The 65,099-nt window shown below is 39.4% G+C and overlaps 3 protein-coding genes across 4 annotated transcripts; 2 read left to right on the forward strand and 1 right to left on the reverse strand.

The window, feature by feature from the left end:
• Window positions 1–1,822: 1,822 nt before the first annotated feature.
• On the forward strand, window positions 1,823–16,759 carry TRMT10B (tRNA methyltransferase 10B). Of its 2 annotated transcripts, XR_003568850.1 has the most exons (10): window positions 1,823–1,989; window positions 4,635–4,854; window positions 6,426–6,534; window positions 6,973–7,097; window positions 9,511–9,663; window positions 11,226–11,304; window positions 12,111–12,178; window positions 13,802–13,925; window positions 14,965–15,205; window positions 16,678–16,759. XR_003568850.1 is itself a non-coding variant. In XM_027859086.1 (9 exons), the coding sequence occupies exons 2-9, from the start codon at window positions 4,675–4,677 to the stop codon at window positions 15,069–15,071; spliced, it is 945 nt and encodes a 314-aa protein (XP_027714887.1). In that variant the 5' UTR covers window positions 1,823–1,989; window positions 4,635–4,674; the 3' UTR covers window positions 15,072–15,381. The 2 variants fall into 2 exon arrangements, 1 of the variants encoding a protein (XP_027714887.1); XM_027859086.1 differs by lacking the exon at window positions 16,678–16,759 and having other exon boundaries at window positions 14,965–15,381.
• Window positions 16,760–23,779: 7,020 nt separating this feature from the next.
• On the reverse strand, window positions 23,780–33,427 carry EXOSC3 (exosome component 3). Its single transcript, XM_027859111.1, has 4 exons — window positions 33,059–33,427; window positions 28,996–29,145; window positions 26,399–26,550; window positions 23,780–25,352 (listed from the first exon to the last, which is right to left on the reverse strand). Exons 1-4 carry the CDS (start codon window positions 33,359–33,361, stop codon window positions 25,151–25,153), a joined length of 807 nt encoding a protein of 268 aa, XP_027714912.1. The 5' UTR covers window positions 33,362–33,427; the 3' UTR covers window positions 23,780–25,150.
• A 2,446-nt stretch (window positions 33,428–35,873) lies between these two features.
• LOC114040813 lies at window positions 35,874–58,965 on the forward strand. Its single transcript, XM_027858996.1, has 5 exons — window positions 35,874–36,053; window positions 47,580–47,756; window positions 53,255–53,354; window positions 54,480–54,610; window positions 58,565–58,965. The coding sequence occupies exons 1-5, from the start codon at window positions 36,012–36,014 to the stop codon at window positions 58,826–58,828; spliced, it is 714 nt and encodes a 237-aa protein (XP_027714797.1). The 5' UTR covers window positions 35,874–36,011; the 3' UTR covers window positions 58,829–58,965.
• Window positions 58,966–65,099: the final 6,134 nt, after the last annotated feature.

Genomic DNA, 65,099 nt, shown 5'->3' on the forward strand with positions numbered 1-65,099 from the left:
CTTCTATCTAGGTTTTTATGACAGTACTTTCTCTGGTTCTCCTTCTACCTGGATGACCATTCCTTCTCTGTCTCCTTTGCTGGACTTTTCATGCACACCATGTCCACTAAATGTAGGAGCCCCTCAGGGATCCGTTTTGCTTTCTTTTCTCTTCTCCCTCTATATTATTTCACTTAGTGATCTTATCAGTTCCCAGAGATTCAATTATCAACTCTATGCTATGATTCTCAGATTTCTCTATCTAGCCCTAATGTCTCACTGATCTCCAGACTCCTAACTTCACTTGTTTATTAGACAACTCAAATCGGCTGTCCAATAGATATGTAAGACTCAAAATATCCAAAAGTGAATTAATTATCTTTCTCTCAAATCATTCTCACCTTCCAAAACTTTCCTATCCAAAACTTTCCTATGAATGTTAAGGGTACCACCACCCTCCCAGTTATTCAGGATTACAACCTAGCTGTCATTTTCAACTCTCTCACCCTCCATATGCAATCTGTTGCTAAGGCCTGTCATTTTTGTCTTCATAATCTCTCTCCTATTCTCCTCCTCCTCCTCTCCTCTGACACTACCACCACACTGATGTAGGCCCTCAACATCTCATACCTGAACATTGCAAAGGTCTCTGGTTGAGTTTCCTGCCTCAAGTCTTTCCCCACCCTAGTCCATCTTCTACTCAGCTATCAAAGGGATCTTCCTAAAACCTAGATCTGACCATGTCACCCTGCCTCCCTCCCCCTCACACACACACATACACAGTCAATAAATTCCAGCGCACTCACCTCAGGATCAAATACAAAATCCTCTGTTTAGTATTCAAAGTCCTACATAAGCTGGTTCCCACCAACCTTTCTAGTCTCCTTACACCATATACCCCACCTTCATGCTCTGTGATTTAGTGACACTGGCCTCCTTGCTGTTCCTCAAATAAGATTCTTCATTTCTGGACAAGGGGCATTGTCACTGGTTATTCCTCATGCCTGGTACTGTGTACAATGTTTTCCTGGTTCTGCTCATTTCACTTTGCATCAGTCCATACAAGTCTTTCCAGGTTTTTCTGAAGTCTGCCTGCTCATCATTTCTTATTCCACAATAGTATTCCATTACATTCATATGCCACAACTTGTTCAGCCACTCCCCAATTGATGAGCATCCCATCAATTTCCAATATTTTGCCACCAAGAAAAGGGTTTCATGTCTGGAATTCTCTTCCTCCTCATTTCTGCCTCATGGCTTCCCTGATCAAGTCCCAGCCAAAATTCTGCCTTCTCCGAGAAGCCTTTACACACACACACACACACACACACTCCGTTTACTGTAATGCATTCCCTCTCTTGGTTATTTGTAATTTATCCTGTATGTAGTTTGTTTGTACATATTTTTTGCATGTTGTCTCCCCTATTAGATTGTGAACTTCTTGAGGGCAGAAACTGTCTTTAACCATTCTTTGTATCTGCAGAGCTTAGCACACTGCCTGGCACGCAGTAGGTGCTTAATAAATGCTTGTTGACCGACTGCTACTTAGGATAAAGGGAGAAGCTCTCTCATACCCCAACACTCGGCAGGTTTTAAATGAAACAGGAATGCATGATTTGAATTTGCTCCCTTTCTCACTACGTACCTCTCTATTGCTGCCCTGTCTCTTAGGGTTAAATGCATTTTTATGTTTAACGATGTGTCACCATAACATTTATGGTTGTTATTTCTCCCAGGTTGGAGAAAATATAACAAAGAACACGCGTTGAACTACAACTCCCAGAAGGCACATAGCAGGAGGCGCTCAGGGAACGGAAGTGACGTAAGAGAGAGGCGGGGGGAAGGGTATGGCGGTGATTTGACTGCTGTTGGACGTTATGTGTATGGTGCTGCAGTAAGGGACGTACCCTCTAGAGGCTTTTGTGTCCCAGGCCTTACAGGGAGGTTCCGTATTCTTTGCGGAAGCTCGAGAAGACGGGATCTCAGGGATACCTTCCGGTGCTGTCTTCGGTGAGATATGAAAGTTGGGAGTTAGGGGAAGTGGGTAGGGCTAAAAAAAAATAAGGCGGATGAGGGCGGTGCTAAGGTGAATCTCCCGCGGAGTGCGGCGCCCCCTGCTGGGGTTTACATTTCGTGGCGGTTGGGGGCGTTTGGCCTTTTCGGTTTGCCTTGGTTGGTCACATGGCCCGGGTCTTTGCTCCCTGGGAGCACGTGCTGAAGGGTGCTGGGTTTTAGACAGTTCACTGCCGGAGACTTCTTTTTTCACATATTTGTGTGTATGTATGCGTATGTGTACATACACATACATGTGTATATCCATATAGTAACATTTCTATGCAATTTATTTTTTAAAACATATGTTGAGGATATATATGTATACATATATGTATGTATTTTAAAAATAAATGTTATTGAAATGTTTTTTTCATCACCAGATTTTCTCTAAGTATTCTTCCCCATTTTCTCCTAGAGAGACATCTCATGTAACAAATGATATTTATTCAGAAAGAAAAAGGGGAAGAGGAAAAAGCAAAAATGATCAACACATCCAAAAAATTCAGCAAAATACCACCACCGTGAACCTCTTACCTCTGCAAAGAGTGGGGTCTTATCTCTTCTTTGGCGACATATTTGTTCTGTATAATTTTGCCACATTTTATTGTTTTATGGTGGTTCTTGCCATTTACTTTAAATTTTTTGTAGTCTTAAAAGCTGCCTTAAGAAAGGAGAAGAGCAGTGAGGCTTGCTTTTCTAGTGTAATGAACTTCTGTTGTATATAGCTAGCCCCTGGGGGGAAAGAAAAATAGGAGAGAAAGAGGGGGTGAATCTCAGGTGGGCACCAGAGGTGAATGCCCAAAGTGGCATAGGTAGGTAGATAGATACAGATATATATGTGTATATACATACATATATATAGCCTGTACATGTATGTGTATACATATATAAATATACACACATGCACACACACACGTGTGTGTGTGTGTGTGTGTGTGTGTGTGTATGTGGCTAGATAGGAACATAGATGTATCATTAAGCTCCCTTCTTTCTTTTAGAGGTGGGGGACTGTAGATGTGGAACATTGCATAAACTGTCAGACATATTGGTTATTTCTGCTGAACTGCTTTTCCCCCACGTCTTTTAAAAAATTTTTGTTACAAAGGGTTGCTCATTGAATAGAGAAGGGATATATTAGGAAATGAAAGTGAGAACCTATCAAAAATAAAATGCATGTATCTATTAGTGTCAGTCAAGTTTTTGACAGTGTTGTTTACTGCTTGTTTTCATTGTATGCCTGCATCGTATGTATGTTCTTTATCTGACTGTGTTCACAAAAGAATCTGGACATATGAATGAATGAGGGAAAGAAGGGAAGAAGAAAGAAAGGAAGGAGGGAAGAAAAGTAGTAAGGAAGGAACGAGAAAGGAAGGAGGGAAGGAAAGGAATAGGGATGGATGGATTTATTAAGCAATTACTATGTGCAAAGCACTGTGCTAAGCATTGGGGGATATACAGAGAAAAAAGTTAGTCCCTGTTCTCAAGGAGCTCTCGTTTTAATAGGGGACACCACACTTATGAAGGGTTTCAGCTACAAGTCAGTTGAAAAGTTTCCATGGTACTTAAGGCACAGCAGCAAAGAGCCTCTCCTTTTGTGTTGCTTCCACTGATAAAAATCATATCATTTTTTCACGTTAAACCATTTCACAGTGCCAAGGACTTGAGTGGCAAGAACTTTCCTGGGTCTTCAGTAGCTGTGGCTGTAGTCCTTGCCAAGCTGCATCTCAGCAGGGGTTGTTTCCCAGGATGATGACTGAGGGTATTAGGTTGGAAACATTGCTATTTCCAAGGCTTTTGGGTTCAAAGTCCTGTGCTGTCTCCTTGAGAGTCTGAGGGGAGATAGGTCAAGGTGGCAGTGGTAAAGATTCCGCTGGTCCTGTCTCTCAGGGTGCCCCTCTGCTTCAGCTATGCTGGCTGGCTTGTCCTGAGTGTGGTAGGTGGTTGACATTTGACGGGTTTGACTGGCCACTTCTCCACAGGAGTTCCTTCCCTATCAAGGCTGACCTGGAAGCAGGACTAAAGGGTCTGGGGGTGGGGTGGGGTGGTGGTGCTCAGTGGTGTAGTAGACAGAGTACCAGGCTTGGAGCTAGGAAGACCTGAGTTCAGATCCTACCTCAGACAGTCACTAGCTGTGTGATCCTGGGCAAGTCACTTAACCTTGGTTTGCCTCAATTACCTCATCTGTAAAATAGGACTAATAACACCACCTACTTTCAAGGTCGTGGGGATCCAATGAGAAAATAATTGTAAAGTACTTAGCATAGTGTCTGGCACATAGTAAGTGCTGTGTAAATATCAGCCATAGAACTATAACTCCGAGGGCACATGTGCGTATCTCTGGTGGGTGACAGTTGTTTAGCAGCTGCTCCTGGTGGTAATGATGAACGTGAGGGTTGGGCTGGAAGCAGGTCTGGTGGTTTAGGCTACACTTGTCAGGCTATGGGGTAGTGGTAGGGATTCAACTTGCTTGGCGTGTGCTGCCTCCTGTTTCTTCCTCCCTTGGAGTGCTTTGTTGCTTCAGCTAGACTGGTGGGTACAGACAGAGAATACCAGTTTCAGTGATTTTATGTAATGACTTGAAAATTGTTCCCTTTCTGCAGACTGTCCTCTGTAGGAAAAGCAAGAAGCTTGATTAAAGACATGGAGCACAAGCCAGAAGGGTCTCCCCCCCAAGCTGAATCCTGCTTGCCAAACAGGCAAGAAGTCAGCCTGGAAGATGGAAATGAAGAAATGGCCCTTGAAAGTTTGCAGCTTTTGCAGATTGATACTGAGTTTGAGAGTGGAAGGGCCTTGCCCATGGATGGAGAGATGTGGTGCTCGGTATGTGCAGTGGCCATCATTGAGCTTTATAGAAATGAAAAGATCAAGCAAAAACAAGCCTTCTCCAGCTCTTGTGTTCATGGAAAGAGAGTGGGGTGAATGGAGTCAGGAGGACCTGAGTTCAAATCCAGCCTCAGACACGTAACATTTACTAGCTGTGTGACCCTGGGCAAGTCACTTAACCTCAATTGCCTCACCAAAAAGCAAAAAAAAAAAAAAGAGAGAGAGAGGGAATACTTCTAGATGGACAGATGAATATCCATTTGATTGATGTTACCAGATAGTCCCATTTGAGTGAAGGGAAAAAAAACCCAAACCTTTTGGATGAGGAAAATTGAATAGACACAATGAGATTTAGTAGAAAGAGCCTTGGACTAAAAAGAAACCTGGGCATCTCAGTTTTACCATTTAAGATTGGAGGTAAAATCAGCCTTGCCTTCCTCACAAGTTGTCTTGAAGCTGATAGTTGATTAGACACTTAAGCTCCTACTATGTGCCAAGCAGTGTGCTAAGTACTGGGGATACAAAGAAAGGCTAAAGACAGTCAGTGCCCTTGAGGAGCTCACAGTCTAATGGGGGAGATAATATGTAAATAACTGGGCACAAACAAGCTATAGACAGGATAAATCAGAGTGGGATCATCTGCATATCTGAGATTGTTGATATTTCTCTCTGTAACCTTAATTCTGGCTTTGGATTTATCCAGCCTGGTATTTTGCATGAGGTACTCTGCTTATAAGTTAAACAAATAAGGGGACAATGTATGGACTTGTACTTTTCTAACCTTTTTTTTTTAAGTCAATTGTGGTTAAGTGACTTGCTTAGGGTCACACAGCTAGTAAGTGTATGAGGCTAAATTTGAGTCCTTACTGACTCCAGGGCCACTATCCACCATACCATCTAGCTGCCCATCCTTTTGCAATCTTAAACTAATAAGTTAGGAGCAGCTAGGTGGTGCAGTGGATAGAGCACCCGCCCTGGAGTCAGGAACACCTGGGTTCAAATCTGGCCTCAGACACTTGACACTTACTAGCTGTGTGACCCTGGGCAAGTCACTTCACCCCATCACCACACAAAAAAAACCAAAACCCCAATCAGTTGTTCCATATTCAGTTCTAACTGTTGCTTCTTTTTTCTTTTTTGGTGAGGCAGTCAGGGTTAACTTGCCCAGGGTCACACAGCTAGTATGTGTCAAATGTCTGAGTTCATATTTGAACTCAGGAACTCCTGACTCTGGGGCTGGTACTCTATCATTCTATTCACTGAGCCACCTAGCCACCTTGCTTCTTGGCCTGCATACAGGTTTCTCATGGTTTGCTACTCCCATCTCTTTAAGGACTTGTCACATTTTGTTGTGTTATGGAAATGCTGAAGTTTTCAATATTTGAATACTTGAAATTTTGATTTTTAAATATCTAAATTTTAAATATTGAAATGAAATATTCTTAAATATTGAAGTTTAACATTGAAATGTTAAGGGGCTATTATTATCTCTAAACTTTAATACTTATAACATTGAATTTTTTATGCTTATGAGGTTCTCAAACATTTTGTTTTATGGATGACATAAGAAAAATGTCTTGCGGAAACAGAGGCACTGGGAAAAGATAGTTGCAGCAAAGAAGAGCAAAAGAAAACAGAAAAGAGAGAGAAGAAAAGCACAACATGCAGAAAATACAGGTACCGACCAACCTGGCTGTGCAGATGCTGAGGTTTTCTTTTAATTGGGTGTCTGTGACAGTGACCTTCACATACCTAGTTAGATGGTAAACATTGTAAAAGAGAAAAAACCACAAATTGTCCGCATGAATTTGTACCCACTGTCCCTGTTTTGTTCCTCTTTGTCAAGATGGGTAGTATAGAAATAGAAGCAAAGCATCAACTTTACAAGTTATGTCGTTAAACTCTCTCTTGTCCAGTTAGTGTCTTTGTTTTTATGCCCTGAAACTATTGAAGACCAATGTCCATTTTTTTATCGATTACCATTCTTGAAGCTAAAGTTTCCTTTCACACCTTTTGAAAATACTTAGCTAAAAGGGGAAACTCAACTGGATTTTCCTTGTTAACTTTTGTTCAATGATGTGGACTTTCTGTTCCCTCCCTATGGTTGTGCATCAGGTGTGAGCCCTCAGCAGAGCAAACGGGTTTTGAAAGCCATGACCAAAGAGAAGCTTTTGGCAGCCAAAAGTTCGGGACCCAAACTGTGCATAGATTTGAGTATGACCAATCGAATGACTAAGAAGGTAATGTAGGCCGCATGTTAAAAATTCATTTTGTTTCTTATTTTTACTTGTGGTATGGATGATACACCAGTGAAAGGATATTTTTCTTTAAGGTTTGACTGAATATATCCAGATTGACTGAAAATTTAGTGAAAATCTTTGAAAACAAATAGAAGCTGGTTTTGGGAGGGAAGATGATGCTTTTCACATAATCATCACTCAAATGTACTACTCCCACATGATTTAATGAATGAGTTCTAGGGTTGAACAATGGGTAAGAACCTTGATAAGGGGTTAATGGAAGTGCCTGATGAAATCACAGCTATAGAGAAAGAAATCAGAGCAATGGAGGACTGAGAATTAATATATAAAATACTACTTGATAATTGCAGCCATCCTTGTCATAACTTTTTAAAATTGACATTCACAACCAAAATTAATAAAAGAAGTATCTCAGTATTTCTGTAAGGTGAGTGTATTCCCATTTCACAGATGAGGAAACCGGGTCCCAGAAAGGCTAAGTAAATTGCTCGAGGTCACACAGGTAGTAGGTGGCAAAGCTAGTGTTAAACCCAGATAGGAAGATAGGAAGATTAAGACTATATTCCAAAAGGTTAAGGTGAGTGGATGTCTGATTGTTGGATATGTGGGGTGTTACTGCACTTTTCAAAGTAAGGAGAACAAAAAGGCCAGAAAATATGCCCTTTGCTCAGATACAAAGAGAAGGGGAAAATTTAACCACCAAAAACTATGAGAAAAGTAAGCATGATATTTTTGAAGAATAGGAATTAACCCAAAATTCAAAGATCTGAGATTAGATTATGTAAGCATTAAATCTCAACCAAAGCCTAGAACCAAAAACAAATTTAGTAATTAAGGAACTTCTATTCTTGTTGGATTTATACCATTTTAGTATAATACCTTCTACAGAAAGCCTTTCCCAATCCCTCTTAATTCTAGTTTCTTCCCTTTGGTCATTATTTCCTGTTTATCCTATATAGAGCGTATGTGGGGTTGGGGGGGGTGTCAATTCTCATTATTTGTGGACTCTGTATTTGCAAATTCCTATACTCCCTAAAATTTCTTTCAAACTCCTAAATCAGCACTAGTGGCACTTTGTGTCATTGGCAGACATGTGCAGAGCAGTAGAAAATTTGAGTCGCCCAATGAATATGTTCCAGGCTGAGGCTGAACAAGGAAGGCCTTCTTTCAGTTCTCATACTGTAAACTAGTGTCCTTTTTGAGGTCTGTATAATGCCACACTTTTCGAATTTTTGTGCATTTTATTGTTGTAAAATGGCCCCCAAGTGTAGTGCTGTAGTGCTGCATAGTGTTCCTGAGTGCATGAAGACTTCAAGGTGCCTTACAGAGAAAATACATAGGTTACATAAGCTTTGTTCAGGTATGAGCTAATGAATCAGCAATATGGTACAGCCTGAAAGTGGAAGGGAAAGTCACCGATCTGCATGTGAGGCCGCTTCAGAAAGTGCCAAAGTAAATATCGTGACCAGAGGCTCCAAGGCACCTCACCCTGTATTTCTCTGATCGGTGGATATGGGGGTGTTACTGCATTCTTCAAAGTAAAGAAAACGAAAAGGCTGGAGCAGTGGTCCAGTATTCTCTAATTTGGTGTTTGTGATGACTTTATAGAACACAACTACATGAAGGATAAGGATCGACTGTACTTGTTTCTCGTTGTCTCCCCCTTTAGACTGGGAGCTTCTTGGCGGTAGGGATTGTCTTTTGCCTCTTGTTGTATCCCCAGCACTTAGCACAGTGTCTAGTACATAGTAGGTGCTTAATAAATGCTTATTAATTGACTGACATTTTTCTGTAGAGTTGACCAGGGTAGAAATGAATTGAGGCGGCTTGGTGCAATGAAAAGAGTGATAGGCTTAGAACCGGAGGACCCAGGTTTGAAGTTCACCTTTGCTGCTCACTACCTATGTGACTTGAGGCAGGTCATAGAATCTCTGTGGGAATTATAAATAAAATGAGGGGGTGATGTTCCTATGAATGTCAGCTCCTTGAGAGCAAAGACTGTTTCATCTTTATAAAAGCTAGCATTGATCTCTGCACTTGGTAGGTGTTTGCTGAACTGAATTGTTGGAGTACCACGTGGAAGGGCTTTCCCTGTGGAGGGAATGAGGGAAAGTTCTCAGCCTTCCTCTTAAGGTGTTGTTTCTAACCAAGTGCTAACAATGCCTCTTTGGGCCTGGTGTCTTTGGAATGTGGCTTATGTTTCTTGGAAATGTGGCTCAACTACCTTGTAGAAATGTTAAAAAGATCAGTAACAAATCTAGCGTGAACTCAAACTGAATGCTTGGATGAAAAGAGCCCTAAAAATACACAGAGTTTTTACTAATTAGATGTATTTACGATGCTTAAGTGGTGTTACATTTATGCACTGAGAAATATTATCATCTCTTTGAAGGAATTAAGCCGATTGGCTGGACAGATCCGAAGGTTATATGGTTCAAATAAAAAAGCCAAGAAGCCATTCTGGATCTGCCTCACTGGATTCACGACTGATAGCCCTTTATATGAAGAGTGTTTAAGGATGAATGATGGATTCTCTAACTATCTTGTAAGTTTCTTCATGGAAATTTTCTTTTTAAAAAACAATTGTAGGGGCAGCTAGGTGGCACAGTGGATAGATAGAGCACTGGCCCTGGAGTCAAGAGGACCTTAGTTCCAATGCAGCCTCAGATACTTACCAGCTAGCTGTGTGACCCTGGGCAAGTCACTTAACCCCCATTGCCTCTAAAATTTAAAAAAAAAATGTATTCATGTTTTTACATCACATTAATTTCCATACATGTCCATTCCTTCTTCCTTACCCAGCAAACCATTTGTTAAGAAAAGATAGTGAAAGCAGTTCAGCTTTTCAGAGTGAAACCAAATAGTCTCTCATACCCATACCCATAGTCTCTTATCCCCACAAAGAAGGCAGGTGTATTTTCTCATCTTTTCAACAGATCCAAGCTCCTTGGTTTTTATAATTAATGTTCATAGCATTCAGATTTGGTTTTTATTCTTTCTGTTTACATTATTATATCAGGCCACTCTGCTATGGCCCATCCACCATCCCTGTATTGTAAACCAAAGTCCCAGGCTCTGACTACCACTCCTTTATGTGGTTTTCTACCCTTGTCAGTATGTAAGTTCCCTGAAGACAGAGCTGGTCTTTGCTTTTGTATTTGTATCCCTAGCACTTCACACAGTGTTTGGCACATAGTAAACACTTAATACTTTTTCATTCATTCAGTTTATTCAATACATACATGTATACATACACTATATATGTGTGTGCATGTATATGTATATACATATACATGTATCGTTTTCATATAAAGTATTTTCCAGAGTACTCTGAGAAATTGATTCTGGGACGCTGGCAAATTAAATATTTGGGACTGTCTTTTAAAATTGTTTCAGGTTTGGTGCTAAGTGAAGATGAAACTTATAATCTTGTAATTATCGCAGGCTAAGGATAGACTGAAATTTGTCAGCCCTCAACATCTTCTTATTGTTTCCACTGTTTTGGTACCTTAACAAAATGCTTGACTGATTCTCAGGGGAGATATTTTGAAATTTTGTTTAATCTCGAACCTGAAGGAAATAATGTGAAGATTTTTTTTCTTGATGTATAGCTTTTCTCTTATCCTTGGCAATATATGATTGGGAACTTTGGGAATTGAAAAGACAGAGAGGGAGGGGATTTAATAAGGAAAAGTTTGCTTTGATTGAACCATTTCAGACTTGACTAGGAGTCAAGAAGTCTGGGTTCTCCTCCCAGCTTTTCCTCTGGTTGTATGACTGTAGATAAGTCACTTAACCTGAAGGGGTGTCCTCTGAGGTCCTTTCGTGCCCTAAATCCTGTACTTCTCTGATGCTGTAACTGCATGACCAGAGTGTACATGAAGACATGATCCTCTAAGATTCTGTGATCTCAGAGTGAAGTGACATCTTTGCATACCCAACTCCAGGTGGTCACCTAATATAAAGAACCCCAAATGAGTTATTATCACCTTATGAAAAAAATTTCCCTGTTTATTTACATATAACTTTAGACTTGAGGTAGGAAAATGTAAAGATTTCCCTGTTGTCTTTGAACTAATAACACATTTAAAATCTGGCACTTTTCAGATAGATACAACAGAAGAAGACTGTCTTAATTTATTTCCTTTGGAAAGTCTTGTGTACCTCACGCCTGATTCAGAACATGGTACGTACTCTACTTATGTTAAGGTTCCCCAGCCAGTGCATCTGATGGATCATGCTGCCCTGGCTTCCCACACTCCCTTTTACAAAATGAGATAAATGGAGAAGATAGATGGTAGACATGATAGTAACAAACCATCAGTCACAGCTTTTCCTAAATGATCTCATACACACATCAGAAGGATGATTTTCATAATGCATCCTCTGTATCGCAACCTGTTGGCCTTGTACAAAGTCAGCATTAACATGTCAAAAAGAAGGAACAGCCAGGAAGGGGTCATTCTTTCTAGTGTTCCACAAATTACACAGAAACTTCAGCCACCTGAATCTTTTAGGAGAACGTTTAAAAGGACCTCAATTTTCATATCTAGGACCAAAAACAGGACTTTTGGAGAAGCCAATTTGAGCTCAAGATAAAGCAGAACTTTGTAAGCATGAGAGTGGCCCAGGACGAGGATGGTCTGCCTTATTAGGCAGTGCACTGCCACTGTTTGTTACTCAACATATTCCAGCAGATTCTCACAGATGCTGAAGAAGAAATTCCCGAATTGAGTTGGAAGTTGGACTAAATAACCTCTTAAGTTCCCTTCCAAGCTAAGAGTGTATGCTGTAAAGTTGGGTTAAATTAGTATCTTACTTAGCAACAGGTGGCTATCCTTCTACTAGTACCTGAAGAATTTGTCCATACTGGTTTTTCTACTACTAAATGTTGTGAATTGTTCTGTTTAAAAATTATTCTATGAATAATTTTATTAATTATATTAAAAATTATTCTATGAATTTGACCTAATTACTTTATTTTATCGTTAGCCCTTGAAGATGTTGATCTAGATAAGGTTTATATCATTGGTGGTCTTGTGGATGAAAGCATTCAAAAGGTGAGTGGACATTCCAAGATATAAACCTATATTTCCCAAACTGATATACAAATCTTCTGCCTTATCAACTCACGAAAGGAAACTGAGGCAAACAGGATTAAGTGACTTGCCCAGAATCATAGGGCTAGTGAGTGTCTGAGGTCACATTTGAACTCAGAAGATGAGTCTTCTGACATCAGGCCTAGCACTGTGTCCACTGTGCCACCTGAGTTTAGAGTAAGAAGCAGAAAAGTGTTTCTTTCCTTAACTAGTCACCTCTCTTGGCAATTTCGTCATCCACTTATCAAAAACAGTGTCAGAGATCCTGAGTCTACCTGGTAAGCTTTGAATCAGGTGGGTGGTATTTTGAAACGGCAAAAATAGACTAGTTTCAGGGCAGCTAGGTGGCACAGTAGATAGAGCACCGGCCCTAAAGTCAGGAGGACCTGAGTTCAAATCCAGCCTCAGACCAAACTCTTGCCACTTACTAGATGTGTGACCCTGGGCAAGTCACTTAACCACAATGGCCTAAAAATTTTAAAAATTAAAAAAATAAAATAAAATAGACTAGTTTCTTCCTCTGGCTCTTTCTTTCCTTGTGTAACAAAGACAGTACTACATTTTACTGAAGCTAGCTTTTTAAAAATTCTTCTATTATGATTTATCAGGAAGTAGAATATCAGAGCAAGACATTTCCATGTTCCTTTTCTGTTTTTGGAAACAATAGCCAGCTCCCTTTCTAAATCAGTCTTTTTTGAGTCTTTTAAAATTCTTTTAGAATGGCATTTTGTTGGAATACTTAGGAGGGCCCTGGGACATTAAAGCTTGGATGTTACACAAGTTTTCTTCTTGATGGCATTTTTAGTTAGCATGATTAGGCTTCTTTCAGAATATCTGATCACCAAGGGGAGTTACTGTTCTCCCACATCATTGATACTGGTTCTACTTGAGGAATATGGCATTCAAGTACAGAGGCAGTAACCTTGTTTAGTACCTGGAAATGTGCAGCTTTTACAAGTGGTCTTTGCTTCTCACCTCAGCAATATGTAAGCAAGCATGTTACTGCCTGGGATGAAGATTTATAAACAGCTTCCTGGCCTGTTTAACACGCTTCTTCTGCGGCTGTAAACCACTCCTTTTTGGCATTTCAGCTTTTAAACAATAATAACCTAGGAAGAAGAGGACCCTTCAAGACAGAATCTTATTTTTTCTTTTAAATTAACAAGGAATAGACGCTGGGTTGTAAATTCCTTCAAAGTAGGGACTTACTGTATTATCTATGTGTACACATGCAAGTTAGAATTGGGCCCAATAGAACAATAGATTGGCCCTGAGTGGAAAGCCAGGAGGGTTTCCTATGATCTCGAGCTTTAGTGCATGTATTTTTCAACATGCGTTTTGGTGGCTGAGAAGCTTTTTCCCTTTTTTCTGTTTCTCACTGGTGTTCCAGGTATCTGAGACTGCCACATTACTGGCCTCCAAATAAGCAGGGCATTACTGGGTATGGAAATAAAATCAAACTCAGCTCCTTGTTACGTTTGACAAATGTTAGTATGGTACTTTTTTGTTATTTCCAGAATCTAGTGTTCCTTATGTCGGTTACTTACAACTTAACATGATACATTTAAATTGTATGATTTATAGAAGCTGACATTTCAGAAGGCTCGAGAAAACTCAATCCAGACTGCCCGCCTGCCAATCCAGGAATACATGGTGAAAAATGCCAATGCCAAGAACTACCATTCAGAGATACTGGCAATCAATCAAGGTGATGATCGGATTACCAATTTCTAGATTGTTGTTTTTAAAGCTTTTATAACAGCTTTTAGGTTCAGACAGAGATGCCCCATAGCATTAGTGGAGTGTCGCATACTCCAAAATTAGCCTGAAAATACTTCTCAGTATCAGAGGATAGTAGCAGTATTTAAGGTTAATACCCTAGGTGTCCAGCCTTATCAAGGAATAACTCCTTACACAAAGTTGAATTTTCCACATAACCAAAATTTAATCCTTTAGGCACTAAAACTTTTTTTTTCATTTTAACCGTAACTGTTGGAAATCTTTGAAGGATGTTCCCTGCCTTCTTAAGTAAAGGATAGTGAGCATAAATTCTCTTGATGATTTAGTATCATCATTATACACATCAGTTATTGTACTGGGCTAGAATATAGTGATGCTCCTGAGATGTCTAGAGTTGCGTGCCTGTGCATAGCTCGCCCCTGGGCTGTTGTACTTTTTTTAACTTTTGTGTTCCCTCCACACTTTGTCCCCGTCACTCCTTTCTACTTAACATATCCCTCCTTGTGTGCCAGTCGACTCTTTAATTCATGTATCTGCTGTCATCTCAAAAAGGAGATGGCTAAGCTTGTTAGAATTGCCTCCAAAGTAAGAGTGATCTAGGGGCTCTTTTCTGAGTGAAGTAGACAGACCATGGATGTGGGCTTTTTAACATCTCTTGGGGCTGCTGGGGTCCCCTTCCATTTATGTCCTCCTTTCCTACTGTATTCCACATAGTTGACTTTTCTAGGGAAGTGAAGTGTTTCTGTACTATGGAGCATGATTTGATTTCCCCATCCATTCTGTCTTCTGATATTAAGAGGAATGCATTCCTTTTTTGACCATTATCTGCATGCAAAGAATTAGAGCCCCCAAGGTATGTCTTGTGGGGGAACCTTCAAGTAACACACTGCTCAGATTGGGGGAATCATTTTTTTTTTTTAATGTCTAAGAAGATTATGCTTCCTCTTTGAAATCGATCATCTTCCCTCTCTTTGTAGTTACTTAGTTTATTCTCTGTTTTTTAACAGTATTTGATATCCTGTCAACATATGTGGAGACTCGAAATTGGCCTGCAGCACTGAAAACAGGAGTTTCTCTTGGAAAAGGTTATGTTGTTCCGTGTACAGTGAAATGAGAGATGGTATATCTTTTTTGAGATAGTATCAGAGATTTTTTTTTCTCTTGTAGTAATGACTGGGGAGGAATTATCCTAAACCAGTTCTATCATCATTAAAGGCTAGTCTGAATTTTTCATCTTTACAGTTAAAGGTGAGCCATTGTACTTCAAAAGTATTTCTTATACTTCAGATATTGAAGGCAGGGACTTTTCTGTTTTTTGTTTGTATCTTCAGGGCTTAACATAGTCCCTTGGGCATTGATAAATGCTTGTCAGATTCCAAAAGACTCATGATTGAAAATTCTGTCCACATCCAGAGAAAGAACTGATGGAGTCTGAATGCATTTTGAAGCATACTATTTTCCCTTTATTTTGTTTCATTGTTTTTTCTTTTTGTTTATTCTTTCACAATATGACTAATATGGAAATATGTTTTACATGATTACACATATATAACCTGTATTAAATTACTTACCATCTTAGGGAGAGGGGAGGGGGAGGGAAGGAAGGAGAAAATTTGGAACTCAAAATTTTATAAAAAATGAATGTTAAAAATTGTCTTTACATATAATTGAAAAAATGAAATATATTAAATTAAAAAATAGATGCTTATCAAATTAAATTGGCTTTTTCCTTAAAATATTTATTTAAATGGTATAAAAAATGTTCCCTTATTACTAACATTTGTTGTTACATAAAGGTTACTTATTTGAAAAATTTGTTTTCTGTAGGTGTTTGTACCATGAAAGATAACAGCTGTTAAGTTAATTCCTTAACCATCTCCAAAGGACTGGAACATTAAAAAACTTTTTGTGCTAATTCAGTCTAGAGAGCCCCATAAAATCTTTTTTCTGTTCTTGTTTCCAGATGCCACTCCTCAGAGTTCTCAAGATTTCCATCCTTTCCAGTTTCTCTATGACAAAGCTGATTTGCAGCTTTTATCCTTGGGGGCTTCATTTGGCTACCTGGTTGACTATTTTTTTAAAGTGAATTATCAGGGTTTCTCTGAATCCTGTCCATATACATAACCTTTAGATGTGAGTTCAGATCTGACCTCACACACCTTACGAGCTTTGTGACCCTGGGCAAGTCACTTCACCCTGTTTGCCTCAGTTTCCTCATCTATATAATGAGCTGGGGAAGAAAATAGCAAACCACTACAGTATCTTTACCAAGAAAACCCCATATGGGGTCACAAAGAGTTGGACACAACTGAAATGACTGAACAACAATGAACAAAAACAGATCACTTATGTGAGAATGGTAGCCAAGGTGGCAAGATGGAATCTGCCCTACAGTGAGGAGACTTAGATCAAGTGGGCAGTTTTGGGAGGCCCCTCCTTGCCAGTTTATCCAGGGCTGGATGGAATAATCTATTTCTTGACTAAAGAGAAGTCCTTTTTTTTTTCAGAGAAAGCACCAAGGAACAGTATTTTTCTTGAGCAGATACGGTTTTGTATTCAGTTGTCCCTAGCGCTTGGTCTACATCAGTGTCATCCTTTAGTACGGGCAGTCAGATTTCTGGGAGTCCTCGTGGGATATGTGCATTTGTGCTTTATTTGATGCCCTGGGATTTATTTGTGAGATGATCCCTTATCTTACTATACTCTCCTATCTCTTCAAGGCTCAACGAATCAGCCCAAAACTGCATTGATTTCCTTTTCTAGAGCATTGAGTTTCTAAGAAGAGGAATGTGACTATAAGGTAATGGCTAATTTTCAGAAGTAAAACCTATTAGGATCTTTCTCTCCAAGTAGGTTTTGTCCTCTTTGAACACAGTACGTTGCCCAGAGCACTTTTAGAATTGCCCTCAGCACCCATGTGTGAACATGCCTATGAACATTGACAAGCAGGATGGTCTGACTCAGGCCCCGATAGAGCCTTTCAGCTAGGAACTGAATCACTGAGAGAATTCTAAAGGATAAGGACCCTGGCCTTATCCTGTCATCACTGACACTGCTTCCCTGGGTCCACACTCCCTCCCTACTCTGAGACAGAAACACACACACACACACACACACACACACAGACACACACACACACACACATCACACACTCTGTTAACGTTCCCAAGGTGAAGGCAGCCAAGATGCATAAAATGCCACGTATAAGAGCAGAATCAGAAACCTGGCTTGTCCATGATGCCCTTCCTGAGAGCCCTGGCTTAAGTCTGCTCCTTTATGTATGCTAGCAACTATATCCCTGGGCAGTCACCCAGCCTCTTAACAGCTGTGCTCAGTGGCATAGTAGGGAAAGGGATGGGGGGAGGGGAATAATCATTTGTGTTGCACCTACTAAGTGCCAGGAACTGTGTAAGTGCTTTATAGGTATTATGTCGTATGATCCTCACTACAATTCTGTAAGGTAAGTGCTGGTATTATGCCAATTTTACAGTTGAGGAAACAGAGGCAAACAGAAGTGAAGTGACTTGCCCAGGGATATATAGCTAGTAAGTGCCTAGGGCTGGATTTGAACTCAGGGCTTCCTGACTCCAGGCCCAGAGGTCTAATTCACCAGCTGTAGTAAGCTAACACATTGGGAACCTCTGGAGGTAGCTTCTTACAGAGTTGAATGTTCATCTCCACTTTTTTTTAAACTTTAATTTTTATTTTATTTTATTTTCTCATGTAAACAAAAATTATAAACAAAGTTTTTTAAAAATTTGAGTTCCAAAATCTCTTCCTCCCTCACTCCCTTCTCCCATCCTTGAGAAGGCAAGCAATTTGATAATAGATTATATATGTGCATTCATGCAAAACATTTCCATATTGGCTGTGTTACAAAAGAAATGCAGACAAAAAACCAAGAATAATAAAGTACAAAAAATATGCTTCAATCTGCATTTAGACTTCATTACTTCTTTCTCTGGAGATGGATAGCATTTTTCATCATAAATCCTTTGGAATTGTCTTGAATCATTGTATTGCTGAGAATAGCTAAGTCATTCACAGTTTGTCATCATACAGTATTGCTGTTACTGTGTGCAATGTTCTCCTGGTTCTGCTCATTTCACTTCGAATCAGTTGATGCAAGTCTTCCCATCACTTCCACTCTTTTGGAGAGCCTCAGTGTTTATTAACACTGAGATTTAAAAGTAGAAGGGGCATCAGAGACAATCTAGCCCAACCCTTTTTTATTTTACAGAGGAGAAATCTGAGGCCCAGAAAGGTTAAGTGGTTTGCCCAGGGTTACATAGTAAACAAGAGGGAGCACGGTGGTGCAGTGGATAGAGCACTGGGCCTGGAGTCAGGAAGATCCAAGTTCAAATCTGGCCTCAGACACTTACCAACTGTGTGACTCTGGTAACCCCTATTTGCCTCAGTTCTTCATTATAAAATGGGGACACACTAGAGAAGGAAATGGCAAACCACTCCACTATCTTCACCAAGAAAACTCCACGGACAAGTCCATGGGGTCACAGAGTCAGACATGACTGAACAAACAAGGTAAATAGCAGAACCAGCCTTCAAACTTTTGTCCTGACCCCAAATCTTTCCAGTAGATCACAGAGCTGGTAAATCTTTTTTGTTTCTTTCTGCATTTTAGATCAAACAAAAGTCATTGGGAGCCAAGTAACATGAATTAGATGGGTGGTCAAGCTTGATTAATACTATTACTGGTCACTGAAGCAGACACTGGTCTTGTGTATCTGTGTTGGGGGGATGGGGAGAATTACATCATAGCCACCCTACTACTTGTTCTTTGGTTTATATTGGGATTAGACCTTAAACTGTGTCCATCCCTGATACCTTAGGGGACCCCTACATGAAAACTCTAAAATACCTTTTTCCTGTTTTGATTTTCTCTCTCTTTCCTTATTGCTTCTCTTATTTAAGGTACACAGATTCAGGGGGATCCAGAAGTCCTATATTTTATTCTGAAAGAAAATAATTTTCAATTTGGTACTCTCTGCTCTGTAGCCTGAAAAGGGTAAATTTGCAAGATGTTACAATCATTATAGTTTTTATATGGGTGACTGCATGAGAAAGTATGAAAATATAACAAATTATATTTTTATGTATAATAGATTTTTAAAAAAATCTATCATTGCACCTCACCTAATATCGTTTCTGAAAAAAAAACTTACCAGACAAAACAACAGTGTAGAGGCAGCCATCATTCATTCCATAACAATGGTGACTGAAATGGCTGATGAAATTCTTGGATGCCAAATTTTCTACTAGAAAAAGCCCAGAGACTCTTTTTCTCTATATCATCTTTGTTGTTTTTGAGTCATTTTAATCATGTCTGACTCTTCATGACCCCATTTGGGAATTTCTTGGTAAGTGGTTTGCCATATCCTTCTCCAGCTCATTTTACAGTTGAAGAAACTGAGATAAACAGAAGTTGTGACTTACTCAGGGATACAAAGCTAGTAAGTGCCTAAAAATGGATTTGAACTCAGGTTTTCCTGACTGCAGGTCCAGTGCTCTATCCACTGTATCACCTAGCTGCCTCTCATAGGAATTTAATGCTAAAAAGGACCAAAGAGATAGTCCAACCCCCCCATTTTACAGATGAGGAAACTGGGGCCCTGAAAAGTAAAATAACTTGTCTCAGATCAAATAGTAATTAAGGGTCAGAGCTGAGATTTTAGCCCAAATGTTGACTTTAAATCCCCTTTTCTTTTCACTAACCCACACTTTCTTTATGATTCATGAAGGTATTATTATCACTTCAGGTTTTTTTCCCTTCTGGTTTTAAAAGGCTTATGTTAGAATATAATTTAAATCAAAGTAGGTTACATGGGGTACAGTCCAGAACGTGGGAGGAATAGGGCAGAGACCTCATTGACATTCCCCCACTCTTTCTTTCCTCTCCTCAAGTCTCTGATAGTGAAGTGACTCTTCTTGCCTCCACCCTCCCTTTATGTCATCCTCATCCATCTTGTCCAGCAGGTGGCCCCTTAATCATCCTTTTTCTGGAGTCAATTTTTTCCTATCTATTGGTTCGTTCCCTGCTTCCTAGGATACCCCAAATCTCCCCTATCTTTACAAAAAAAAAACCAAAACCCTCACTGGATCCTACCATTTCTGCACTTTCCCTCTCCTCTCTTTTCAGCTAACCTCCTAAAAAAAGCTGTTGATACAATGCCTCTACTTTCCTGTCACCCTCATCACTAACTGTTCTCTCTGCAGTTGGCAATGATCTCCCAATTGCCAAATTTGATGATTTTTTTCTTAGACCCCCAACTCCTCCCCTTTCTGCTGCATGCCACTGTTAACCATCATCATCTCCAGCATACCCTCATCTGGGTTTTCATGACACTCTCTACTGCTTCTCCTACCCTACTTCTCTTTGGTCTCCTTTGCCACATCATTGTCCCTATCAAGCCCCTGTGTCTGTGCTTCAAGGCTCTTTCCTGAGCTTTAGTCTTATACCACGAAATGCCTCATATTCCTTTCAAGCTTTTCCAAAGACAAGCTCAAGCTCAGCATGTCCAAAGCAGAATTTACTTTCTTGCAAAACTCCCCTCTTCCAGTCTTACCATACTTGATTCATTGTTCCATGTATTTGACAGATTTTGCCCTTTCTTACCTCTACTACTGCTCCTACTGTACCCCTTTTCTCCACTCACAACTACAGCTGTAGTTCAGGCCCTCCTCTCCTCTTGTACTGACTATTGCAATGCTTTCCCAATTATTTCCTGCTTCAGGTCTTTCCCTGTTCAAGTACATTCCCCACTCAGCTGCCAGTGAATTTGCCTAAGCACTGATCTGATCACGTTACTCCCCAAATCATTAAATTCCAATGGATGTTACCTCTAGGATAAAATTAACTCTTCTGTTTAGTTTTTAAAGCTCATCACAACCCAGCCCTCTTTCTAGCCTTATTACACATTACCCCGTCTAGCACTTAAGTGCCAAACACTGGTGATAAAAATGGGCCAGTCCCTTCCATCAATGAGAAATTCTAACAGGGAGGACAACACCTAGAGGAGAGTGGGTGGCAGCCCAGGACAGTAGTTCTGGTATGGGAAGTCAGAGGTGGAAAGGGCAGTTAATTAACAGGCCCCTCCCAGAGGCAGTGCGAGTGTGAGTTTGAGTCAGGTCTCAGATCTGGAGATGGAAGGGGTGGAGGTGGGGAGGTGAGGCTGCCCAATCCCAGGGAATATGGGCAGGGCGGCTTGGGTTCTCTGGGGCACAGACCCTAGTGTTCCAGTTTTGAGGAAGAAACATCTGGAATGCCAGGGTAGAAAATGGCCAGGATGAAGAATCCTTTAGTCCAGCCCCACTGGCATACCATTTGCCCAGAGTGTTCCCAGAATCAGGTCTGTCTATACTTCCTTGCCTGGCCATAATTTTGATCTCTGAAACTTTTTTTTCTTCTTCTTAAGGACCATGCCTTAAACCCAGATCACTCTGGTTCTCATAGATTGGCCAACAATAGGTCCCAGGCCAAGCCCCACTTGGTCATTGTCTGAGCCCTGATTGACTAAGAGTGAATGTGATTTTGGCCAGAAACCCTGGGGATCTTCCTGTCCCTGATTTTTTTTTTTTTTTCTAGGTTTAGAGGGCATTCTTGGCTTCATTTCTTACCTATCCTTAATCACTGAATGGGTATTGCCTAATCAAACTGAGACCTGTTAAAGACCATAGCTTAAAGGCCAGGGTCTCCCACTGCACCCAGGGCCATCTCCAGTTGTCCATTTGACAAGATCTATACCTTGTCACTGGACCCAGATGGCTCCCGGAGAGTGAGGCTGGTAACTTTGCACAGCCCTGCCTCACTTAAATCCAATTCACTTGCACGTCACGGCATCACCTCCCTGATGTCATGGTCCTCTTCAAGAACGAAGGACAAACATCACTACCACCATGACGGAATTCCTCTCCTATTTCAGACTGACCCCTCACCCCCCAACTTCCTCCCTCCTTCATTACCTTGTATTTTTATGTACTTGTTGCCTACCCCAGTAGAATCTCTAGCTGATGGCAGGGATTGTTTAAATTTTGTTATTTGAATCCCCAGGTCCTATCAAAGTACCGGAAACATATAAGGCCCTTAATAAATGTTTGACTGCTGAAGGTGAAACTGATTGAAGTGTCCTTGGGTTCTGCTGAAAATGAGAGGGAATAAAACCTGCCTAATTTTTGTGTTCTAAGAATCCAAGTTAACTCCAAGGCTTCCACCTCTGGGGGAACAAAAGCTAAAAGCTTACTTCCTCGATTTATGTAGACCTTCTCTTCGTTACTCCATTGTGATGTTTTATTTCATCTATATGTATCTAAACAAAGTTAGCAATATATCAGCTATGTCATATTTTAATAAATTTCATCACAAAGAAAAAGATATAACCATTCTGCATTGTTCTATACCCTTTTTATATAAATCAAGGGCAGAGATCCAGTTCTGCCAGAGGCTAAATTTCTTCTTTGGAAATTTACCCCACAATGGTTCTTTTCCAAAAGTGATAAACTTGAGAGAACTGAAGAACCAGGGGTGCAACCCTAAGGCTCCAAAGGACCACCAATTTCTCTCTAAAAGGAGAAAGCTGCCAGATGAAGAACCAGCAGAAATTAGACTTAAATGTTTTTTTTAACATTGGCCTGTCAAATTTTAAATGGTTAACTGTTTTTTAATAGTCACTGCTGGCATCATAAACTGTTTTTAACCCTTAGTAAATGTTCCTGTATGCCTCAGTGTCAGCAATTAAGTCCTGAATCCAGTATACTGTATCCTGCCATCAAATTAAAGTCCCTTGACAAGCATTTTTACTACCCTGAACCTTCAAGATCCCATTTTATGTTTAAGTTTGATGTCTGATTGTGTGGTTTTTTCTAAGGCCTGGCTAAAGCAGAGAAGGTAAAGGGACTAGTCCTTTCTAGGACCTACAAAGCAACGGCAATTCAATGAAGCCTTTCATCCAATCAACCAATATGTAGACTTTTTTTGGAAATTTTTTTTTATTAAGTTTTTTTTTAATTTAAAAAATCATTCACAAAATACCATATCCATATATTTATGTCATGAAGCAGAATGGCTTAAGTGTTTGGAATTCCATTCTCACATTTAAAATGCAACTGGATTAACCAGAAGTTGGGATTTTTGTTGCTGTTGTGTTAATATTTTCCACATTGAAGATATAAGTAGGTCATTTGAAAGCATCTGTTTTGATTACAATCACATAATAATGCATGTCTTTCTTAGATTACATGTGGGTGTTACACAAATGGTTTCTTATCTTAGGAGCAGAGAGTATGATAGGTGGAAGAAAAGAAGGAGGAAAGGAAGAAGGAAGCAGGAAAGAGGAGGAAGGGGTCCTGTAAACTGCTTTAACTCTGAACAAAAATAATAGTAACTGAAGCCAGGAGCTAAGAGTCAGTAACAACGCTGCCATCCAAGTGGACTGACTTAAGTGGCCAGTTTCCAAGAAACCCTGCAACTATGCTGGCTTCCTTCTAGCTCCAGGTATCCTCAACCTTAAAGCTTTGTTTTTTATTTTCCTGAATACTTTCCAAGTGGAAAGTAAACTCTTCCCTGATGAGCCTTCAGGTTCTAAGAGACATTGGTCTTCATTTTATAGCTACCTACGAGATGTTTCTAGGTCCTTGACGAATCTGAATAAGACACAACATTGCCAGATCCTAGTGTCAGCTCTCATGACCCATTTTAAAAATGATGATAGAAAGCACGGTATCTCACTACTGACTATTTACACTTCAGGACAAAGAAATACTACGGCTAGATGCATATGTAGCCAAGGGCAGTAAGTTTTACACTCCTTCCAACACAACACAAAGTCAACTTTATTTGAATAAACCTGAATTTAAAAGTTACTCACCAAACATGTAAAACCAAAAAAGTGGGTAATTTTTAAAAAAGCAAAGACTCAATGAGCATTTCTTTATGTTCAAACAGGCACAGATCTGCACTGCTGTGCAAGCCCCCAAAGCACCTTACCCCAGTGGAGATAAAACCAGACGGCAGTTTGTAATAGTTAAAACAAACACAACCTTCTAATCTGCTTAATAAAAGGAGTTCCCTAGTATGGATTTTGGTTTGGGCAGAGTTATGATTGACAGACCTGTGGGAATGAAGCCAATTAATTCTCTAAAGTAATACCCATTCTCCACATTTTATATAGATACATATATTTTTAAATTTGATCCTATTTTACTTGTATCTGTTTATGGAAAGGAATTGGGGGGGGAGGGTCAGAGGTAAAGAAAACTACCTGTGAACTGGTTAGAAGGACTATGCCAGTGTTTGATCCCTAGCCTTAGAAAAGGTGTCTAATTCTATGTGTAGGTCAACAGATGGGCCAACCTGTTGGGGAGTTCTTTCCTATTTGCTTCTTGGAGCCACAGCAACCCAGAACCAAACATGCAGGTCAGAAAAGGTGAGGAAAAGCCAAAGGAAACAATATTGGAGTTTTAACAAAGTCTAATCTGGGTTTCTAAAGTGAAACAGAGAAAGCTGAGGAGGGAAATGGAACACCACCTCATCTTCAGGAACTCCCACCCTCAATGATGACAGCAGTGTTTGTTCATCTGCAAGAAACCATGTGCTACAAAAATTATGTGAAAATGAAAACAAAGAAGAAAACAGGGAAAGAAGGAGGGGAGCGGAGGGAATGGGCCAAGGCAGTGTGGAAAAAACCAGCACAAAACTGGCACTAGATACAACAAAGCCAAGAACATACTAAAAACCACTTAACAGCTGACGTGCATTCACAAGCTCTGTGTTTTCAGTTTCAAGAGAGGGCAAATGTCAGGTGGCAGGAATGGTAACTGCAGGGTTGGCGTCCTGAGTAACGAAATGTGCTGCTGTCTCGCTCAATAATTCTCCCCCCATTCCTTCCCAACCTCAAGCTTGGTCTTGCTCTGTTAACCATTTCCTCTTGGGGCCTGGCTCTGACAAAGATAGCTGAGTTGGGACTGGCTACTTAACTGAGGGGGGTATACCCTCAGATAATGTCTTTCTTAGTAATAAAAAAAGAAATTCAAAAACAAATGTTTTTATTGTACATTATCCTGAGAAACTGGGGAGAAGGGAAGGTTTCATCTGAAGATGAAAAAGTTCTTATAAAACTATCAGTGTTACCACTAGCTCATATCATATTCCACCATAAAGAATGAAGCAGAGAAGCATCGTCAACTTTCTGACAACCTGGAAAATATCTGCTTTCTTTGCTCTGTGGTCATGTGTTCACAAGCTTCCAAAACATTTGCCAGAATTAAAGTCTGTTGAATGGTTCTTGCTTTAACCCATATTCTTCCATTCATTCCAAATACTATTTCCAGTGGGTAGAGTTTTCCTATCTCCTGGATAATTTCACATTCAGGAGCTAAAAGCCTAGTGTGGGGTTAGAAAATAAATGAAGTTAAAAAAAGGAACACCTCAAATTTCTCTCTCTAATACCAGTTATAAACTATGACAAATTACTTGTATTGTGTTTTTCTCCCCCTAACCAATCCTCACCCCTCCCTTCCACTTCTGAACCATGTGAGAGGTTTTTGATAAATAGAGAATCAACCCCCACATTTTGCCGATTTTGCACCAAAAACATAGTTAAGACCTAATCTGTAAAATAAGAAGGTTGGATTAGATGATCTTTAAAGTTCCTTTTAGTGCTAAATCTAGGACTCCTTTCTTCTTTAACTCCCAGAATGCTTTTAATGCAAAAATACTTTAGAAAACTCACTTTTCAATATAAAGTTAATTGAGGAAACAAGTATTTACTGAATACCTACAAACACAACAATGCACTCATGATTTTCCGAACAATTGGATTTAGCTGATCAAGATACTATCCCCCCGCCAGATGCCATAAGAACAATAATTTCTACAACACTTTTAAGGTCTATAAAGTGTTTTCTCCATAACCCTTGGAGGGAGGTCACCCAATGATTATGCCTGATGATGAAGAGAGCGAGGCTCAGAGAATGAAGAGATTTGCTCACACCAGCCAGCATCAGAGCTAGGACTGAAACCCAGGGTTCCTTGTTAAGTTCCATCCCAGGACACCCCACCCCTTCTAGATGAAGTGTTTAGGAAGAATTAGTTCTTTCAAACCATTATGATACCACTTATTTCTTCATAACACCACAGTTGTGACATGATGGTATTTAGAAAATTATAAAGCACTATAATATATGAATTTTAAGTGTTATTATAAGGGAAGAAGAAGCTATGGTGCTGCTAGGAAATGCAGAGATTCAACACTGTAGCAAACCCTCAAACTCTGTAAATGCCAGACCCCTAAATTTCGTCTTTAAATTATGTACTGAAATTTCTTTTACCTTGCAGGAAAAATTCCAGACTACCAATGCAAAACAAAAAATCAAAAAATTTCCCTGTAAAGCATACTGAAGGCAGAAAGGCTAGGCCACAGTACTTACTTTCTGATTAAACCCAGAGTCACCTTAAACAACAGGCCATCCTGTCCAATGACACCCATTCCATTTGCTCTTCCATTGCTATCAATACAGACCATCTCTGGTTCCATGTCTTTATTGGCAACAACAAACTGGCCATAAATGAGATCTCCCACCTAAAACAGTAAGTGTTACATGTGATGAGATATAAGGCAGCAAATATTCCATCCCAAAAACCTATTTTCTGGTTGCTATTCCCTATCAATCACAAACAGCTAATGATAAATTCAACAAGCACTTATTAAGCACTAATATTAAGATAAAACTATAGTTGATGACTTGTAGCTAATGACCTACGAAGGCCTTCTGACAAAGTGCTGGTGATTGATGGAACATTTCCCTTAGCCAACCATTAGATTTCCCCACTTCTGGAATTGTACCACCTCATTCTATTTTTGGTACTCCCTCCATGGCTACAAAAGCAATTCTTCCTCAAGCAGAAGGGTCCCTGACCATGAGGAAGGTCTTGGACCCAAATGATAAGAAACTGAACATGCTCAGACATCTAAGTGATTTTTGTTACAGCCTGGAGTTTTGTGGTCCTCACAAAACTGTGAGGCCCTTTAAATACCAAACAGGAGTTCGTATTTTATCCTACAGGCATCAAAAAAGCCATGGCAATTTCTTGGGTAGGGGAACTTATGTGATCAAAATTGGGCTTTAGGAAGATCAACCAACCGGGGTAACCTCAGGGTCTGGGTAATCTGACACTCAGTGAGGTGTTCCAGTATATATTTCTGGACCTCTGGACTACTTTGAAAGATAACAAATCATTCTTCCAAAGGAGTTCCTCAAACTAGGAGGGCAGCATGAATCCAGAAAATGCCTCCAGGTTCATACTTCCAAACTAAACCAATAGGCATTTATTAAATACTAAGCCTGTAAAATAGGGATAGGGAGTGGACCTGTAATGTCAGTCATAACCGAAATTACTGGATAAGGGAATTCCCTCTAGCAACGCAGTGTAGCCCTTTCTTTGCAACCTTACAGAGTTGCCTACAACACTGAAAGGTTAAGTGATTTGACCCAGAACATACTCCTGGTGTGTCAGAGGTATGATTTGAACCTAGATTTTCCTGGCTCCAAGGCCTGCTCTGTATTTCCCTCTCACAGATACTGGGATACAAAGGCAAAATAAAAACAATCCCTTCCTTCAAACTTACATTCAACTGGATATAAAATGTTCAAGAGAATTTCTGAGTTACCTCTCATCCTTGCACTTCTGGCAGATTTTGCAGTTTAGGCTGAGGAAGACCCCTACTACATGTAAATTTCAGGGCAGCAAATCTGCCCAGAGCAAAATAATTTTTGCAGCAGGGTTTCAATTCTCCACTCTAACCCCAAAGTGGGCAACTTAATGAAAATTCCTTACCAAACAACAAATGCATACTTATTGTTTTCATAATCACAGCATGGAAGGAACGAACTTGGCCTATGCTACTTGAAGAGTCAGATTTTGAGGGAATGTCAGGCAGTAAGTTAGTATGCTCATTTAGGGAGAGATTTCTGGTAGCCACTACTACTCAACACTTAACTTATCAACACTGCCCTGACTGGCAGAGAAGCTGAAACAAATGAGGAAAAAGAAGCGCATCAGAATGAAGCTAATTAAATAAGTCTTAAATAGCTCTAAATACACTATCTAGATATCTGGATAAAATCATGGTGCAGGAGTGACACTGACTTCAGAACAGTTCTTTCAGATACATGGAGAAGGGGACAAGATTAGGGAACCAGCATTTATTATACACCTACTACATACCAGGCAAGGTGCTTAATGTTTGTCCTTCCTTCTCAGAGAGGACCACGATATCAGAGAGATGATGTCATGACTTGCAAGTGAATTAGATTTAAGTGAGGGAGGACTGTAAAAAGTCATTAGCCTCACTTTCTCCTCCTGAGCCATCTGAGCTCAGTGGCAAGATACAGATCAGGACAACCGGTGATGGCCCTGGATTGCAGTGGGAGACCTTGGCTTTTTTAAGTTAAGGTCTTTTAACTGGTCTCAGTTTGACAGAGGCAACACCCATATGGTGATTGAGGCTAGGTAAGAAATGAGACAAAGAATGGCCTCTTTTACCTAGTCAGAAAACAAAAACAAAAACCCAACAATCTGGGAGGGAAAGACCCTCAAGGTTTCTGGTCAAAACCAAAACAATTGCTATTTACATTTACTCTGAGCCAATCAGAGGCCAAAGAATAACCACTAAGTTGGGCTTGGGCTGGTACTCTTGCTGGCCAATCAATGAGATCCAGAGTGAATTGGATTTAACTCATTGTTTTTAAGAAAGAAAGGGAGGCAGTAAACCTCTAAGATAACTTTCAAGGTTGCAGGGATCAAAAATTTATTCCTTTGGGCAGAGCACCTGCAGGTAATGGTATGATACCCTATGTGAACAGAGGGAGAGGAAGGAAGGAAGGGGAAGGGAGGAGCTAAATTGCCCAACTGGAAGTGGCTTGTTGGGTCCCCAGTGGGGCAGTACTATTCTGACAATGTACTTCAGATAATCTAATTTCATCTCACGCCCTGAAGTCACTAAAAATAACAGACCCATTGTTACCTGCACATTTGGTCTATTTCTTTTGGTTGCTCCTTCAAATGCCAAGTAAGACAGAGAAGCTGGTTCACTTCCTCCAACATCAACCTTGAACAAGTCACCAGATTTAGCAGTCACAATGCCTATCACATGGTCTCCTTTAACAGGGACATACTGCAAAGAGAAAAGTCACAAAGGCACAAGCATATAAACATCTGAAATTGAAAAAGATTTTCACCAGCAAACCCTGCTAATAGATTTTTACACTTATGCTTTTAAAAGGCTATATAATATTTTAACATTTAAGTAGCAATATTATTTTATAAATACCACATTGGTCTAAATATAGGCAACGCTCAAGTATAGGCTACATTCCTAAATGAGACCTCTTTAAAGGGAAAAATATATCTATATGCTGAAAAATGTAAGTTGTTTGAGAGCAGCAACTGTCTTGGGGGTTTTTTCGCCCTTGAATCTACAGGCACTTATGAGAGGTCATGGACAACAACTGTATCAAATAGGCAGGCAGGAACAGATTGTTGTCTTTGAAGAGAACATCTGTACCAATTAGATCACATAAGTTCAGGTGAACATACACAGCACTGAGTCCAGTGCCTTGCACACAGCAAACAAGCTACTATTTCTTGACATATAAATTCCAAATATAGAGAAAAGGTACAAACCAATATAAAATAATCCCAGTGATGAATTCTTAATAACTAAATTCAGCTTCAAACTATCATAGACTGAGATATTTATTCACTAATTTTATCCAGATATTATATCTATCCACTGAGTTATATATTTCTCCATATAAATATCATTATGTTTATTTCTCTGGCATTTTAGAAAAATACTTTCAGAGTAGAAATCTGGGCTACTTGGCTAATAAGCTGTCCATATACCACTCCACTCAATTAACACAGTGCATAGTAAGCACTTAACAAGTGTTTTATTTATTCATTCAATTCACTAAACATTGATCTACCACATAGGCACTGAAGGAGATACAAAGATAAGAGTCATCTCCATCCTCATGGAGTTTACAATTATAATATAACTAATATGACAGTGTACCTCTCTCCTTGCCTATTGTAAACTCCTAATTGGTCACCTTGCTCCTAGTATCTCCCATCAACAATCCATCCTTAATGTTCTCTTCCTCCTCAAACATTCTTTAAATGTTTACCTCTGTCTCTCCTTTACTCCCATCATTCCATAATTTTCATTCAATCTATTACTATGCTTCATCTATGAACATGTTATTTGTTCTCTCTCACTGTGAGGCCAAGAACTTTTTGATTTTTATCTTTGTATTCTTGGAACCTAGCATAATGGCTTATATGTAGTAGGCACTTAAATATTTGAATTGAATCGTGGTATGTGCTTAAGTTATAAGCAAAATGTTAGGTCATGGAGAGAGGAGACAATAATCAATGGGGAGGTGGAGGTGTTGCAGAAAATCCATTACTAAATATCTGTGACATACACTATGCTAGGCATTAGAGAGACAAAGATAAAAATTAAATAGTCCCTGTCTTCAAGGAATACATAAGGGATCACGACAGACTTTATACAGGAAGTAGCAGTAAACTTAAACTTTAAGGGGTGGAGAGCTGATGGGTAAAGGTTACACCTCAGGCCCTAGCAAAGGTGGGGCAGTAGAGAACATGTTGTTGTTTGTCCTTTAAGAGGACCAAGACATCAGGAAGGTGATGCCATGACTTGCAAGAGAATTGTATTTAAGTGAGGGAAGGACATCCAAAGTCACCAGCCTCACTCTCTCCTCCAGAGCAGTGGCAAAATATAGATCAGGACAACTGGACGTGGCCCCACAGAGAACATGTATGGGCAGTATTAAGTAGCACAGTTTCACTGAACCTGAATAGTAAGGTGGGGTCAAACTTTAGCAGGAACTCTTAATGGCTGGTCTAGGAAATCTGAATTTTATTCAGTAATCCATAGACACCCAAGGAAGGGGTTTGGGTGAAGTCATATGACTAGGCATGCATAAATACAATTTGGCAGCCAAAAGGGCTGTTTGGAGCAGGAAGGTCTCATGCAAGTGGTACTGAGAACTTTTCTGTGGCAGGGGCTCTCAAGGAACTATCTACTAGAGACAACAGGAGACAACAAAATAAAACTACATGAACAATACTGTTAGCAGTTGGCTGCTAGTTCACTTACTGGATTGTTGTTAGGGTCAAATGATCATATTATAAATAGCTTGAAGAGACCTTGGGGGCTATCTAGTCCAACACCATCACTTTACATTTTTTTTAAACTTTAAATTTGTTTATTTTTAGTTTTCAACATTTACTTCCACAAGATGAGTTCCAAATTTTCACCCCATCTCACCTCTCCCCCCACCCCAAGATGGCATGCATTCTGAATATCCCTTCCCCTAGTCTGCCTTCCCTTCTATCTCTCCCCTCCTTCTCTTATCCCCTTCCCCTTCTATTTTCCTGTACGGCAGGATAGATTTCTGTACCCCATTTCCTGTATTTCTTATTTCCCAGTTGCATGTGAAAACATTTTTTTCTAAACATGTGTTTTTAAAACTTTGGGTTTCAAATTTTCTCCCTTTGCCCCCCCCATTGAAAGGTAAGCCACTCAATAGAGGTTATACATGTGTAGTCAAGCAAAACACTTCCATAGTAGCCATGTTGTGAAAAACTAACTCTATTTCCCTTAATCCTATCCAGCCCCCCCATTTATTCTATTCTTTCTTTTGACCCTGTCCCTCCTCAGAAGTGTTTGCTTCTGATTATTCCCTTTCCCAATCTGCCCTCCTCTATATCTTTCCCCTGCTCTCTTGTCCCCTTCTCCCTCTATTTTCCTGTAGGGTAAGACATATTTCCACACCCAATTGAGTGTGTATGTTATTCCCTCCTTAAGCCAAATCCTAGGAGAATAAGATTCACTCATTCCCTCTCGCCTTCCCGTGTCCCCCCCACTGTACGAGCCTTTTCTTTTTTTTCTGAGATAAATTACCCTGTTATACCTCTCCTTTTCTCCTTCTCCTAGTATAATCCTCTTTCACCCCTTAATTTTATTTTCCAGATATGACACCTTCACCTTCAACTCACCCTGTGCCATCTATCTATCTATCATCACTTTACATTTTAAGAGAAAACTGGGAATAGATGATTTGATTGAGGTCACACAGGTAATAAGCATCAGACATGGAGTGCTGAGATCCTCTTAAACCTTTTCTAATTTAAAGGATTTCTAAAATGTGAGCTATTACTAAATGCCAAAATCTAGAGCCTTTAAGTGATGAAGGAATTGTAAGGAAGAGCAGCAAAGTGCAAAGAAAGATCTCATCTGGAGTCTGAATCCAGGGCCTGATATTTATTACCTGGGTGACTCTGGCTAAGTCGATTCACATCTCTGGGCCCCAGGTACCTCTTCTGTAAAAAGAAGGGGATGAACTAGATGATGCCTCCATCTCCAAATATGACCCTGAAGTGAGTAGAGGGGTACAGTAAGTTCCAACTAAAATCCCACTTTCTACAGGAAGTTTGCCAGTGCCTTCCCTATGTTAATTATTTCCTGTTTATCCTGTCTATAACTGGCTTTGTATATATTTGTTTGCATGCAGTCTCAATGAATAGATTGTAAACTCCCTGAAGGCAGGGGCTGTGTTTTGTCCCTTTCAGTATCCCCGGTGCTTAGCGCAAAGTCAGGCATATCTAATAAATACTGATTGATTGATTGACTCAGAGAGGTGCTCAGGAGGGTGGTGATCACCCCGCTGGTCTCGATGTAAAGGGCAGGGGCAGGAAGTGCAGGTGTAGACGAGAGGCAAGGAGGGGGAGCAAGACGTCTGAGCAGGAGCTCAGGGAGGAAAGGGAAATGGGGAGACTGAGGCCGGGCGCCCCAAGATTCAAGTCAGGAGATGCCTGGGCTAGGAGAGCCCCCAAGGAATAACTGAGTCCGGCTCTTCCGTTTTACAGGAGGGGAAAAAGAGGCTGGATTCGCCCGAACTGACGCGGGGAGCCAGGAGGCGGGCATCCCGCCCGGGCTGGTCTCCACGTGTTGGAGCCCGGAGGGCCTGGCCGGGCGGGCCGCCTCCTTCACTTACTCTTTTCTGCTGGGAGTCCACCCAGTACACGCCGCCGCCGCCGCCTCCGCCGGGCTCCTTGTGGCGGAGCCGGCCGCATTTGGTGACCAGCAGGCGGTCCCCGCAGCGCCGCAGGCCCGGGCCGCACACCACGCGGGCGCGGGGCCGCACGATTGACCCCAGGCGCAGCATCTGCTCCGCGGAGCCCTCGGCGTTCGGCCCCGCCGACTCGGGCAGCAGCAGCTCCTCCCCGGGCAGCACCACCTGCCCCAGCATGGTCCGCGCCAACCGCGGCCCCGAGCTGGGGGCCGGTGGGGCCGCCATCACCCGGCCACCGCCTCCGGGGCGCCTTCTAGAGCGACCCCTGCGGGCCGGAGGACAGAAGGGAGGAGAGAAGCCTCTAACCGCTCCTTCACCTCTGTCTCTATGGCCGAAGGGAAGGGCAGCCCTGCACCCGCCCCAAGAGGCCCCGCCCCTTCCGCTGAGGCTCCCTACCCCGTGAGTGGAGGAGGAACAACTCTGGACCCGCCCCCGGGACCCGCCCTTCCACTGAGCTGCCATTCCACGTGACTAGAGAACTGTGCCTTCCCACCAGGCCCACTCTTTCACTGTGGCTCCACCCCTCCCAACCGCTCATCACACTCCGGACCACTCCTGGACCCCGGACCACTCCTAGACCCCGGACCACTCCTAGACCCCGCCCCTTTCCACCCGGGCCCCGCCTCTTTGGCCCGCCTCCGCCCACCCAAGCCCAGGACCAGATTGTCCTCTCAGTGCCGGATCCTGGGTTTCACCCCAATTATCCCGTGTACCCCACGTCTCTCCTCTCTAAGTAGGACTTTTCTCAGAGCAACAAAGGCTTCTCTGTATTCATGGGATCATAGGACTTATCTTGAGATCATTTAGTGACTAGATGAAATTATTTCTAGTCCAACTCTCTCATTTTATTTAATTTTGTTTTACATCAAGGTCAATTCCGAATATAATTCTTCTTCTCTACCTTTGCTTCTCTCCAAGTGAGCCTTCCTTTCAACAAAGGGAAAAAATCACCAAGCAAAATAAATGACACATGCAACAGTTCCTTCCTATGGGTTCCCCATCTCTCCCAACTAAAACATTTTAACATTTTAGAGGGAACCTCATGAGGCCCAGAAAGGTAAAGTGACCTGCCCAATGGCACCCCAGTAATAAATAACTCAGATATGATTCATACCCCAGATTTCTGATTCCAAAGCCCAGGTTCTTGCCTCTACACTTCTGTCTCATCAGCAAAGAGCTCTGTCTCCTGAAATGAAAACTCATTAGATTTGACTATGAAATTATTTTTCTGCAAATTGCTCATTTTTATAGTCAGTGTTTTATCCAGTGATAGTATTGTATTCTCAGAAATCCAGAGCCTTTAGAACCCTTTAGAAAAAGTCCCAGCTTTTGAGCCACACACACACACAAGATTCAGCAAAACAGGCACCAAAAAGTGAGACAATTTAATTTTTTTAAATAATTACTACCCTTAAGCAAAACTAGCAAGTGGTTGAGGCCAGATGTGAACTCAGGTCCTGCTAACTCAGCCCAGTGTCCTGCTGGAAAAAAAAAATCACTTATAGACACAAATAAACTATTCAAATTTTATGAAATTAAAAAGCTTTTGCACGAACAAAATAAATATGCCTAAAATTAGGAGAAAAGATGGATTGAGGCAAAATTTTACGTTAGTTTTTTTTGTTTCTTAATCTGAACCTAGAAATTTCTCCTGCTCTGCAAATCATCTGTAACTTGTTTTAAGAGCTGCTTGGGGTACTGAGATTAAGTGACTTGTCCATGATTACACTTGCTGGCTTAGAACTTCATAGAATCATAGATCTAGTGGGGAATTAACCTTTTGTATGACCATGGACAATCTTTCTCAAAATTCCTCTTCTATAAAATGGGGATAATACCACTTACTTCAAAGAAAGCGTTTTGCGAACTTTAAAGCACTATATAAATACTAATATTTAACCATTCCTGGCTCTAAGTCCAGCTTAGACTGGACTATATTCCACTGTAATAGTATTGTCTTTTTTGGCTTTAAGGTCAGCTTTCCATTTATAACATTCCACTGCTTCTCCTGTCTGAAATATCTCTGAGTCTGACTTCCAAAATTTCTAGAGAATTGACAAACATCTGCAAGACAAAACCATTCCCGAAAAAATAAGTAGCCAAAGGAAATGAACAGTTTTCAAAAATCATGTTATGTTTCTTCTGCATCCCCACAGGGTGATAACAAATTACTTGATGGATGGGATATTTCCTACTGAGAATACAAAATCCAATCGATCCAATATTACTAGGCAGCAAAGAAGCAGGCTGATCATTTCTGTATTACTGATGTGAAAACTGAAGCCAGAAACAGGGAAATGATGGGTCCCTGGCAGTTGCATTGTCAGGGTCAAAATCCTAAGATCTTGAAATTGGTGAGCTGGTTTTGAAAGCTATCTCTTCCTTTCCCTTAGTCTGGGTTTAGAATTCCTAAAACTCCAGGCTGAGAAAGGAACAGAAAAGGAAGGAAGGAAAGAAAAAGCTGGGAAAGTGGAAACCTGGAAAGGAGTGGGGAGAGACTGCAGGGAAGAGGAGATATAAACAAGGAGAAGAAAAGAGAAAGGAAGGAAAGAGAAAGAGGCAGAAGAAGGCTGGAAGGGAGATGGGGAGGGAAGAATAGGAAAGAAGACATGAAGTAGGAGCGGGGAGAGACTGCAGGGAAGAGAGAGGAAGGGGCGGGCAAGAAGTGGGCGGAATAGCGCCGTCCCTCCCTCGATGGGGCAGACCCTTCCCGGGAGGGTAGAAAAAGGAAGGGGTAGGGACGAGTCCTGCAGGCGCAAGCTCAGTTTTACTCTCCCAGTCTCCAGAAGTCTAGTCGAGAAAGGCGAGGAAGCCGCGGGCAGGAGCCGAGCCGAGCCGAGCCGAGCCGAGCCGAGCTGGGACTGGACGCTCTGCGATGGGACTGCTCCTTCGCCTTCTGCGCCCGGGGCTGGGTTCGGTGAGTTGCTGGGCCCGGGTCCGGGGGAGGCCGGAGGGAGGCTGGACTCAGCGCCGCGCGGGGGTGGGGACGGGGAACGCTTAGCCTGCGAGGCGTGGGAGAGGCTGGAGGAGCCGGAGTGGGGGCGCCTTGTGACACGGCCACGGCCACGGCCACCTCCCTGGGAACCGTGGTGGTGCCCGCGAGCTGAACGCACCGCGTTCCTGGTGCCGTCCATCCAGCGCCCCAACCTTCACACAGACACAGACACACACACACACACACACACACACACACACACACACACACACACTCGCGTGCATACACACGCGCGTGCACACGCCCTTGAATTCCAGCGAATTCCTCATAGAGCGCTGTCACTGGCTGGAAAATTGCCTAAGTGAAACTTTCAGGGTGTTGACTCCTTAATTTGCCGGAGCTTCTGGGGGGATCCCCCTGCGGGGTCCAGTTTCTCCAGCGCTGGGAGGCAGCGGGTTCTTGGTTTGAATCTTGGTGCTGGTACTTACCTGTGTGATCTAGGGGCAAGTCAATTTTCCCCTCCCTGGACTCAGTTTCTTCATCTGTAATATGAAGGGGATTGGAGGAGGTGACCTCTAAGGACCTTTCCACCTTTTAAGTGGTGATACTGTAAAATTAACTTGGTAAAATGAGGAGATAACTACTCCTTTTAACAAGGAGTTTTTTCCCCAATCCTTAAAGCCTTTTATAAATGTGAGGGATTGTGCTATAGAGGACACTGAGTCTCAGAGAAGTGACTTGCCCACAGAGATTGTAAGGGTTAAAATTCACTTAACTGGTATTATTACACACGAACACACACATACATATCGTGCCTGCTATGCTCCAGGAGCTTTATAAATATCTAGTTTGATTCTCGCAACAACCCTTTGAGCTAGTTGCTGTTCTGCCCACTTTCTGTAAAATGAGTATAGCAGCAACTACCTCAACTGATGGTTCAGTGACTTGCCCAAGGTTACCCACCTAGTGAAGTGTCTGAGGCCAGATTTGAACTCATGTCTATCCTTATTCCAGACCCAGCACTCCATCCGCTGTACCACCTGGCTGCTTCCAAATTCAGTCACATCACATCCAACAGTTCTTTTCAGCTTCTGGGAATGTAGTTCTTCTGGGCTGTGTAATATGACATACATAGTTGTTTGGTTTTTTTTGGGGGGGTGGAGGGTGGCTCAGACCTGTGTTTTCCTCAGGGTGAGGAGCTCCTCCTGGTGAGGAACCTCCTTTGCCAGTGCAGTTGGACCGCCTTTTATTGTCTATATTCATAGAGAGGCAGCGTGATTTAGTGAGCTGACCAAGGAGTCAGGAAGACCTAGGTTCAAGCCCCACCAGTGATGCATTCTGATTGAGACCTTGGGGAAGTAATTTTCTAAGATTATAAATTGCAAAGCGAGTGTCAGTCCGCATTGTTAGTGGATGTTTCCTCACTGGCATTTCCCTATACCAATTGTTAGGGTTCCCATAGCAAGTCCAGGATGAAAAAAAACACCACCAAACCTAGTCCTAGTTTAATATTAAAACGCAAGTAGAGCATGATGTTTGGGTTTTTTCAGTTCTGTCTGACTCTTTATGACCCCAGCTCAGGTCTTCCACACTTCCTGCCCAGTACTTTATCCACTTCACCACCTCCCTGCCATTAATATAATTACCTCAAACTTAATCCTGTTCTGCTTAATTCACTCATACAATCACTTAATTCAAAATACAATCACAATGAAAGGAGTAAATGCTGATTAAATTAAGTAGGGTTATCAAACACAAGTGAACTTGACTTTGATATCTAGGAAAATTCTAGACTGGATTATTAAAGAGATAGTTGTTGGACATCCAGAAAGGGAAGCAGTGTGACCGTGGACTATACCCTCTTTTCCTGGAAGCTTTAGCCCTTCTTAAAGCAGTCTAAGATCACATTACCTTTGTTGGATGCCACTTATTGTCCACTAGCACCCCCAGATCTCTTTCAGACAATGTGCCATCCAACCATGCCTTTCCCACTTTCTACTTGTGAACTTGAATTTTTATACCCAAGGGTAAGACTTTATATTTATTCCTATTGGATTTCAGTTTATTAGATTAAGTCCAGTTCTCTTTCCATCAAGATCTTTTGGGAGCCTGACTCATTTTGTTTGTGTTGGCTGTTCCTTCTAGCTTTGTTTCATCTGCAAATTTGAGAAAGGTATTTGTCTTTATCCAAGTCGCCAGTAAATATGTTCAACAGCACAAGGCCAAGCACAGATTCCTCTCTAGTTGTCCAACTTTTTAATAATTTTCCCAAGAAACAAAGTTAAGTTCACTGGCTTATGGTTTACAGATTTTAGTCTTTTCATTTTTTTTTAAATGTAGACATTTCCCCTCTAGTATTGTGTTAACTCCTTTTCTCCCCCCACAATCTTTCAAGTATTATTAACTTACCAATCTATCTGCCAGTTCTTTTAGTGCACAAAGATATAGTTCATCTGGGCCAAGTGATAAAATTTAAGAGCAACTAGGTGCTATCTTACTATCTTATTGTATCCTGGGTTTGAAATCTCTTTTAATCATTTTTGTTCTGACATTTTCAGTGCAAAGGTCCATTCTCCTTGGCAAGGAAAACAAATGAAATAAGGATTGACTCGTTCTGCCTTCTCTTCTTTCTGTTGTCAGTAATCTTCATTCCATCTACCCTCCAAGCAAAAGTCTTATCCCTTCTGTGATTCCCCATTTTCTCCATGTGTAGCTGAAAAACAAAAACTAAACCCCTTTTTGTTATCCTTTGCTTCCCTTAACAGCTTCCTTCCATTTATTGTGAGCATTAGTACTGTTGACATTTTTTCCCCCAGGACTGGGTCACTCTCTTCATTTTCTTTAACCTACTCTTGCTTTTATCTTTCATACATATCTTTTTAAGATCGAAGTTGGTTGGTGAGTTCCCTGGGTATCCAGATTATTCTCTTCAGATAAATCATGGTTTTTTTTTCTCCTTGCTAGAATTATCTCCCTTTGTATTTTCAGAAGTTCTTTGGTGAGCATCTCCTGTTTTTCTCCTTTTGGACCCTTTCCCTTTTTGAAATATCTTGAGGATAACTCTCTGGGGGCTTTTAAAAATGTATTCTTTCCAGCATCATTGTGATATGCATATTCACTGGTGAGAGACAGATTGTCCTCTTAAGGAAGCCTTAGCAGGTCAGTTTTACTGGTGCATGTATGTGAAGATAAAGTAAAATGAAAAAACCTGGAAAGGTAGTTGAAAGTCAAGTGTCATAGGGCTTTAAATTCCAGTCACTAAGAATTGGAATTTGCATTTTACCTAGAGGCAGTATGTTCAGTTCAGACTCTTTGTGACCCCCATTTTGTATTTTCTTGGCAAAGATACTGGGGTGGTTTGCTATTTCCTTGTCCGATACATTTTATAGATGAGGAAACTGCGGCAAACAGGGTCAAATGACTGGACCAGGGTCACTCAACTAGTAACTGTCCCAGATCAGATTTGAACTCAGGAAGATGAGTCTTGCTGACACCAGGCCTGGCACTCCATCCACTGTACCACCTAACTGCCCCCTAGAAGCATGAGGGAGCCATTAATTAAAGTTTTTTTTCTCAGATAACATTTAAAAAAAATTATGAACCATATAAATATCAACAAATGTACATTTCTATTTACAAAGAAGAAAAATGATGTATGTGAGCCATGAATCTTACATACAATTTTTAAAATATATATATATATGTACATGTATTCATGCATATATATTTCTGCTCTGGAACCATCTGGGTCCAGTGGCAAGATATAGATCAGGACGACTGGACATGGCCCTGGATGCAGTTTTACGTAATATTGCCCATACATGTTCTCTGCAGAGCCATGTTCAGTCGTCCTGCTCTATAGTTTGCTACTGGATTCATATGACTCTGGAAGAGAATGTGAGACTGGTGACTCGGCCTAGCCGACTCTCACTTCAGTCCGGTTCAGTTGCATGTCCTGGGCATCACCTCTCTGATGTCATAGTCCTTTTCCGAGAATGAAGGACAAACAACAACAAATAAATTTAATGAAGCATTAACCAACATTGCCTTACTTATCTTTGCTTCCTTCTGAACTTCCTTTCTGTTCTATCTTTTAAAATGTTTCATTGATGTACTTTTCTTTTTTCTTTCCATCATCAGTCCCTCATAAAAGCAAATCCACCCATTGGCCATGTCTGAAAGATGTATGTTTTATTCTTTACCTCTAGTCCCATCACCCCTGTTAAGGGAAGGGAAGCATGTTTCATGAGGTTGGTAATGCATTGATCAGAGTTCATATGTCTTTCAAAGTTGTTCTTCTTTGCAGTGTTATAGTTATTGTAAAAATCTCCTGGTTCTTCTCACTTCACTCTCTATCATTTTGTGCAAGTTGTTCCATATTCCTTTCATATGTTCTTACAGTGCATATGATATTGTTATATTCATATGCCATGATTTGTTAAGGTAATCAGTGGGTATCCCCTTAGTTTCCAGTTCTTGGATACAACAAAAATGCTTTCTCCGAGTATTTTTGTACATATAGGTCTTCTCCTTTCTTTGATCACTTTGAGGTCTATGCCTAGTAGTGATGTGAACCTAGAGATTATACCCAGTTTAGTGATTTTTTTTTGGTTTAATTCCAAATTGCTTTCTAGAATGGCTGTAGAAATTCATAGTTCCAGGAACCAATGTATCAGTATCTGTCCTCTCTCACATCCTTTCTTGCAACTGCCATTTTCTTTTTTGTTATTTTTATCAATTTTATGGTTTAAGGTGGAGCTTTAGAATAATTTTAATGTTCATTTCTTCTAGTGATTCGGATAATTTTTTCATGTTGAGTGATAGCTTGCATGTCTTTTGAGAAGTGCATATTCACATCCTCTGACCATTTATCTCTTGGCCATATTTGAAAATTATTGCCCCATTCAGCACCTCTAGTCTATCACTCTGGCAGGAAGTGGGAAATATGTTGTATCATGTGGCCTCTGGAGTCATGATTGATCATTTCATTTTTAAAATTTCATTTTTTTTTTTGAATTGGCAATATCCACCTTCTCCTTGCCCCCACACATTGAAAAATAAAGAAAAACAAAATCCTCACAACAGATTACGCATAGTCAAGCAAAACAAATTTCTACATTGGCCCTGTTCAAAAAGAAAAGGAAAAAAATCTTAATCTGTACGCCGAGTCTTATCCACCTCAGGAAGTGGATAGCATGTTGCTTGTGAAATTGTGGTTATTCATTGTTGATCAGTTTTCTCTGCCCTTGCTTTATAAAGAAAAAGGTACAGTGGATAGAGCACCGGCCCTGAAGTCAGGAGGACCTGAGGTCAAATCCCGCCTCAGACCAAACACTTGACATGTACTAGCTGTGTGACCTTGGGCAAGTCACTTAACCCCGATTGCCTCACTAAAAAAAGAAAGAAAGAAAGAAAGAAAGAAAAAAGTAGTGAGAGAGGGGAGACTTGCTTAGAAGCTAGGCTTGATCTCTGCTCCCCAGCCCCTAATCTCTCTCTGCCCAGAGCCTAATCACAGGTTCTTATCCTTTCATTCTTTTTAAATCCCTCTTCCCTATGCACCTCCTGTAGTTAGAATTTTTGTTTGGGACTATTCCCTTCCTTAATCTACTGTTTGTCTTTACTTGCCTTTCCCCCTCATGTTTTCCTGTTGAGAAAATGTATTTCTGCATTCCATTCTGTGTGTCTTCCTTCCTTTCACCGATGGTATCGAGGTTCAAATGTGGCCTGCTCCCCCTTCCCCTTTCTTTTTGTTTGTACAGCCTTCTACTTGCACACTCACATTATGTGAGAGTTTTTCCCACCCTTCTCTTTCCTCCTCTTTTCTTTCTTTTAAGATTATGGAAAGATTAAAAAAAAACCTATCCCAGGTCTTCTGTCTTATTAGACTCCCTTTATCACCCTTGATGATTATAAGGTTCTCTTGGGGACACATCATTTCCCCATATTAGAATGTAAACACTTCATCTTTGTCTAACGAAGGGAAAGGAGAAAGGGAAGGGAAAGGAATAAGTATTTATGTAGCACCTACAGATTACTGTGCTAAGTGCCTCACAAATATTATCTCATCTGATCCTTTATGATTATTTGTAGGCCTTTATGATTATTTCCCAATTAACTGTTTCCTTTTTAATTCTAACTTTGTTGATTTCATTTGTACAAAATCTTTTTAGCTCCTTTGTTATTTTCCCAATTAGATTGTGAGCTCCTTGAAGGCAGGGATTATCTTTTACCTTTCTTTGTCTCTGCAGAGCTTAACACTGTACCTTACACATAATTTTGTGATGCTGTCCCTCATTATAGTTAAGGCTCAAATATTCTAAGGGATAGTAATATATAGGGAGACCCAGTTCTGTTATTTACTTTATCTTGTGGCCTTAATTGATGTTTCATAATGAGCTTGGGCCAAAAATATTTCATCACCTATTGACCAACCTTCCAGTGAAGAGCCTTTCTGCATTAAAGCAAGGTAGGCCTCAAGTCATGGACAATCAAGGCTGTACTTGAAACCTTTCCAGTTTGGCAGGACTCTGTCCAAGCTTATGAGCCACTAGTGACCTTTGGGAAGTCAAGGTCACTTTCCTATCATGATTGGGCATTAGAGTAGGACTTTATTCCTATAAACACGTAACAGCTGATCAATAAACTCTTGATTAAAGTCCTCACTATATTTTGTGACTGAGTACTGTTCTTTATATTTGCCAAGGCAGAATGATGAGTGTGTGCAGTAGTATACGTTGCTATATACTTGTTGTTCAGTCATTCAGTCCTGTTCGACTCTTCCGTGACTCCTGGACCATTCAATCCATGGGTTTTCTTGGCAAAGATACTGGAGTAGTTTGCCATTTCCTTCACCAATTAAGGCAAACAGAGGTTAAGTGACTTCTCTAGCTAATAAGTAACTTTGGTAGGATTTGAACTCAGTTCTTCCTGATTCCAGGCCCATTGCTCTATCCACTGAGCCACAGAGCTGCCTCCTTGCTTTATCCTAGTGAATTGTTAAGATCTATCTAATTGTTAAGATCTAAAAGATAACCTGTAAATGTCTAAATATCATCATTCTGCCTTACCAAACATAAAGAACAGTACTTAGTGAGAAAATGAGTGAGGACTTTAATCAAACAAGAGTTTATTGATCAGCTGTTATGTGTTTATAGGAATAAAGTCCTACTCTGATGCCCAGTCATGATGTGAAAGTGACTTTGGTTTCTTAGAGGCAATACACTGGAAGCCCATAAGCCTGGACAGGTCCTGCCAAGCTGGAAAGGTTTCAAATACAGATAACTAAAATGTACAACTTTTTTTTTTTTAAGGCAATTGGAATTAAGTGACCTGCCCAGGGTCACACAAGCTAGTGTTAAGTGTCTGAGGTCAAATATGAACTCAGGTCCTTCCGACATCAGCACAGGTGCTATGCCACCTACCTGCCTGTAGCATACATATCATGATAAGTGAAGCCTGACAAGGAATATTATTAGATCTTGTACAATTAGCACATCTACTAAAATTGGAGTGATACAAAGAAGATAGGTATGGCACCCTGCTTGTAAATGACACACAAATATTTTTCAGTAGCAGCGTGGCAGAGTTGGTAGAGAAATCTGGCCTTAAAAATCAGAAAGGACCTGCGTTCAAGTTCTCCTGATACACTGGCTCTGTGACCCTAGGCAGGTCACTATCTAACTATCTAAGACTATGTTATAGAGTGTGCCTACCTGCATTGGTAAAGGGAGTTTCCTCATCTGGGAAGTGGAGGAAAATCACAGGTCTGTGCCTAAACCTCAAATCTCTTATTATAGAAGAATAAAATGACTTAATCAGGTCATACACATCAAGAGTTTGAACATCATTGCCTTGTGTCTTCTGTGTAAAATGCAAATGGAATTGTTCCTGACCTGTACTCTTCCATATTTCTCCCATCAAAGTGTTCCTCTTACCCTTTTATCTCTTATATTGGGATTCAGGTGGAGTAGCATTGTATATTAAGATATAATCATGTGACAGAAGGTGGGGCCTGCTAGGCGGCACAGTGGATAGCATTCCGGCCTTGGAGTCAGGAGGACATGGAAAGAACACTGGACTTGGGAGCAGAAAATTCCTGAATGTCTGAATCCTGTAGACATATGAATATCTGAATCCTATAGACATACGACCATGGGCAAATCTCTTCCTCATCTATTAAATGGGGATAATATTTCTAGATCTACTTAGGGTTGTTTTGAGGATTAAATGAGCTAATATATTTAAAATATGTTACAAACCTTATAGTGCTACATGAGTTGTCTTATTATCATTAGTATTATATGAGAAAATCCAGGAACTAGAGCAGCTTGTTGCCACGCTGTAGCATCTATCAAAAACAGTGGATTTGGAGTCAAAGAACCTGATTTTGAATGCTGCTTCATACGACTTGTTGGGTGACAGTCAGCAAGTCACTAATTTATCTGTAGTGCAGGGGCCTGGATTAGTTCTCTCAAATCTCTTCCAGCTCTAAATGCCGACAGTCAAGAAAGGGGAAGGGGAGGGAATGAGCATTTTTATAGCATCTTACTATATGCCAGGCCAGTATTTTATTTAGGATTTTTGCATTGATATTCATTAATGAAATTGGTCTAATTTTCTGTCTTTGCTCCTCCTGGTTTGAATGTCAGTAACATTTCTTTCATAAAGAGTTTGGTAGGACTCTTTCTTTGCCTGTGATTCCAGTTAATTTATTTAATATTGGAATTAGTTGATCTTTAAATGTTTGGTAGAATTCACTTGTCAATCCATTTAGTCCTGATGAGTTGGGTTTTTTTTTTAGGAAGCTCATTTATGGCCTATTCAATTTCTTTTTCTAAAATAAATTTAGATATTTCCTTTTCTGTTAATCCAGACAGTTTATATTTTTGTAAATATTCTTCCATTTCACTTAATTTGTTAAATTCATTGGCATATAATTGGACGAAATAACTCTTTATAATTGCTTTGATTTCATCTTCTAGTGGTATATTCAATTATATACTATAATTTTTAATATTAGTGATTTGGATTACTTCTCTTTAAAATCATATTAACCAATGGTTCATCTATTTTATTGGTTTTTTTTTTCATAAAACCAACTCCTAGTTTAAGTCAATGGTTTTCTTTTTATCAATTTATTTTGATTTATCAACAATCACTCCATAAGTTTTGAGTTTTAAATTTTTCTCCCCCTCCCTCCCTACCTCCCCCAAGATGGCACACAATCTGATATAGGCTGTACATATACATTCCTATTAAAAATATTTTCACATTAGTGATGTTGTAAGGAAGAATTTGAACCAATAGGAGGAACCATCAGAAAGGGAACAAAACAAAACAGAAGAAAAAAATAACACATAATATGCTTCGATCTGCATTCAAACTCCATAGTTCTTTCTTTGGATGTGGATAGCATTTTCCATCATGAGGCCTTTGGAGATGTCTTAGATCCTTCCATTGCTGAGAAGGGTTAAATCTATCAATATTAGTCATCATTAGTCTATCAGTGTTAGTCATAGCACAACATGGCTGTTACTGTGTACAATGTTCTCCTGGTTCTGCTCACTTCATTCAGCATCAGTCCATGGAAGTCTTTTTAGGTTTTTCTGAAGTCTGCCTGCTCATCATTTCTTATAGCACAATAATATTCCATTACAATCATACACCACAACTTGTTCAGCCATTCCACAATTGATGGGCATTCCCTCAATTTCCAATTATTTGCCACCACAAAAAGAGCTGCTATCAATATTTTTGTATATGTGGATCCTTTTCCCTTTTCTATGATCTCTTTGGGATACAGCCCTAGAAGTGCTATTACTGGGTCAATAATCATACACTTGATTTTATTTATCTCACCTTAAAATAAAAGATTTCCAATTTGGTGCTTAATTGGGGATTTTTAATTTGTTCTTTTTCTACCTTAATTGTACACCCAATTCATTTGTCTGCTCTTCCTCTATTTTATTAATATAATCATTTAGATATATAAATTTTCCTCTGATTACTACTTTTGCTTCATCCCATAGGTTTTGGTAAGTTGTCTCATTGTTGTCATTCTTTAATGAAATTATTGATTGTTTCTATGATTTATTCTTTAATCCACTCATTCTGTTTTTAAAATATCAATTAATTTTTACTTTTCAACATTCACTTCCATAAGATTTTTGAGTTCCAAATTTTCTCCCCTTCTCTCCCCTGCCCCCACCCCAAGATGGCATGTAATCTGATATAAGCTCTAATATACATTCATATTAAACATATGTTCACATTGGTCATGTTGTAAAGAAGAATTGTAATTGTAAAGAAGATTTAGAACCAATAGGAGGAACCATGAGAAAAAAGAAAAAGAAAACAAAACAAAAAAGAAAGAAACATGAGTCTTTTGGAGTTGTCTCAGATTCTTGCATTGCTAAGAAGAGGCGTCATAGCACAGTGTTGCTGTTACTGTGTACAATGTTCTCCTGGTTCTTCTCACTTCATTCAGTATCAGTTCAAGTAAATCTTTTCATAACCTACTCATTCATTAAGATTAATCTGTTTTGTCTCCAATTAGTTTTTAATTTGCATTTCCATAGTCTCTTATTGAATATCATTTTTATTGCATTGTGATCTGAAAAGGATACATTTAATGTTTCTTATTTTCTGCATTTAACTATAAAGTTATGACCCAATATATGGTTAATTTTTGTAAAGATATCATGTATCACTGAGAAAAAGGTATTCCTTTCTATTCCCATTCAGTTCTCTTCAGATAGCTATCATACTAGTTTATAAGATTCTATTTACCTCCTTAACCTCTTATTTGTTATTTGTTTGAGAGTTAAGTCCCCCACTGTTACAGTATTACTACTCTCTATTTTCCTCTAATCTGAATTCCTCACATGCAGTAATATCCATCAACACTAATGGACCACAAATTTGTTTAGCCATCCCCTAAATCATTGGGCATCCAACTAGATTCCAGTGTTTTGTTACCATTAAAAGATGTTGCAATGAGTGTGTGTGTGTGTGTGTGTGTGTGTGTCTTTCTTTGAATTAAGGTCTATGTCTGGCAATGGGATTACTAAAACAAAGGGTATGAATAGTTTAGTGGCTTCACTTTGCAAAGCTCAAAATGCAGAAGTAATAATAATAATGATAATAATAATAAAAGGAATCAAGAAGCATTTTATTGATAAATACGTTGTACTTAAGCCTTAATATCTAGATTGTTCTTGAGAAAAATATATTCTTTAAATTCCAGAGTCAACCTTCCTCCCTTCCTTTTGGAGGTATAGGACTATGGGTGTAGAACTTTGCCTGTGCTGTCAAACTTAGTTTTGTTGAATTGTCTTTTTTTTTGTTTTTTGTTTTTTGTTATGAGGGGTGGGTGGGGATAGAGGTATGTTTGGAAATATGACAAATTATCTTAATGAAAATTTTTTTTAAAGCAAAGAAAATAATATAAAAAATTTGTTATCAAAACAAACATGACCTTTGTTTTTCCTCCCCCTCTTTTAATTTTAGTGTGTTCCCCGATTATTGGCAAATAGACTTGGGACCCTTTCAACAGTTAAAGTAACAAGTCATTCCAATGATGCTCAGCCAGAAGAACCCACAAAGCCTATTGGTCGTTATCCTGTTCCTTATAAAAAGGAACTACCTTTTGATATAGTGGAGCTTATGGAAGAGGTGGAAAAAAAGGTAAGTTTAAAAATTCAGAAATAAACATAACCTCGTGAATTTCTAAAATTATTTTAATGCCTACTTATATACCTGACCTTTGGATTATTTTTCTTTTAATGGACATATCTATTAAGTACCTACAATGCTGCTATAGTTAATGGTTGGTTTTAATACCTGTCCCCACTTAGTTACTTTAGCTTGGTCCCCATTATCATTATTTTAATATTTGTTAATAATCATATTTATACTTATATTCATTTTATTTGGTATATTTATATGATTATATTGTAATAGTTGATAATTATAATAGTTCTAATATAATGATTATAGCATAATTATAATAACATATTAGTATAATTTCATTTGCTCTTCACAGTTGTGTGATACTCAGGTCATATATTATACTGTTCAACATATTTTATAACAAAAATTTCTTTTTATATATGTGTATATGTATATAAGATTAATTTGGACCTGCAAATGGAATTTACCAGTCACCCAATGGTATTGGGTTACATGTGAATTTAATATAAACTATGAGACAGCTAGTTGGCTCAGTAGATAGAGAGCTGGGCTTAGAATCAGGAAGACTCATCTTCCTGAATCCAAATCTGGCCTTAGATATTTACTAGATATGACCCTAGCCAAATCACTTAACTCTGCTTCAGTTTCCTCATCTGTAAAATGAGCTGGAGAAGGAAATGGCAAATCACTCCAGTATCTCTGCCAAGAAAACTCCAAATGGGGTCACGAAGAGTCAGACACAACTGAAACTGAACGCAACAATGCAACATGAGACAATAGTAAAATGTGGCATTAAGTAAGAGGAGCAGGAAGGTGAGTGAGGGTGGTGAAAAGTCCTGGCTTATGTGTTGTGAGGCAGGGCTGGCTGAGACACATGGTCATGTGTAGCCAGGCATACCATGAAACCCTGCCTGTCTAGCCAACTTATCTCTGTTCTCTGAGCATCATTTGACAAACATCATTATTGTTTCTAATCCTGTTTTGTCCTTTGTAGATGTTGGTGTGCATTGCTGAGGTTTCTCAGTATGCCTATATGTCAGTAACCCCTGTGGTTTTAGAATCAGCAGCTAGGTTCAAATTCTGTGTTGTGTTGGCTGTTTTCACCAGCATTTTAGATTTCGGTTGTGGTCCCATCCATGATTTTATTTTTAAGGCAATTGGGGTTAAGTGACTTGCCCAGGGTCACACAGCTGGTTAAGTGTCAAGTGTTTGGTCTGAGGCCTGATTTGAACTCGGGTCCTCCTGACTTCAGCACCCATGCTGTATCCACTGAGCCACCTAGCTGCCCCTCCATGGTTGTATTTTAAGGGACAGTCATATAGAGCACACCTTCTAAGTAACCATGGATCTATGATTTAGGCAGCATGTAAAAACTTTATAAAGGCCACTGGAGTACTCCCAATCAGTTCCTTGTGTTGTGGTTGTTGTTGTTTTTAAACAGAAGAAATTGAGGACACTGTAAAAAGACCCACCCATCTTCTGTCAGCTACAGCTGCTACCAATCCTGGCAAATCTGTTCATAAAATGAACCATAGGCATCCCATACCTCAGACCTACTGGCTTAATGTCCAGTACCCATGGTAACTGTAGATCCTCTTAATGCAAACACAATGCAAGATTGTGAAACAGACAGGAAGTGTTATGGTCAAGTGGGTTTTAATGGCCAACAGTTCCCCATTGGGGATTTTTTTCCCCCCCAAAATGAATGAAAATCAGTCATGGAAATAGAAATTTTATATTTTCATCTATTCAATCCTTATTGTAAGAAATTTGCCTTCAGGGTTGCAGTGTTAATAAAAGCCCAGTTCTTCCCCCCCCTCCCCCAGTAATTTTATCTTATTGGATCTCTCATGAGCTATGTTTTTCTTGCTCTTTCATTTGTGTGAATATTAAAATGCCTTAATGTGTTAAAAATGTGTGTGATAAGTAGAATCATGCTTCATTTCTTCAGAAAAGTAATTGGTAGTCTTTCCACTGATAAGTCTCCATAACCCTTCCATTTGCTGTGGCCAAAAAAATCTCATCACCTAGCGACCAATCTGGTGCTATCACATCTTAGTGATGAATCTCTCTGAATTTAGACTAATCATTGGACAGCAGATAGTTTATCATACTCAAAGGCCTCTTTGTAGGACCCATCAGGGTCTCCCTTACACTATATTGAAGCACTGGAGGAAAGTTTCAACGGAGGACTTGCCTGAGGAAGAAAATGTATAATCTTTGAAAGAAGCCACGTCAAGTCACGAAACATTTATAAAGCTCTTGCTATGCACCAGGCCCTGTGCTAAACACTAGGGATACAACAAAAGGCAAAAAGACAGTTGCTGCCCTCAAGAGGCTCACCATCTAATGGGGGAGACAACAAGTAGAAAACTCTACACAAACAGGCTAGATTTCAGGTCACCGAGGGAAGACTTTAGGAATAAGGTGATCAGGAAGAAAAGCAAGACCTTCAGGGGAAGAACAATCATCCGAAGGCAGAGGAGGTCACCAGGCCTCCTCCTTCCCCCCATTCTGCTCATCTGACCTGTCTGTCTCCTTTCCCCTGACCACAGGATCTCTGGAAACAGTCTGGACCATGGGAGAACCAAAGCACAGAAAAGGCAGACTAGGTTGTTGCCTCCTTGTGGTTTGAAGGTCATTGGGGAAGGTTCTGTGTTCCATCAGCCTGTCATGGTACCTGAAATTCCACCATGCGATTCATTCTTTTGGGTCTTTTTTGTTGTCAACCTGAAAAGTGATATACTTAGGGGTAAAACATTTCGTGATAATCAGCTTATATCTTGGAAAGGAGCCATAGCTTTTGGGGATGGAAGGCTGGGCTCCCAGGTGAGAGAAGGGGAGAAAGTCAAGACTACCAATAACAAACTTCACCTCCTTAACAATTTTGCCCTAATATTTCTCGGTGAGGAAACTCCTATTAATGCCTGCTGCTATCTTCTCTGTAACTTAATAGTCTTAGAGAGTCTAAGGTACAGAGAGGTTAAGTCATTTAGCCAGGGTCACACAGTTTGTGTTAGAGTCAGCACTTGCTTCTTGGCTCTGAGGCCACCTCTGTATCTACAATTACATGCTGCATCTTATGTAATCAAAAACACTTGTAAATGTGGTTTGAAGTAATGATGAATTTTCTCATCTTTCTGTGGAAATAAATAAATAGAACTGATGAGAAAGGACAAAAATAAGTAAGACAAAAACAGTGAAGCCAAATTTCAAGTAGTTTTAAATAGTTTTGTTGTGACTCTTATCTCTCAAAATTCAAGATCTAACCTGCCAGAAAGAAGCTAGAAAACAAATTACATGTGAAAATAAAAATAACCAAGAAAAAAACACAAAGGTAGACTTTTGTATCCCCAGTGGTTAGTTAGCAGCTAAGCACCATGCACCTAATAAACACTAGTTGATTAATCAAATTAATCAAATGATTTCTGAGACAAATCAATTAACCAGTCCATTTATTATGTTGTTTTTATGATCTATATTTCTATGTGCCTGGCATCATATTAAGTGCCAGGAAAACAAAGAAAAAGCAGTAATAATTCCTGCCCTCAAGCAGATTTCATTCTAAGCATAAATTGGTATATTCAAGATGGGTACAGAGTAGATGAAGGTAATCTTGTCTGGGAAGGTACTAACAGCTGGAGGGAGTGAGAAAGGCCTCCTTTATAAGGTCACATCTGTGCTGAGTCTTGAGGAAAGTCTGGTATCGTAGGACATGGAAGTGAGGAAGGAGAACATTTCTTTACTTGGAGGACAGCCAGGGCAAAGGCTTAGGAGACAGGAGTTTGAGAACTGAGTGTGAGAAATGGCCAAGTAGGCCAGCAGGGCTAGACTGTAGAATACATCAAGGGCAGTATTAAGAAATATAGGGACAGACCATGTTGTGAAGGACTTTAAATGCCAAACAGTTTATATTTGATTTGTAGGGGTAATCGGAAGCCACTGGAGTGGGGAGGGGAGGAGCAGATAGTATTAGAGTAGAGAGAGGCTTCAGACAGGGAGATTAATTAGAATGTTGTTTTAGTAGTCCAAAATGAGAGGTGGTCTGGACCAGGACAGTGGTTGTGTGAGTAGATAGAAATGAATATATCAGAGAAAAAAAAATGGCAAGATTTGGCATTTGATTGGATATGTGGGATGAGTGAGAGTTGCGGATGACACCAAAGTTATGAACCTAGATGCCTGGAAGAATGATGGTGCCCTTAACAGTAATGATGAAATGGAGTCTGTTTCAGATATGTTGAGTTTTCGATGCCTATAGGACATCCAGTTGGAAATGTCCAGTAGGCATTTGGTAATGTGGGAGTGGGGTTTGAGACTAGTGGCATCTAGAAAGAGATGGTAATTGAACCCATGGGAGACGTGGGATTACCAAGGGAGAGAATATAGAGGTAAAAAATATAGAGGTAAAAGATCAGCCCCCAGGGCAGAAACTTGACACCAGGTTAGTGGTCATGTAGTGGATAACAAACCAGCAAGGAAAACTGAGGAGTGATTAGATAGGTAGGAGAACCAAGAGATCAGTGTCATGAAAAGGAAGAGAAGAGAGCATCTAGGGGCAGCAAGTGGTCAGCAGTCTTAAATGCTGCAGAGAGGTCAAGAAGGAGGAGGTGTGAGGAAAGGCCATTACATATTCCAAGTTAATTTTGGAGAAGTTTCAATTGAATGATAGTTAGAAGACAGATTATCAAGTCAAATGAACTAGCATTTATTAAGTTTTTACTATGGCCAGGCACTGTCACATAGTCCTGGGAATATAAATACAAGCAGAAATACACACAGTCCTTGCCCTCAAGGAGCTTACATTCTAATGAGCAACACGTAAAAAGAAGCTGAAAAGGAGAAAAGAAAGATACCTAAGTGAGCATGGTGAGAAAGTCATGAGAGTCAGGAGTGGGGGTTGGAGAGAAGCTCCCAGGCCATGGTTGGCCTGGAAGTTTTCCCCAAAATGGAGGTTCTGGAGGGAACCAGCCAATCAGACAAAGAGGCTGCTGAGGTAGAGTGCTTCCAATGTGAGAAGTCCAGAAGGAGGATGAATTTCTAGGGTGATGAGGCTTCTGTGGCATGGTAAAAGAAGTCCAGAGAGGAGCCTGGAGAGGAAGTAAGAATTGCAGAGGGTTTAGAAGAGAGAGGAGAAGAAGTGGGCCCAGTGTGCACGGTTTTTTCAACGAGTTTAACTGAAGAGGTGGGGGAGAATAAACATGGGATAACTAGCAGAGATAGTAGGATCCAGTAAATCTTTTTCAAGGATGGGGGTATTTTGGATGTGTTTCTGGTAGAAGGAAAGAAACCAGCACATAGGGTGAGATTGAAGATTAGAGAGAATAGAGGTGATAGTGTGGGCTGTCTTCTGGAGAAGACAGATGGGATGAGATCAAGATACTAGTAAACGATGCTGACCATTTTTATGTCAACTTCTGATGTAGCCTCTAATCCCATGTAGTGATTGCTAAATAAATATTAATCTTTATTGATTTCTCTTTTAAAAACAGACTGGATTTCTACCCAATGTCTTTAAGGCTTTAGCACATCGACCAGGGGAATTCAGAGCATTTTTTGCTTACTATAATGCCATTATCAACAAAGAAACAGGTAAAGTAAAAGAAAACATAGTTATTCATGGATGCTTTAAATTTGTTTTTTAAATATTTATTTTGTTAAGTATTTTAAATTTTAACATTGATTTTAAAAAAATTTTGTTCTAAATGCTCTCCCTCCCTCATGCTCGTCCCCCACCCCTTGAGAAGGCAAGCAATATGATATCGATTATACATGTTAAGTCATACAAAACATATTTCATGGACCCTTTTTTAAAAAAAAAGAATACAGTAGATAGTCACAGCTCACAATTCAGTTAAAAGGAACCAAGTAAGCTGTATTTTCTAGTTAGTAACGTCCAAGCATAGTCTAAGACTATTAAGCTGAGGCTGGTGCATTATTCCCTTAGCCTAATGATTTCCAGAGGAAACATGAATCAGGTCTTGATCTTATCTCTTTTCACTTTCTTCTAGATCTTGAAGCTTCAGTGTCTCCCTCTTTGCTGACTCCTGCCTGTGCCTTAACATGAACATGTCTCCCCCATCTTGAAAAAAATCTTTGCTTGAAAAAAAAATGACCCTTCTCTCTTTCTACCATCTTGCCAAACTTCTGTGACAATTGGTCTGTTCTACTCCAGTTCTCTGCAGTTCTCTCCTTTACCTTCAATGGTCTGGTTTTTTTTCCCCTTTGCTGTATGTAAGAATAGCCCTCTTGAAACTTCTGGCTGGAGTAGTCAGATAGGTGGGATCTGAACAGGTGGAAAGCAAGAAGCTCAGTATTCTAGATAATACCAGGAAATGACAATAGGAAAAATGACCTTCATGCTAAAGTACTAGCCAGGAGATAGAAGCTACCTAGCACAGTTTGTAGGATTATTTAGATTAAAAAGGGCTGCCTCAGAAGAGGGGGAAAAGGTGTTTTGACTCGAATGATTCATTTGGGTGGTTTTCACTCGTGAAATTCAATGCTGCAAAATTGCTTCGTCCCTGCATGTCTTTTGGTCAATTCACTGGGAAATGCAGATACTTAACCTTGGTGATAACAGTCTCTATTTAAACTTTATTCTTTTCAAAATGACTCTTAAGCTCTGTGCATTTATTTCTGTTACTTGTATACACATTTTCCATGTCAGTGATTTGTGTACAAATATTTTCCTGTTTTCTTTTTTTTTTTTTATAGGACATCTCAGTAAGGCTGATAAAGAACTCATCATTGTAGCTACAAGTGCTAGTAATAGGTGCCCCTACTGTGTAATTGCCCATAGTGCTCTACACAGAATATATTCCAAAAATGCTGTTCTTGCTGATCAGGTTAGTATTTAGATTGAAAAGAAAATAAAGCCTCTTCCTACTAAGTCTATTTTATGGGTAAGAGCTCCATTTGACCTCCAAACCTTGCTTAAAGGAATTGCTGATTAGTAATCAGTAAGGTTTTGTGCTTTGGGGTTTAATTCTTGTTCTATGGCTAGGATTTTTTTTTTTTTTTTTGCACATAGCAGTTCATGCTATACAATACAGTTCTAAGTTGGTGGTGACTACATGACTGACAGTCATTTAACGTTCCTTGTGTCTGTTTTCTTATGTGTAAAATGAGAGGGTGATGCTCATATGCTTCGATGTGAATATTCCATTTGTACAGATAGTTTTTAACACTATCCCTAAATTTATATTTATGCAGTCCTTGATAATATCAAATTTACATTCACATAGCCCACACCTGGTTCTTCTTTCTTCTAAGATAGTATTTCTTAAATATTTTCAAACCTTCGCTAGAGCCATAACTAGTAAAGGGTGAGCAGGGCCTTGCTCTAGGGCTCTGACAGTTTGTTTTTGTTTTTTTGTGAGGGGGTAGGGGATTATAGCCCTTTTTGTGGCTAACATAATGGTCACATGCTGCCATGTGACATAACTGTCCCTCTCATTACTATGATTTGCACCAGTGGTCAGACTGTCCCTTTTGCTGCTGTTGCCCACAACAACCGCTTCCCGATTGCGCAAGTGTTTTTGTTCTATCTGAAAATATTTCTAGTTATGGCTCTGTCATACTTGTGAACTTTCTAGGACATAGTAATGTGCACAAACTTGAAATTAACCAATTTTTGTATTGAAGTTAAAAGTATAATATCCGTTGTATTTCTTAATGACATTCGTTTTGTTAAGTACAATAACCTGGTTTCCAAAAATCTGCATCTTTAAAAAAAATTGAAATAACTTGCGAACAATTATAATCATGTGAAATGTTCAGCAAGTAAATTTAACTCTTAATTTTTTTAGTCTCTAATTTTTTAAAAGTGAAATTATCAATCCACGATGAATAAATATATGATCAATTTGAGGAGGAAGCCAACTGTAGTAGCCAAAACTTGTTGTTTTTGTTGTTTGTCCTTCCACTGTCAAAGAGGACCAGGATATCAGGTGATGTCATGACTTGCAAGTGAATTGAATTTAAGTGAGGGAGGGCTGTGCAAAGTCACCAGCCTCACTTTCTCCTCTGGAGTCAATACTATCATAGACAAGACACCATTTAAGTATCAGAAACACCAAGCAAAAAGCCTAAATTCAGGAAATACATCCCACAATATCACTGGAACTTACAAAGTACTGTTACTAACAATGAGGAAAGACTGTTAAATTGGCTTTGTACACATGATTAAGCTGCCAACAGGATGAAACCTAGGAAGTTGAAACAACTTGTTAAAAGCACAGAATACATTGGCAAGACATTTTCCCAGAAAAAATGAGGTGTTTTAATAAGCAAAACTAAACTTTTTCAAAAACCATGTATGACATCAAAAGGACTAGGTGCATCTTACAAAATTGCTTACATTACTAGCTGTGTGACTGGGCAAGTCACTTAACCCCAATTGCCTAAAAAAAAAAAAATTGCTAAAATTGCTTACTATATAAAAAGCCCAATCTGATGTCACCTACAGCTTTGTGTTTGGAGTGATGCTTGGAAAATCTTATGAAAATTTAGACAAATTAATTGGGAAACTATTTCATTATAAATAGATGAAACAACAAGTGTAGATCAATATTAGGATGAAACACATTTCCCAGCTAGTAAAGTGATCCCATCTACAATTTGGACACATGCTTCACAATCACTTAATTAATATATGTGAAGAGCTACAGTTTTTTTCCAGTTGTTAGAAGAGTAATCAGCTTGACATAAAATGATCCATTAAGAGAAAGGCCCTTTAAAAGTATATGACCGTATGTGGACAGAATAGAGGGTACTTACTTATACATTATTATTAAACCATAAACACACTTCACATTTTATAGGGTATGCATCCAGGAATTTAAAAAAAAAAGATGTTAAGGCAAATATTTATTGAATACTCAGTAGTAAAGATTATTTTTATTTTTCAAATATACTAAACAATCTAAAATTTAATTTATTTTTTAAAGTAACAAACCAGGTACATTTGTGGGAGTGTTGTAGAACCACATTAAAATGTAACTGGGAAATATTTAATGAAATAAATAAAAATACAATAGAACATAGGTAATATCATTTAGTTTTCTAAGTCAGCATGTGGCCAGCAGGGATCCTTATGTGTATTTTAGTGGCCCTTCTTTCTATTTGAGTTTGACATCATTGAACTAAATTACTTTAAATGAGAGACAAAATGGGGGAGTTATTCCAACTACTTATCCTATGAAGACATGCATACCTGTTTTTGAAATATGTTGACTTCTTAAAGGGTATTAAAGGGTATTAGAGTCCAAAGAAGAAAATGCCATTTTTCCTTTATTTTTTAATAATGAAGATGAAGTGATTTCATTTTATAACATTTTCTTGGAACTAGTAGATCCTTCTGAAAAACTAGGATTGTAAATCAATGCAAAATCCTCAAATCTATGCTTTGATCCTGAAATTTAATGAATGATTGGATTTATGAAAAAGAGCATTGGATGATATTAAGACTCATATTTTTGTTGTTTATCAAATTAAGAACCACTCACCTCATAAATAAAATAGAAAAGACGATTTAAAGACATATTTTTAAGGCAGCTAGGTAGCCCAATGGATAGAAAACTGGGCTTGGAATCAGAAAAACTCCTTCCTGAGTTCAAATTTGACTTCAGACACTTACTAGCTGTGTGACCCTGGGCAAGTCTCTTTAACCCTATTTGCCAGAGTTCCTCATCTATAAAATGAGCGGGAGAAGGAAATGGCAAATCACTCCAGTTTCTTTGCCAAGAAAACCCCAAATGAGATCATGAAGAATGGGACAAAATTGAACCAACAACAAAAGATACTTTTAAATATGATTGGATAAGAAACCCGTTTGCCGTGGAGAAATACAGTAGTTTCATCTCATTCCATCTAAATAAGAAAAGTTTAATAGACTTGATAGTACATTGAAAAAGTGTTGAAATTTTGTGGCTGTGGGTGAAAAAAAGTTCTGTGGTTTACTGAACCAAAAATGATACAGACTTTCCTATTTTTCATAACTTTGTTTTCATGAAATGTTGTATCTCCACTAATGTAATTATCTAAAGAATTTGTGGCAGTTATTATCAATGACATGAGAAATTTTGTGAAATCTCAAGCCCACCCATCACTTTAATAACTTGTTATAGATATGAAAATTATAGGATTAGGGACTGTAACTTTGATTCCATTGACATAGGAAACTCCTAGATGAATAAACTTCCTCGACCAGTGCAGGTCAGCAATTTCTCTGCAACTTACAGCCTTAGAAAGTTGCCTAAGGCACAGGGAGGGAGATTAAAAGACTTGCCCTAGGGTCACTGTATGGGCCAGTATGCATAGGAAGTGAGATCTGAACCCAGGTCTGCTTTGCCCTGAGACTACTTCACTGTCCATTGCACCATAATGCCTCTCATGCAAATGAAAAAAGATTTTATCTATTTGTGTATGTTACTTTTATTAAAAAGTAACATTAACATTATTATATAATACTATTATTATAAATATTATATAATATTAAGAAGTAACATTATATATTTAAGATTTGTAATAAAAATTACATTATGAATTTTCTCAGAAAATTATTTGCTTAGATTATTTTACTAAAAGTATGTGAAAGTGAATGTTTTTGTTAAAAAAAAAAAGAAGGCATGTGGTGGAAGGAAAGTGTCATTATACAACATTTGGAAACCTCTATAGTTTATTTCCTCTGACTTTGGCTCTTTGATATAGTCCAGTATTCTAAATGTCAAGTTCACTTAGTAAGCATAACGGGCATGTAATGGCAGTACACCAACTTTTCTCTGCTTTTTTTCCTACAGGTCATTGTTAATTGGAGAAAGGCTGACTTATCACCTCGAGAGTTAGCTATGCTAGAATTTGCTCTTGCTGTCAGTCGTGCTGAAGACATAACAGAAGAACATTTTAAAAAGCTGGAATTGCAGGGTTTTGATCGAGAAGATGCCTGGGACATAGCTTCTATTTCTGCTTTCTTTTGCATGTCTAACCGTATTTCTCATTTTATTGACCTGATGCCCAACAAAGAATTTTATTCATTGGGTAGAAAAAATGATCAAGATATGTAAGAGCATATCCACCACAGAGGCACAATAAAATGTGTATATTTATTTTATTTGTAGGAGTTACAGTATGCCTATTAATAAAATTTCCCCTAATATTTAGTTTATACACACAATGGGAAATAAACTAATTTACTGTTCTACCTGGTGATACTGCTTTTGCTAAGTTCATCACAGTTAATGGTAATAGTTGAAAGCTGATGAAATTTAGCACTCATGTAAGCATTGATAATTCAGAAGGCCTTTTACCCATAAAGGAGGCTATCTTCAGTGTTTTTATTACGAAAAAAAATTACCTTCATTTCCAACTACCCCTTCCAGTTTCCCCTCTCTATAACATTTCCTTATTTAAAAAAAGATTAAAAAAGAAAAATACCAGTCCAGCAACTGATACATTTGAGTCTGACAGCATATGCAACATTCTACATCTGTAATCTCCAACCTCTTCTGTGAAGGGAGGGAGGTACATTTTCTGAACTCCTTTCTGGGGCTAAATTTGGATTGACATTGCTGTCATAATGCGTATTATTTTGCTGATTCTGCTGCCTTCACTCATCAGTCTTCCTAGGTTTCTCCTAATTCTTTATTTTTTTGATGATGCAGTAATAGCATTCTATTATGTTCATGTACTACATTATATTGAGCCATTTCCTAATGTGTTGGTACACTTATTTTTAAAGGAGAATTTGTAGGGAAGGGAAGCAGAGATGAGACTCAGGGAAATTCTAAGAATTGATGACCAACTATATCAGATTAGCCATTTTAACTTAAACCCTTACGGTTTAAGACTTTGTCATTTTCCAACAGCTCTTTTGCTATTAGATGAAAAATGAAATGAAAAATACTTTTCAAAGTATAAACAGGATTTGAAGCTAATTCTTTTCTGAAGTAGATTTACGGACTTTCAGATGAAAGACATGTCAGTATGAGCAGACCCATTATAACGTTTTATGACATCTCCTCCTGTCCCTTTTTTTCTTAAACCTTTAAACAAGTACCTGATAGAGAGGTGTAGTTGGTACCTTCTTTCTCAGTTGACCAACCTCTAGTAACTTTTACTAGTAGACTGTGAAATCGGTCATTTGAATAGGATTTTAATCCATAAATAACTATTCTACTTTAGGTTTAAATGAGGGTTGTCTGAGAGGCATAGGAGTTCATATCATAGGCCATAAGTACCCTCTTACTGAAGTAAGAGCAGAAGAAATACAAAACTTAAAGCAATTTCTTGTATTCTTTCAAAATTTATTTTACAGGGGAATTGGTTCTATATACTTCTGCTGTTTCTTCCTTACATTTGTATGGTTCTCTTTGACTTTTTAAAGTGCTTTCATAGCTTTATGTGGTTATAAGAATTATATGCAGCCTACATGGTATTTTCTCTATTCATGTCTTTTCTCAATATTTTCTGAGTTAGTAAACAAATCATAACCAACTTTGAGAACTGAGATATATTAATGCTTGATTTGATTTAACTGTGAAAAGAGGATTAACTTGAGTCTGTGAACAAAATATCAAGTATGAGGGAATTGTTATGACTGTACCTCAAATACTGTATGTACCTCATGAAATATAACCTTTTAAAGTAGGGTTAATTTAATTTCACAAATAAAGTTAATTAAATTGATGAATATGTAATATGGAAAGTTTTGTAGACAAGTTCCAATTTTGCTGGTTGAGTATAACGTGGAGTCGTCAATGTATTATATCCTGGCTTCTTGAAGAATTGGCAAAATCAGGAATTTTAGGCCCTCATGAAAATATTTCAGAAGGGAACCTCTTTCCTTTAAAAATTGTCTTTTCATTACAGTAATTTCTTCTTAAATTCCATTGCCTCCCATCCTCACCACGGAAAGAATCACCAGGGAAAGAATCCCACTCCACTCCATTTAATCACTGAAGGTCCAGATATGTTGACTGAGCCAATCAACCAAAAGTAAATTACTTGTGACTAAGTCCTTAACTAATTGTAAAAAATCATAAGGCTTTGAGTCATTGGATGATAGGAGATGATGCAATATAGGAACTATCTTGTGCCTTGTTGAAGAGAATAGGGTCCCCCATGTTCTGTGGGGCTAAGTATGAAAATACTTAGCCTGAAGTCAATCAATTGAGTGGTGGTTGAATCCAGTGGGGTAAGACTCCTGAGAATTGAATTGCCCTTAGGGGAGCCCATTGACCAGGTGACAACATTTCAAGCTTTTGAAAGCTTGAAAGTTCTGGAGTTCATTAGTATGAGCAACGTCCATGGAGCGCAGTGACTGATGGCAGCATCTGCATTGGGAGCTTCTTTGAGAAACACACTGAGGGACAACCTTAGGCACTCTAAGGAAAGGCAACTTCAGAAGTCATGATTCCTTGGGGCTGAAATGCAGGCTGTGAATATCTATGGAAGAAGAAAAGGACTCCCAGTAACCAGGGCTTATGAGTTATCCCTCTGTCACACGAGTGTCCCATTTTACTTTTAAGTCTCAGACCACTCAGAATTAGAGTTGGGGGGAATAGTTTAACAACTGTCCTTGTTATATACCAGCTGCACCCTTTCTTAAAGCTAATAAAATCTGGCTGATAATTGGAGAACACACTGGTGGGTGCTTGTGAGCAACAGAAATCCCATCACCTCAGGGCTTCCCCCCCTCCAGGATCCTAAAGGGAATTGGGAGTCTTAATTCCTTTGGAGATCCAATCTACTTATGTGGGTGGGAATTGGGTAACTAGCCCTGGAGGAGGGGTGCTACACTGGTAACAAAGTAAAACATCTACGTAAAACCAACAGACATCATAACCATATCTGAAAACAAAACTACATTCTAAAGAGAGGAGGGGGTGAGTTTTGCCATAAAATTCTGCAGGATTAGGATTATTACCAATCATTAGAGTTCAGCTGCTTTTTAGTATTATTTATATGTTTGTAGTTATACAAATTGTTTTCATTCACTCCATATCACTACATACAGGTCTTCACAGGTTTCTGAGTTTCTCCTGTTTGTCGTTTGTTACAGTACAATAATGTTCCATTCCATTCATAGGGGACCATTTATTTAGCCATTCCCAAATTGTTTGAGTACCCATTTTTGCTAAAAGTTTGTGGGTGGTTTTTGCAAACACCAAGTGCTACTATGAATATCTTATATTAAGAAGCTTGCTTTCTTTCACTGACCACCTTGGACTTGGAATCTGAGATGAAATCTCAGAGTTTTAATTTCCATTTCTATTCATTCCTAATGATTTGGGGCACTTTCCCCCCCTACTTTGCTTTTCTTCTGAAAACTACTTATCCTTTGAACAATTACCTATCCATCAGAGTAAATGCAAAATGAGAAGCTCCATCCCCCCTGATATATGCAGATACATCTTGAATAATATTTATACCTGTGGGGAGAGGAAAAAAGAGAGAGGCATCTGGCAGGAGTTTTCTTTCATCCAGTTCTGGTTTGCAACCCATTTCTTATTTCACTTTGTCAACACAGAGCAGAGTCACATGAGCTGAATAACTGATCTTTCACCAGTATCTACTGTATATAAATAGTGCTAATCTGCCTCCCCCTCCATTACTAGTCCCTGAGTCCTCTGATTTTTCCTGGTGTCTTTCTCATTTGCCTTTTCCTTCCACCCTAGTCCAAACCTTAATTATCTAACTCTAGACTTCCAAATGATATGCCAAGCTATTCTCATACTGCTGCCATAGTAATTTTCCTAAAGCACAGTGACCACGAGAGATAGCATGGCTTAATGGTTAAGAGAGGTGGCCTTGAAGTAAGGAAAACATGAGCTCTCTGAGACTGCAAATTGCAGAGCAAGTGCTGACCTGCATTGGTAGAAGGAATTCTGTCTCCTTGGAGTTCCTTAGAACAATGAAATAACTCAGGCGCTGAAGTCAGAAGGACCTGAGTTCAAATCCAGCCTCAGACACTTGACACTAGCTGTGTAACCCTGGGTAAGTCACTTAACCCTGATTGCCTCACCAAAAAGAAAAAACAACAACAAAAAACAGTGAAATAATAGGTCATAGTGATCAGTAGTTCCTCATTGCCTACTGAACAAAATACAAACTCCTTAACCTGGCATTCAAGGCTGTCTGTGATTTGACCTTTCCAGTTATCTCCTACTACTCCCCTACACATATCCCATTCTCACATCAAACCAGACTACCTCCCATTCCTCAAAAATGCCTGCACTCCTCCACCTTTATGCCTTTGCAAACATTGTTTCCTTTGTCTAGAATGCCTTTCCTTTCTAGGCCCATATCAAAAGCTATCATCTGCATGAAGCAAGCATTTCCCATTTCTCTCTTCTCTAGAATTGATTGCTAATGGACACTGGAAAAAACCTTGAGTTTTAGCTAGGTTAGGAAACTGAGGAAGACAAGTTAAGTGAGCATCGCACCCTTTACTACTTTTTTGTTCTTGGACTATCCCCTATGTTAGGTTTCCCCCCTCAATCCAAGACTATGAGTCTCTTGATAACAAGGATCATACCTTATAATTAATATATTTCCCTCACAAGGCCTAGTACAGTGTTGTGTATATACTAACTGTGTTATTCATTTTACCTGTTATTTCCTAGGAATGTATATAAGGCTTAAAATGAAGAACCAAACCAAAACAAATACAGGGAAATGAAGTACTTAGGAAGCAAAATTGTGGCTTAGATGATTTTCTTCAGATCTCCTATTCCCTTTTAAAGAACATCCCTCACTACCACACAAAATATTTCCCTCCCCTGTAATACTTCCCCTCTTATCCTCTGGAGACTAAAGTTTCAAATACCTAACCTAATTAATTAAACTCGATTAGTGCCTAAAGTACTAATAAGGCTTGTAAGAGAAAATATTCATTTAATACTGAACTTAACAAATACCAGGATCTTGTTTCATATTCCCAGTGCTTAATATAGTGCCAGGCAAATAGTAGGCACTTAATAAATGCTAGTTAGCTGACCAACATTTCCATATCCATGGCATAACAAAGGGGATTGCACATGAAACTGTAACTCTATTACATACAGCTTTCTTTTTAAAAAATACAATATGAAAATTTGACTTTTAAAGCTGTCCTACTTGTTTGTGATTCTTTCTGGCCTTCTGTTCTCTACTGTGCTTTTTTAAATGGTAAGGGATGTTTTAACTGTAGCATTCTAGAGAACATTTCTTTATTGTCTAACATAATTCTATGGTGAGAATTTCAAGCCATAGAAGACTGGAGGGATAGATATTCTGGGAGTGGGCAGTCAGCCTGTTAGAAGAGTCTAAAATTATTGGTTAGATTATCTCTTACATGACTATATTTTCAGATTCAAAAAATTGAGATGTGTTCTGAAAAAGGATATAATTTTCAGTCTCATTACTAGACTGTAAGTTCCATGAGGGCAGAGACTTCTATCTAATTTTTTTATTTCCCTGATCACTAGCATACACCTAATAAAAGGTTGCTGAATTTTAATTTATTGTTTCAATCTGAACTGTTCTGGAAAATTTGGGATGTAGGGCCATAGCACTTACATTTTATTGACACCTAGAATGAGCTTTGGATTTAACATGATCTCACAGCATCAATGTAAGAGCCTAGGACTTCTAGACCATTTTAATAATAAAAATATTTGTGTCATTTTAACCACCAAAACATGTTAAGAGGAAAATGTTAATTACAAAACATGTTTAGAAGGAAATGGCTATAGTACAGTCAGAGTATAATTAAGGATCTAAAGTGAAGTAGCAAGTGAGCCTCCTAACACCTCTCCATTTCCGATATCCACTTCTCCATTATCAATACTTTGGTTTCTCCGGAACCCCTCTATCACTACTGTGCTCATAATGGTTCCTCTGCTCGAAGTTCAAAGCCCTTAGTCTAGTATTCAATGCTTTCCTTCCCCAAATATCAAACAACAATGCACTCTTGTATCCTAACCCCAACCTTAAGATGCCTGATCTTTCAGAAGGGATTGGCCAAAAGAGAGATACTGCTTTGGCACATGACCTGCAGAAAGTGAAACTTCTTTGCTGGAATCTAATAACCCTAACTCTGACAATGCATACCCAGGAAGGGACCCTTAACCATGCCCACAGGCTTGGGACACTAAAATCCTTTGTTCCTATCTGTGCCAGTGGGGGAGCAGTATCACTTCCTAAATATAGTTTGGAGGAGTAGTCCATAGTGGGCTGTAATTACAAATCTCCTCTCTAGGCCAGGGCTAGGTTCAATAATAATGTGAGTTTGGCTTTTGCAGGATGCTTGACTTACAAATAGAACCACCTGGGTGTTATTGTCATGCTAATAAA

Source organism: Vombatus ursinus, unplaced genomic scaffold (assembly GCF_900497805.2).
Source record: "Vombatus ursinus unplaced genomic scaffold, bare-nosed wombat genome assembly UNPS02014158.1, whole genome shotgun sequence".
Lineage (NCBI taxonomy): Eukaryota > Metazoa > Chordata > Mammalia > Diprotodontia > Vombatidae > Vombatus > Vombatus ursinus.

What these genes read in the sequence shown, in the direction of transcription:
- TRMT10B (XM_027859086.1), top strand. Translation starts at nt 4,675, where the DNA reads ATGGAGCACAAGCCAGAAGGGTCTCCCCCCCAAGCTGAATCCTGCTTG. An exon ending in ATGGATTCTCTAACTATCTT is followed by an intron (nt 9,664 to 11,225) that starts GTAAGTTTCTTC and finishes GGCACTTTTCAG; the next exon opens with ATAGATACAACAGAAGAAGA. An exon ending in TGGATGAAAGCATTCAAAAG is followed by an intron (nt 12,179 to 13,801) that starts GTGAGTGGACAT and finishes TATGATTTATAG; the next exon opens with AAGCTGACATTTCAGAAGGC.
- EXOSC3 (XM_027859111.1), bottom strand. Translation starts at nt 33,361, where the DNA reads ATGGCGGCCCCACCGGCCCCCAGCTCGGGGCCGCGGTTGGCGCGGACC. An exon ending in TGGACTCCCAGCAGAAAAGA is followed by an intron (nt 29,146 to 33,058) that starts GTAAGTGAAGGA and finishes TTCTCTTTGCAG; the next exon opens with TATGTCCCTGTTAAAGGAGA. An exon ending in GAAATAGACCAAATGTGCAG is followed by an intron (nt 26,551 to 28,995) that starts GTAACAATGGGT and finishes TTACTGTTTTAG; the next exon opens with GTGGGAGATCTCATTTATGG.
- LOC114040813 (XM_027858996.1), top strand. Translation starts at nt 36,012, where the DNA reads ATGGGACTGCTCCTTCGCCTTCTGCGCCCGGGGCTGGGTTCG. An exon ending in TGGAAGAGGTGGAAAAAAAG is followed by an intron (nt 47,757 to 53,254) that starts GTAAGTTTAAAA and finishes TTTTAAAAACAG; the next exon opens with ACTGGATTTCTACCCAATGT. An exon ending in ATGCTGTTCTTGCTGATCAG is followed by an intron (nt 54,611 to 58,564) that starts GTTAGTATTTAG and finishes TTTTTCCTACAG; the next exon opens with GTCATTGTTAATTGGAGAAA.